We start from the raw sequence: 68,040 nt of genomic DNA, 5'->3' as shown, positions 1-68,040 counted from the left end.
ACTCTGAGTACCTGCCCTTTTCCCAACCCCTTGACAACGAGCAGCAAAGTCGAGCGTCTCCCTGACAGTCATCTCAGAGATGTGAAGATCATCCTGACTAATGTAAGCTGATGCCTTCTGCGGCACAAACTCGTTTAGCCCGTACCCATTGTACAATATTTCCCTGGACACCTGAAATTTTCTATACATTTAAAATCTCAAAGGTACACCTTATTCACTTAATTATTTTCGGATTTGTATTAATTACCCAGAGAGATTGGTCAGATTTCCCTGCTAGTGCCTTCAAGAATGTGGTCTTCCCGCATCCTGGAGGTCCAAGCAACAGTGTCATCCTGCATCCATTTTAAATGACAAATAATTATTTCTAACGGAAATTTTTAGACCTTTTTTTTTCTTTTTCTTTTGTTAACGGTAATACTGAAATTTACATGGCTACCTTGAAGGCTTGAGGATCCCACTTATGCCCTTAAGAATGCGTATCTTGTCTGCTGGATTTTTGCAGCCAAGGCTTCTCCGAATCTGTTCATTGAACACAGAACAGTTGACGCCTTTGGCAAGGTAATAGTTTCCCGAATCCCGTGTTTATAATTTCATATGTGAAAAATAAAGTATGTTCTTCCAATTTTTTTCAGGAATATAGGCGTGTCACGGTTTAATCATAAAAGTTCAATTGAAATCTTTCTTACAGAGAAGATGCTTTTGAGAGTGTTCCATAGAGTTGGGAGAGGCCTGCCATGGACCACTTCATACTCCGCCTCTATGGTCAAGTCCTTGTACCTTACTTCCACTGCCCCTAAGTTCACACCTACCCTGCACACATTGATCGATCTTATCCGGTCATTGGTCGAAGTGAACCAACAAGGTTAAAAAGATAAATCGAATTGCATCAACACTGAGGAGAATTGTATCTTTCCCCAGGGAGGTTCGGATGTAACTTACCCTAAGGAGGCTCGAACGTGGTGGTTCTATTGAGCTGATGTGTCATATTACGACTGCCCTTTCCGATATAATAATTGATATTCACATGATATCCTTTTCCGGGTCAATTCAGTTTGGTCCAAATAATGAGGAACAGTTGAATTTGGGTGGGCATGTAAAGCTAGCTTGTAAACTCAAACGCATTATTCATTTATTGTTATAGGAATCATCATCCTCCAATGATAAAGAAGATACGATGTAATCAAAGACGGTGTAACGCAGTAGCGTACGCCCCCTGAAAATGAATTATCAAATTGTTTCATTGAAAAAAAAATTACGTTCATATGCAGCCTGTAGAGGATTCAGAAAATTATTCTCCATTGGCGATGGACTCTGCATATGATGTTTAGAAGTAGGAAACAAAGGTAGAAGTCGGTTCTCTTGCCTGTCGATTCTCGTAAAAGGATATAGTCACGAAGCACATGTTCATGCAAGTTTAAGTTTTTGTTTGGCAAGCTATAATGTTGAAGGTCATCAGTTTCTCTTGCCTGTCGATTCTCTCCTTGAGCTTCTGGAGGAGCCTGAAGTTGTCATCCTCGACCCTCTTCAACAGGTTCTCAATGAACATATGCCGCTCAAGGCCTCCGAGCTTCATGATATCCACAACCCTCTTCCCTGCCACATCCGGATTGTTCTGGCTGCCTGACACTTTCCCATCATCGAACAGGGATGTCCGGAGCCGGCGGAAAGTGGGCAGCCGGTCGATCGCAGCCCACTGTAACTTGACTTCATCGTCCACTCTCCCTTCAGCTGGCAGAGACCTCTCTGTATCCGAACGATTGCTTCTGAAACTTGATGCGTGTTGCAGTTCTAATTCCATTTTGAGGAGGAAGGACTGAGATTTTGGTTTTTGCTTTCTTTTTGGTTTCTTCTGCTCAGTCTTCTTCCTTCCTCTCTATTATATGGGAAGTTATAATATTCACAATTTATAAGCTTCCTTTCCCGTGGGAAATCTTATTTATTGTTTTATGCCGAAATAATCTCTCACCTAACAAATTAATTCGGCAGTTTACATTAAAAAGTTAATTTTTAAAATTTTTTTATTTGTTTTCATTTTTTCTCCTACCAGCTTGGCCTATAATTAAATAGTTAAATTAGGCCATCTACAATTGAAAGAGTTTTACGTTTTAATGGATCTATCCGGCTCGAATCTAGATTAATTGCAGCCCATTAAACTTTCTAATATCATGTGGTACACACGCAAAAGAATATAAAAAAGAAAAAGAAAAAGAAAGGTCAAGTTGTCTATGTAAGTTTAAGATTGTTCTATACAGAAAATATCTCGAATTCCCTTGAGTTCGACCAACGGATCATCACATACATTATCTTTCTATATTCTTATGGCATTATAATTCATGACATATTCTCTGTGGCATAATATAAAATTTGTCATGAATTTACATACATATATACACACCTATATAAGAACATGTTGGATTTATGTATATATTGACTCGAATTATTAATTATTGTATGTTATATCACGCCGAATGTTTTGAATGAAACTGTAGCGTCGAATATGTTGGCAAGCAGACTAGACAATATTTGGCATGTCCGAATACATATGTCCCGTCAATTGGGCAAGTACGTATAACTTGGATTTTTCGGCCAAGAAAATCAATAATTTTGGACTGGTTGCCTTTCTGGACATTAAACCTCCTAATTTGGAAACGACTATAGAGATCGTGTTTGACTTAATAATTAAAGAAATGCAGACAGAGGATTTCTTTGATCAGTTTTTTCTTTATAATAGAAGATTTTCTTTTTCGATTACTATAATAGAAGATATTACTCGAAAGCAAAGCAGGGGAACAATACTATTATGTAAGAAGTGGCCATAGAAACATTAGGACGAAGTTACCAATTCTACGGGCAAAATGGACTTATATATCGCAGACGTCATCATAGATATGGCAATATTACGTCGTTTGAACTTTATGCACGTAGACAGACAAACAGATAGATATAGATAGTTAGATATCGATAAAAATGAACTCATGCGCTAAGTTTTAATTGAAAATTTGGTCCCATATCACTTTTTTTGTCAAAGTCAAATATCAGTAAGCATTAATGGATATGTTATTCTTTTTTCGTGAGCATTACTGGATATCAGTAAGCATTAAGTTTTAATTGAAAATTGGGTCCCATATCACTTTTGTTGTCAAAGTCAAATATCAGTAAACATTATAATTCATGACATATTCTCTGTGGCATAATATAAAATTTGTCATGAATTTGCATATACTAAATAAACAATGAGGGGTCAGCCTTGGAATTTGAAAAGCCAAGTCACTGAAGATATGTATTAAGATGCTAGAACCAAGTCCAGGAGGCTTGCTTGAGCCCGTAGAGAGATCGACGGAGTCGGCAGACATAATCCAAGTGACATGTATCAATGAAACCAGGCGGTTGAGCCATATAAACCTCCTCAGTGAAATGTCCATGAAGAAATGCATTTTTCACATCTAGTTGCCGAATTGGCCACTGAGAGAAAACAACAAGAGAGTGAACCATCCGAATAGTTACTGGCTTGATGACTGGACTGAATGTCTCCAAATAATCGACCCCTTCCCTCTGATTAAAATCCTTTGCACCAATCGAGCCTTATAGCGATCGATGGTGCCATCAACCTTCTATTTGATGCGGTAGACCCATTTGCAGCCAACAACATTTTGCGCAGGTAATGGCGGGACAAGATTCCAGGTATGATTATGAAGTAATTCCATATACTCCTCCTCCATCGCTGCTCGCCAAGTGGAGTGTTTACGAGTCTGAGCAAAGGTCTGAGGTTCTTGCATAGCAGCAGAAACGAAGAAAGCCGAAGGGTGTCGAGATATAATGAACCGAGAAGGAGGTAGAGTACCATCCTTAGATCGCGTCGTCATCCTGTGAGTGTTCTGAGTAGCAGGTGCAACATCAGTACCCATAACATCCTCAGCCGGAACCATAAAATCTATAGACTGGTCATGAACCTCAGGAGCAGGAACATGCAACTCAGTAGGTAAGGTGGCAGGACTACCAGACTTATAAAAATGGCATAGAAACAGACTAGAGAGTAGGAATATAAGTGGAAAGTGATACTTGCTGAAGAGGGAATAGACATACCAGTAGCATACGCGGGGCCAGAAGAGGATTGACCAGCATCCATCAAAATAGACGCACCTGTGCTGAAAGGAAAAGAGCGCTCATCAAAAACAATCTCAGTAGATAGAAAGATACAACCAGTAGTAGGATTCAGATATCGATATCCCTGATAGTGGTAAGGGTATCTAAGGAAAACACAGGGTTGGGACCGAGGTTCTAACTTATGGCGTGTGTAAGGACGTAAATATGGATAGTAGAGACATCCAAACACCCATAAGTTAGAGTAATCGGGTTGACTACCATGAAGTACCTCATAAGGAGATTTAAAACCAAGGGATTTTGTAGGTAACCTGTTAATAAGGTACACCGTTGTTTTGAAGGCAAAATCCCAAAATTTCGGTGGAATGGAAAAGTAAGAAAGCAATGTGAGACCCATGTCAATGATATGACAGTGTTTGCATTCAGCAGAGCGATTCTGTTGAGGAACATGAAGACAAGAGATACAATGGAAGATACCACTGTTCTACGGTTCAAATTGGAAATCTGCAGAGAGAAACTCCTTTGTACCATCTGATTGAAAAAGCTTGATTCGATGTCCATAGAGATTCTCAATTTGAAGACCAGATGCTCGAAAAACACTAAGTACATTAGATCAAGATTTGAGAACATAAAACTTGGAGCATTTACTAGAGTTGTGCATCGATACCGGGTATACCTGGAACTAGTCGGAACCTATCCGTTATGGTAGGGTCCGAGTATTAAAATTAGAATCCGGTGAAAACAAGTTCCGATTCCTGCATATAAGGTACCCAGAACCGGAACCGGAACCGGAACCGGTACTTGAACCTAATAATAATTTCCCTTAGTTATATTCAAATATATTTATCCCTTTTACTTTACCCTCTTCCCCTTTCTCTCTCTCTCTCTCTCTCTCTCTCTCTCTCTCTCTCTCTCGGTGGAAGCTTCGCATTCCTTATCGTCGGCAGCTTTGGTTCGACGATGATAGGTGTGTTCTCGGTGAGGTCTGATCGTATTACAAATGTTTAGTTTTATGGATGGATTGATGAAACATATTACTCTTTTGTTGTAGATGTATTGTGGATTAATTTAAATCTATGTCGACATTCTGTTTTGCGTAATTACTAATTATGGATGAGATATTTTCGGTTTCATTTAGCGAGACAAAAAAATTTACCGGTTCCAATAGACTACCCTAAACCCGCGGTATAATATAGGTTCTGGGTAAGTTCCGCTTCTAGGACTCAGCATAGTAGAGTTCGGTTCCAAAATCTTGAAACCTGTTCTTTACAAGGTAGGGTCCGGATATCGTGAAAAAAACTTGGTACCCGGACCCAAACACCCCTAGTATTTATTATAATCATCAAGAAAGTGAATATAGTAATGACGACCAGTATGAGAAGTGATTAGTGCAAGACCCCAAATATCGGTATGAACAAGCTCAAATAAAGAGGTGATTTTGTGAAGAGTAGGTGGAAAAGAGTTATTTATTATCTTCCTTTCTTGACAAGCAGAATAGATATGACCAACATGATCATTATTAAAAGAATAGGAAGTACTTAATGCACGACGAACAATAGGAAAATACAAGTGACCAAGGCGTTGATGCCATAAGACACCAGACTCGGACATAGAGAGATGAGCCTAAAGACGGTCGATGCGCCTGCCTCTCGGGTGGAAGCAGTAGAGTCCATCTTTAATTGGGCCAAGCATAAGCTCCTAGCGCGTATGACGATCCTTCACAATGAAACAATCTGGGTGAAGCTCAAAGAAACAAGTATTGTCTTTGGCGAATTTAGATATCGAGATAAGATTTTCGGAAATATGCGGAGCATAAAGGATGTGACTTAAGCGTAAAGGACACTAAGAGAGTTTAAAGGTGGAGGAACCAGAAGCGAGAATCAGAAATGATTTACCATCACCCACGAAAACTTCGTACGAGGTTAAGGTGTCATCACAAAGATTGAGGTTGGACAGGTCATATGTGACATGATATGTTGTCCCTGAGTCCATGTATCAGTCAGGATCAGAGAGTCCTGGAGAAGTACCATGGGTTAGATGAGCCTGTGCCATAGAATACAGACAAAATGGAGCGGTGTGCCTGGACGGTAGCAAGTCTGACAGACAACCACGGAACTAGGCCTGAAGGCAAAATTGCCAAAGAAAGGTGGGCTACGAGCATCATAATTTTCTGGACTGGGCCATCCAGCTGCCAAAGGCCCAAAGCTACTTGGAGGCCCAAAGATTCCTAGGCTCAATCGTGGGTCACAAGTCTGACCCAAGTGGTACTGACCCAACTGACTTGGTTGTTGCTGCCTGAGTCTTCCTTGCCCATATCCTCCTCCCCCAAAATTGAAATTAGGGTTTCATGTATTCCTTTCTCCTTGGCCTTGATCAGTAGAGTTCCCATAATTTCCAGAGCCTTCTTTGCCACTAGAGTTCTTCCCTTTGCCGCCATTGCTCTTCACCGAGTTCCCTTTGCTGCCACTTCCCTTTGCTGGTCGAGAGGGGTGGTTGCAGGAGCAGAGGGGTTCGACTGGGGTCCTTGAGTATAAAGGCGCATGACCGACAAGCAGAGATTGAAGCTCATCGGTACTCATGGTAAGCATTCGTTCTGATTGTGCTAGGACAATCGGTTTCTAATCGGGACCGAGACCTGTGTAGATACGACGATTGATGTCTGCTAGCATTTTTGGCTATCCAATTTGGGCATATCAAAGAGCATTTTCTTTCACCATTTCGAGGAATTTAACCATTAGCTGATTACCTTTCTTCAGGTCACGCCACCGCTAATCGAGGAGGTCCTCTTGTGCGGCGGTCTAAGTGAGGAACGAGGTTGCGAGCAATGTCCATGCCTCTTGGGATGTCTTGGCAGCAAGAATGATCACTCCAATCTCCTCTGTGACGCCAGCATCACACGGGGTGAGTGAAAAGTTGTTTATGGATTCCCATATCAGGTAATCGAGATTATGTACTATGATGCCATCAGCTCTAGTGGTGGTCTTGCTTGGTGCGATGGCTTGACCTTCAACATGGTCCAGCAAGTCATAAGTAGCGAGCAGATGCATCATAATACCTTTCTAACACAGGTAATTTTTGCCATTAAGTTTGACAGGAATGGTCAGGATAGTTGAGGGAGTTTGAATAACAAGAGATGAGGATGAGAAAGAAACGAGTGAGGAAGTAGTGTCAACCATGAACACTGAGCAGAAAAGAAACAAATAGAAAGAGAGAAGGGTGAGCGGAAGCAAGCAAGCCAATCAAAGTTATCCATATAAGGCTCTGATACCATGAAGATTGGGACAGTAGAATGGTTGAATCCTCACATGATTTGTGAGGTAGAATGTATTGCATTATATAGAAGTTATACATGAATACAAAGGAAATACATCAATGTGTATATATACATTTCTAAAATACAAGATAAGCTAAGATTTCGTATAATCTTCTCTATTACAAATAAACTAAATCTTATTAATATTTTTTACGTAGTACATAATATGCGAGTCTGCACCTAGGGTTCTTTTAATTTTAAAGCAAATCTCTCGTAACCGCCCACTGATTTCATCAAGTTATCTAACTAGTCATCCCCTCAGGGATCTTGCCCATCTTATTTGAAACTCCAATTCCATCCACAGTTGGACTTTCTCGGTTGGTTGCCATGCATCATATTTCAAATCTATATCTAACTTCTACTTGTTCCTTTATAGAGGTTTGGATAAAATTTCATACTTAAAAATTATTCGGTTATCCTACTTTTTCAAACTGCATGAGAAAAATACTTTTTTTCCCCTTTTGCTAAGTATATGAGAAAAGTACGTCTTAAATTGCAATACAAATAAATGGTACACTAATTATGCAAGCAATAACTGGTATTACGATAATATTATTGATTATTTATCACTGTATTTCCATGAGATAGAATTATCTAATATTATCTCCTATCAATAAATATGTTTCTGTTGGCTTAATTTGAATTTTTTATTTGAATTTGAATATATAAATGGCTGTTTTGGGTAGATCTTTTTTGTGTTCTCTAGCCGACTTAGTGACTTTGACGTTTGATTGTATGGTCCAGCAGAAAATACGGCGAAAAAGAAAATATATGTGGAATAATTATTAGTTATATAATATATACGTCGGTCATTTTCTACGTAGGTAACTAGCTGTACAAAAATTATTAACATGCAAAAAAGTTCATAAATAGCACTGATACATTCCTAGAGGAACCTCAACTTATCCATCATATATACGAGGAATGCATCGTTATAAAATATAATTGTCGAGGGACAAGATATAGTTGTGCCACGTAAGTCAAAACGTAAACCCTATATTTCACGTTGATTAACCTTTTAATTCGAGATAAAGAACTCTTATTATATTTTATTTGCGGCATACTTAATATCTTTTGAATATTTATCCGTATTATATATATATATATTTATATATTTTGAAAGATTAAAAGTTTTTTCAATGATCGAAATCAACTCTTCAAACTATGTAATATTCTTATAAATGTAATGTGCCAAATATGCAATAAATAAAATAGAAATTTAAAAAATATATTTTATACCTTATCATTCTACTGAGGATAATTTGTTTCTACACCCTAATCCCTTTATCTATATGGCATCTCTTACTCTTTATACGTAGCTCTCTATATATATATTATAATATTACATGATTCTTCTCTTTTAATATATATATATATATATATATTATTCCATAAGATTAGGTAAGTATTTATTTTTTTCAGTAGAATTAGGTAAGTATTTATTTATCATCATAATTTTTCTTTCTTAGATTCTCATTCACAATTTATAAAGTCCATATATATGTATTTAATAGAATATATAGTTTTGATTTTTTTAGACCATATTAATTCGTATATTATATGTGTTGATTAATTATTCTCAATCATACAAAAATTGACAAAATGTTCTCGTATATATCACGGATATCAACTGCTCTTGGATAAATATATTAAACGAAATGCATTATTCATTGTCCTTGGGATGGTGTATGCAAACTTTAAGCCTTTTGTGGTTTTATTGCCTCCCTAATAAAAAAATTGGGTTAAATTTATATAAATTGCCACTTAAACAAGCAAAAGTCAATGGCCAAATTAGGAAAATTAATGAAAGAGATGCCATTCCTTTCTTATGAGTGCTCCTATTACATTGGGATATAGGAATTTCCAATTTTGGATAATTCCCAAAATTTGACTTCTATCGACAAAAAGCAAAGGAAGTGAAGGAAGATATATGTATATGTATAGATTATAGATATATGTTGACAAAATTTTTTACTATATTAACCAGTTGGCTCAATTTGAATTTTTACATGACAAAGGGGGGAATAGGCATTACGTGTTACAAAAATTGATAGCCCTTCAAACTTTTATCCTGTTAATTTTTAACCCTAAAACTTCCAAAAAGTTGAAATGGCCTCCCTGTGAGCCTCTTCCATAAACTTCCGGTGTGTATCACAAACTTCCATAATAACATAATAAACTGGAAACTATACAATGCATGTAAAGGACAAATGCTTCCTCATCTCTTCTGAAAGTGGAGCTTTGCTATGCAAAAGGCAAACATAATTGAGAAAAGCAGCGGAATCGCCAAGAGAATAGCGGATATGAGCCCCAACTCATCGTACTTGTAGCCATAATAATACCTGCCGATTGTTGTGAGCTCTCCATCTACTATTATCTCCTCACTGATGTCTCCGTATTGCGAAGTGAGGAGGCCTCTGAGGGACCAAGCAGCGGGGCAGATCCAGTAACATCAAACCCACCGTTTCGGGATGTTCTGAAATGAAAGCACATACACAAATTCAGGTATTTGAAATGTTCCGATAAATTAATTTGCAGGAGTCGAAAATGTTCTGCTGTCTGGCCCAATTTCTAATGCTCTTAAAGCTGCAGCAAATGTATCAATATTTGACGCTTAGAGTTGAGATCTAGGTTTGTTTGGGCAAAGGCACAAGAAAATAGGAGCACAGGTTCGTGGGAGCAAGGAGGTGTTAAGGTTGAGACTTACAGGTCCTGGTATGATGTATCCCGAGAAGAGATTCAACATGGTGTACCAGAAACTCGCGAAAATCGAAGCCACTTGGTAGGTCGGAGTCAGTGAGACGATCATCATGCCGAAGTAGTTGAAGTACAACAAAGTACAGAACATAGTATAGAAGTACAGGAACACCTTTTGGAATGACCAATAGAATCCAACCGCAGGATATGTGATAGCCACGAACGACACTGCTTCGATAAGTATGTATGGGATTTCGATGGCCACCTACAATGCATTGCAGTAGTTAAAAGTATAGGTTAAATTCCTGAACATTGATTAATTTCTTGATGGAATGGTTTTGGGGGTTGGGGGGGTGGTGAGATATTTTTATAGACCTGAGCGAGGGAATAAGCCCACGAGGAATACATCCCTGCGAACCTTTCTCGGTACATGATTGTTCATTCCATGGCTACAAATGGCAGAACAGAGGAGCAGTTGACTATTCCCGTGGATTGCACGAAGATGTACATCGCGCCCAGTACATTGAACAGATCTTGCTCCCCATTTCTTCAAGTGAAAAATTCATGATAAACCATCAAGTATGAGGAATAGGCAAGATGTTCGGTTTTATTGAGTTTGGAATGATTGATCTAGAAGTACTTACATGTTCTGCCCCTTTTTACCAAAGAAGCAATCCAAATAACAAGGAAGAAACGGCGATAAACGCGAGCCGAACCAAGTTGTACTTGGGACTTCTCCAATACGACAGGTGCTGCTTCCATAGACATGCTTTGAATTGCTCATACTGGTTTTGCGGAAACTTAGATGAGAACAGTAGTTCTCTCGAACCGGTCACCGGTTTGCTCAGCTGCTTAACCATTTTTATGTTTTTCCTACATAGATATTGCAAAATGCGTGCATCAGTTCTTTTGATTGTTCTCACTTCCAGCAGAAGATGTAAATTTTTGCTGGAAGGCTCATTCTAACTCGTATAGATGAGATTCTTTGTAAAGGATGCTGTAATCTATGCTGAGCTTAGCTTCAACTGAGGGAGTCGAGACGTCGAGCATCCATGTAGCGGGATTGTGGTTCTCCTTAATTTGTGGCACTCCAGGAATACTCTGTAGATGAGAATTTATTGCTCTCTTTCTTGGAATTTGCATGCATATTACAAGCGAAAGAAAGCTGCCGGCATACCTCGAAGTACTCTATAAGCTTGGTTGAATGTTGGCCTAGCTCTCCTACATATATCATCTGATCTCCTCTTTTCATCAGAATCAACTGCACAATTGTTGCGGAAAATATACGATAGTAGAAGAAAATATGAATGAAAAGTAAAAAGAACACACGGAATTGATTACCCAGTTTGCCAGAGAAGAAATTCTGACTACGTCTGGGGGCGCCGCCAAGCCAGGTATTCTACTTTTTTTTTAATTAGGGTTACAAGAGATATAAGCTGCTACTTATAAAGGGAACAAACCCTAATTACATCACCAATGGGCCGAACTGAAAAAAGAACAAAACATGAGAGACTGAACACGAATGTAATTATCTCTTCATCTTCACAATCGACAAATAACCCATAAATGACGGCGGCACCAATTCTTGAACTCCTCAAGCTCCAAGGCCAGTTGAAGCCATGCATAGCTTCAACTTCTCTAAGGTCACAGCCTTAGTTAACATGTTAGAAGGATTCTCACTTCCACGAATCTTCATTAGTTGCAAAGTCTTCTTTTCCAAGAGATGTCGAATGTAATAATACTTCAACTCAATGTGCTTCGTTCTCGAATGAAAAGCTGGATTCTTAGCTAAGAAAATAGCGCTCTGACTATCGCTGTAAAGAATACTGTTCTTCTGCTCTTTCCTCAGTTCACACAAGAAATTTTGCAGCCATATCATTTCTTTACTAGCCTCTGTCACTGCTATATACTCCGCTTCTGTAGTAGATAAAGCCGCTGTCTTCTGCAACTTAGAAGCCCAAGAAATCGATGTATCACTAAAAGTAAACACGTACTCGGTTGTACTCTTCCTTTTATCAAGATCACCTGCCAAATCAACATCAACATAACCATTCAAAACCATGTTCTTGCCTTCGAAACATAGAGCCCTCTCTGTGGTACCTCGCAAGTATCTAAAGATCCACTTTACTGCTTCCCAATGCTGCTTACCCGGATTACTCATATATTTGCTCACAACTCCCACTGCATACGCAATATCTGGTCTAGTACACACCATAGCATACATAATACTTCCAACTGCTGAAGCATAGGGAGTTTTCTCCATATGAGCACGCTCTGAATCACTTTTAGGTGAATCCCTTTTTGATAGCTTAAAATGGCTGCCCATAGGAGTACTCACTGGCTTTGCTTTATCCATACGGAATCTCTTTAAAACTTTTTCAATGTATTCAGCCTGTGAAAGGAACAGCTTTCCTACCACTTCATATCGATTAATTCTCATACCTAGGATTTGTTTAGCCTCTCCAAGATTCTTCATTTCAAACTGTTTGGACAATTGCTTCTTCAACTTATACACCTCTTGAGCACAAGAGCCTGCTATCAACATGTCATCAACATATAATAGCAAAATAATAAAGCTATTGTCAAACCTCTTGAAGTAGCAAAATGATCAGAATTGCATCGGACAAACTCGATCTCATGCATGAACCCATCAAACTTCATATACCACTGTCTCGAGGCTTATTTCAAACCATACAAACTTTTTGTAGCTTACACACAAGCTCACTGCTACCTTCAGACAAGTATCTTTTTGGTTACTTCATATATATGTCTTCGTTAAGACCACCATGAAGAAAGGTTGTTTTTACATCCATCTGCTCTAAGAATAAATTCTCTGCAGCAACTATGCTAAAAACTAATCTAATAGTAGTTAGCTTCACAACAGGAGAGAATATATATGTATAATCAATACCTTGTTTCTGCTGAAAACCCTTCACAACCAACCTTGCCTTGTAACGATTGCTTCCATCTGCCTCTTCTTTAATTCTGTAAACCCACTTGTTATGCAATGCCTTCTTACCCTTTGGAAGCTCAACTAGTTCCCAAGTGCTATTGGACATTACAAAATTCATTTCATCTTCCATTGTAAGCTCCCACTTGCTCGAGTGCTCACTCTGCATGGCCTCAGCAAAACATTCTGGCTCACCACTATCAGTCAACAAAAGATAATGTAAAGAGGGCGAGTACCTTTCTAGTGCATGATGTTGTCTTTATGATCTCCTCAACGGAACTATTGGCGTACTTGGTCCTGCCACAACAACCTCCTGGTCATTCTGAATTTTGCTGACACGTGAGTTTGAAATATCAAATTCAACAAACTGAGGGCTTTTAACTTGAGTACATGCACTATCAATGTCTGGTGCACCCGACCTGTCTTTGTACAAAACATGCTCATTAAATATGATATCTCGACTTCGAATTATTTTTCGATTCTGATCATCCTAAAATCTATAACCAAATTCATCACCGCCATATCCAATAAAAGTACATTTCATAGATTTTGCATCCAGTTTACTCCTAGCAGTAGCATCAACATGAACATACAAAACACAACCAAATACTTTAAGAAATGACAGGTTTACCTCTTTACCACTCCAAGCCTCCTCCGGTATGCCGTTATCCAAAGGAACTGATGGTCCTCTATTAATTAAGAAAGCAGCAGTGTTAATTGCATCTGCCCAAAATGTCTTCGGTAAACCACACTTCAATCGCATGCACCTAGCACGTTCATTCAAGGTTCTGTTCATTCGTTCTGCAACCCCATTCTGCTGAGGGGTTCCTCTAATAGTTTTCTCCATGCGAATGCATTCATAGCACAGTACTCTTTGAACTCATCGAGCTCATATTGTCCACCATTATCAGATCTCAAACATTTCACCTTCAGGCTTGTTTCATTTTCTACCAAAGCTTTCCACTTTCTGAAAGCATCAAAAGTGTCAGATTTACGTTTAAGAAAATAAACCCATACCTTCCTTGTGGAGTCGTCAATGAAGGTCATGTAATATGATGCGCCACCAAGAGATGTGACCGGTGCTGGTCCCCATAAGTCACTATGTACCAGCTCCAACTTCTGCTCCTTCAAAGTTCTACCAGCCTTCGAAAAACTAACTCTTTTATGCTTCCCGAATACACAATCCTCGCATAATCCAAGCTCAACTGTTTTTAGACCTGGTAGTTTGCCCTTTGAACATAACTGTTTCATCCCCTTCTCACTCATGTGGGCCTGCAAAGCCACAAATATGCATCGCTGTTTGCACTGGCGAGTGCAATGTTATCATGGCTGTTCACGGTCATGTACAGTGTACCCTCCTTCTTACCTCGAGCCACCACCATGACCCCTTTGATTATTTTCCAAGAACTAGAGCCAAAGGGCAAGTCATAACCCTCGTCATCCAACTTCCCTACAGAAATCAGATTCCTCTTCAAACCAGGAATGTGCCTCACACCACGCAACTGCCATATGAGTCCATTCGGTGTTTTAATCCGAACATCTCCCTTCCCTGCGATCTCCAAAGGCTCATCATCAGCAAGATAAACCTTACCAAAATTACTAGAAGTATAATTCTCCATTATATCAGCATTAGGGCAGGAATGAAACGATGCTCCAGAATCCAAAACTCACGATTCCAACGGACTGCTGACACTCAAGATCAACGCGTCACTAATATCCTATGTTGCCTCATTTGCTGAGTTGTCATTTTTCTTTTCCTTTCTCGGTGCCTTACATTGATTCGAGTAATGACCACGTTTCTTACAATTCCAGCACTCAATTGAACTTTTATCTTTTCCTGACTTATATTTATTTCTCGATTTCGATCTACCTCGATGCGAATTCCCTGATTCTGATTTGCCTCTATTTTCTGTACTCAAAGCTGATCCCAAAGTTTTTCCTGATTATTTTCTGTGAATTTCTTCACTAACTATCAGATCTCGAACTTCGTCAAACTTTAATTTCTCCTTCCCCGTTGAAGCACTAATAGCTGTGACCGTTCCGCTCCGAATTTTTGGTAGAGACGACAATAAAATTAGGGCTCTTACTTCATCATCAAAATCGATATCGACTGAGGTCAATTGAGCCGTTATCAAATTGAACTCATTTAGATGTTCGGTAACAACAGTACTCTCCGACATCTTTAGGTTAAACAGCCGCCGCATCAGATGAACCTTGTTCGCCGTTGATGGCTTTTCGTACATATCGGCTAAAACCTGCAGTATACCTTTGGTGGTTTTCTCCTTCGCTGTATGAAATGCCACGTTCCGCGACAACGACAAACGAATCACACTCATCGCCTTCCTATCCAACATGTTCCATTCCGCAGCTGTCATCCCGATCGGCTTATCCTCTAGAGGTTGCCACAAATCTTTACCATAAAGATAATCTTCAATCTGCATCCTCCAAAACCCGTAATCCGATCCATCGAACTTTTCGATCACCGATTTTCCTCCGTCTATCGTAGATTGCTCCAGATTCAAACCCGAGCTCTAATACCAATTGTTGCGAAAAATATACGATAGTAGAAGAAAATATGAACGAAAAGCAAAAAGGACAAACGAAATTGATTAGTCAGTTCGCCAGAGAAGAAGTTCTGACTACGTCTAGGGGAGCCGCCAAGCCAAGTATTCTACTATTTTTTTTTAGTTAGGGTTACAAGAGATATAAGTTGCTACTTATAAAGGGAACAAACCCTAATTACATCACCAATGGGCCGAACTGAAAAACAGAACAAAACATGGATTGCTGCTCTCGATCTGGAATCACAGTACTTCAGGCTCCATAACTCAACAACAACATGTAGTAACACAATAAGCCGAAATGCAAAAATTTACTCGAAAGAAAGACAATATAATTGAAATAGCATTGCGAGTTACCTCATCGAATGCCTCAAATATGTTGATACTGGACTGATTAATAGTGCAAACAACTGTCGTTCTCGTGTGAACAATATTCACAATAACAGATAAGATTTCTTGCCACGAAAATAGATGATAATTTGTTATGATTTTTGTCAAAATAAGCTCGTCCTAATAAGTATATCGTGATAAAATAACGTTTGGTCACAATATCTTATAACTTATGGTGATAAACGTATTTTCGCGATGAAAATATTATATAATGTGTCACAATATATGAAAATATGTATATACATATATGTTAATTATTATGGGAATACTTGGTTTATGGCGCTCACACAATATTGAAGATATGTGTATACATATAAATATATATGTATCTATATACATATTAAGTATGTGCATTATGAGACTTTATTTAGTGTAATTTAACATTCTTATCACAATACACAGATAAGTATGTATATACATGCACATTAAGTATGTATATACATATATGTTAGTTATTATAGAAATACTTGGTTTTCGGCGCTCATATAATATTGAAGATATGTGTAATTATGTATCTACATATATATTAAGTATATGCATTATAAAAATTTATTTAGTGTAATTTAACACTCTTATTACAAATATACTTTTCTTGTTATAAAATTTCCTTCATAGTAATAGAATTTGTCACTACATACAAAATTTCTTGTAGTGATTCTACACAACCCGCGTCACTATCGTTGCGGCCCGAGCATCTAGTCCTGAAGCGGGCTCGTCCATGAATATTATCGATGGGTTAGAGACAAGCTTCACTGCTATTGTGAGCCGTTTACGTTGTTCGATTGATATACCGCCTACCGTCGGGATGCCTAATAGTGCTTCCTTCATGTCGTCGAGCTCCATTATTTGAAGGACTTCAGCCACAAATTCCTGAATAAGTATAAGAGTTAGCATTATGCTAATAAGATATAAACAAACAATATCCCTACAGAATTTTATACGATATTGAGTCCGTTTGAGTCTTTGTGCCCGCTCATTTGAAATCCATTTGATCAATTTCATTTGTTGGTCCTTAAGGAGCACAGTATTTTTAGATCACATAACAGTAAACAAATAAAATCGAGTGACTAGGTCCAACTCCAGGAGATCTTACGTCTCTTGTGTGCTGGTCGATTTGAGGTGGCAATCGTAACCAAGCAGAGTATACCACTCATTCTCCTACTGTAATTTGTGGGGAATGAGTGTCGGTCTGCTCACAATAATGCAAAATTCTGGCATAAGCTGCTTGCACTTTAGGGTACCCCCTACCCTTATAGCCCCTTCAATAATGCCACCAGTTTTCCTCCCCGAGAGGACGTCCATCATAGTCGTCTTCCTGCTCCACTTACGCCCATTAAAGCCGTGAGGACACCAGGCCTAAAGGCTCCTGTAATATCTCGAAGAAGCTGTTCTCAGGAAATCCTTGGTCCCTCAGTTTCTGCAAGTTGCGGAGGAAGAGAAAAATAATAACAATAACAACAACAATAATATTATCATTATCATTATCATCATCATCATAATAATAATATTATTATTATTATTATTATTATTATTTGGTGAAAGTTTCGAAAGCATTGACATAAGAAGAGTTTGGTGAATGAAAAATTTATTTTAAAATTTTTGAATAAATAGTACGTAATGACAGACAAGTTCATCTAGTATGGCTCACCCCTTGGACTAGGAGCGAGTGAAGTGAACAGTGCAATCAAATCAATTGCTAGCTGCAATATCTGTCATGTGCATGCGATGATGATAATGATAAAGGTTCGTACTCTATCATTTTAATTTATTTTCTACCAGACGATGATCCGTGGTACAAACAGAACTCATTGAACAAATTTTCTCTCATTCATCTGTATCTGACTTCCCATTCCTAATATTATTCTTACTAGATATGTTTGAATTTATATTATGATCATTAGATGCTACTCATTTTTTACTATCATATTTCTCGTTTTCTCTTCGCACTCTCACCACTATCTCTCTTTCAATGAACGTGTGTTGTTTGCTAAATATTTTTTCATACAATTAATTATTTTATATTTATATTATTATTATTTTTTATGTTATTCGAATTAAGAAATTTCACTTATTAGAAATATTGAACACTTTTTTCTTATATTGATGATAGTTTAGTTTAGGTACAAAATAAATCAATCGTAAATGAACTTATTAATCATCCATTAACTCCGTAAATTAATAAAGTATTATTTCTAAAATAACTCTACACGTAGTGTAGGTAATTGTCTAGTTAATTTAATATGATAGTTCGTCATCTTCTATGAACTTTGACATAAATGTGACACAGCGTTATGTGTGATATTATTAAATAAATAATTTCTTAAGGTAGGAATACTGTATATGTTGTTGAGGTAAAATTATTCTTGACAAGAGGAAGGGATGTAGTGGCACAAGTCTCAACTCGAAAAATTACGAGGTCTTGAATTTTATATTCTCATCAATGAGACTTTTGTACCAATTTATTTAACTTTCGCTATTCTTTTACTAGGTCATGAGGTCTCCCTTATAACATGTAAAAATTAGGTCATGATATATAGCTTTCAGTTGATACATTATTAATTAAGCCTAAAACAACAATTAAAAAGTAAACTTATGATAGATAAATATGATATTATTTAGAAAATATATTGTTTGAATTATCGTTTCAAATTAAAGATGGATGCCGATGCACAAAGATGGATGCAGGATGCTGCTGCAGCTTCCCCTTCTTCCAGAAAGTAACCATGCACAAAGATGGATGCTCCCTCCGTGGAACAATTAAGAACAGAGAAAGTCTCCGAACCGACCAGTCTTCGACAAATTGAAGATCCAAGGGAACACGTATGACTCAATCTTACTAGGCAACAAAGTGCACAATAGAAGAGGGAAAAAAAAAAAAAGAAGAGAGAAGCTAATTGAATGTTGAGATCCAGTCTCAACATTCACTCGTTCTTCATTAATTGTTCGCATATTTGGAAGAAAGAGCTGATGTTGGGTTTCGGGTTTGATTTGTGTCACAAATCCGTTTGACCCTAGCTGAAGGAATGGAGACCTGAATCATATGTAGGCCACATGTACAGCTCGTGAGTCCGCCGTTACCCTCCACGTCGGCAATTTGACGGAAAATGTCACGAAACTGTTACGGTGTGTCATATTTGACAACACAATCAAAACGTTTGGATTTTCTATGTCAAAATTAAAAACTCGCGTCAAAACTGAGATAAAAGTTAAAATTTGTTTCTCTTTTTTATTTATAACTTACCCTATTTTTATTTAGGAATAAATTAAAATCTTTTAAAAATTAAAAATTCTCTCAATAACTTAAAAGGTTTTTCTTTAAATATAAATATTTTTTTGAAATTTAATATATTACATGTCCTAATAAAAAAGCACGAGAAAATTATTTTCTATACTATCTTCTTTTTACTCTTATTTTATTTCTCGCTACACCTTATCCCGACATGTCTCTCACCATCAATATGCACTTACATATTTTTAATTTTAAATGATAACTATTTTTGTTATAATTTTTTTATTCATATTGTGTGCACAATATAAATTTTTCTATAATATGAGTTTTTTTATAAATATTTCATTGATAATAGTAATAACATACGAATCAAATTAATTTTTCTTATCATTGCAATTTTATTTGCTAATAACTTTTTTTCATAACAAAATAATATTATATATATATTTTGGAATACCATTTTTTGTATAATTCAATTGTTACTATTAAATCTTTCTCCTATATTACTTCTTACTGTTATTATTGTCTATTTTAAACACATACGGAAATTATATATATATATATAAATAAATAAATAAAGCCATCAAGCTTTCATCTTATGTTGAGGTTTGGCTAGGAGCGAGGGTTGTGTTGTTTTTGGGCTGATCTTCCGTGGGCTGAGGCCCATTCGAACCGGCCCAAAGGTGGATCAAAGGTTTATACTCGTGTTTATCACAGCTTTGAGATAATAAAAGACGGGGTTCGCTTCGGCAATACTCGATTCAGTTGCTCGATTCAGTTGCTGCTCACAAAATTCTCGTTCATCATATCATTGCATTGACAGTACATTGGTACCATGATTAACGCTAATACGGTGGGCGTAGAAAAAAAAATAAAAAACCAAAAAATGGCAATCCGTGTATATGAAATTAAGCAAATATTAGGGGATTGATCTCAAGCCAGGATAGTGCTGATAGCTGTTCCAGCAGCAGCAAAGAAATCGGACATGTGACCCTGATCACCGGCACCAATCTCCTCAGGTCGCTTGGTGAGGTGACCGTGCACGCCCTGGGCAATGTCAGGGCTCTGCTGGTCAATGTTCACGAGGACCTTGCAGTTGTCAGTGTCGAGCCCAACATCATCGGAGACGAACCCAACCGAGCGGCAGGTGTCACGCACGATCTTCTCATAGTCAACATTGGCCTTAGTGGTGATCTCACCGAAGCCCATGACCATGTTGGTCTTGGCGCAGGTCTCACAGGCGACCTTGCTGTTAGGGTCCTGCTCAAGGCAGGCATCAATAACAGCATCGGAGATCTGGTCGCAGAGATTGTCGGGGTGGCCCTTGTTCACGGACTCCAAGGTGAATAGTATTAAATTTACATTGGGCTTATACAGGTTTAGGTTCATTTCCACTTAAAAGTTCAAGCTGATAAGTGGTGGTACCCAAACCATATATTAACTCATGGATTTTCCTTTTCTTTTCCGATGTGGGATTTATCCCATTTTACTCCTCAACACCCACCCTTACGTGCAACGTGTGGTCTATTTCTGCCTACACGTTGTCACGTGCCCTAAAACATCCGCCCTTAACAATTGACCTCGAGCCGGGCTCATCTTCCGTACTCGAGCGAAGGGGGACACTAACATGAGGCGCACTCTTGGCTGCACTCGACATACTGGGTCTGGCGTGGTGTGGGCGCGCACACGCTCGTAGGCACGCATACGCGTAACCTAGGCTCTGATACCATATTAAATTTACATTGGGCTTATACGGGTTTAGGCCCATTTCCACTTAAAAGTTCAAGCTGATAAGTGATGGTACCCAAGCCATATATTAACCCGTGGATTTTCATTTTCTTTTCTGATGTGGGATTTATCCCATTTTACTTCTCAACAAATAGAAAGGTTTCCATTGCCATTCCTACATAAACAATAGAAGCACAACAAGCACATTAGCCTTCACGCTGTAGAGTTCATCTCGTAGGCTTCTATGCTATGCTATAAGTTGCGAAACATTTATACTCCGATCAAGCCCGGAGGCCTAATAAATTGCTCAGCAAGCAGTTGCATACATATCGGATATCAGGCAGTCCGGTCGATCCACTAACACCAAAGTTAAAGATAGATCCATGTAGAGAAAACTGTTCTAAGATAACGGCACATATCACTGATACGAATCTAACCGTTTGAAATGATGTTCATACTAGTGACCATAGAATCAAACCTTGTCAAGATTGTCAGACACACACATGACAGTCACTGACCAGACCAACAACAAGGATACAGACATTCCACGACAGCGACTGATGCGTTAGAAGAGGTGTCAAATTGGTATTTTGAGAAAAATAGGTTCTGATGACCCAGTCTCAAGGGAAACGGCCTCCAGAGCAAAACTCACAGCCTTTGGCTGTGAAAAGACGAGATTTTTGTCGAATTTCATCGTTTAGGGCCTCAAACGGGCATTTTATTATTATTTGGGTGTTTTTGCAATTTTATGAAAAATTTATGTCTTTCGTGTAATTTAGATGTTTTAAATTCTATTTAAGCTTTGTAAACCCTAGGTTCAAGAGAGTTGTCTTTTGATTATCAATAAAAATTGAAGTTTTCGTGCTCTTTGCCCAATTCTTGGATTCAATTCGAGTTGGATGCCAATTACCTAGGTATTCGAATAATCAATAGGGAGTCGAAGGTCAAAGTTCCGGTATTCGTGCGCGAATCAACGAGTCTGTGATAGGTTACTCGCGTACGCTATATCAGCGACACTGAAGAGTGAGACACGGCACCTCAGATCTGACTGTTTCCAATCCAAAATCAACAGATCCTACTCAGATCCGAGTACGAAATCAACATAACCCAGCATCAAGTTCGTATCTTGGCAGTAAGAAGATAGACCCTTTTCATCGAATCAACCATTAAACGACCAGATCTTTGATTCGACCGTCAACCCCATAAAACACATGGCATCGTTGGGTTGTACCCATTCAGCACGTCAACCCCATAACAAAGCTCAATACCGGAATGGCATGTTTTTCGACTATTGTGTGTCTATCCATAATTATGTTTTTTATTAATAAAAAAATTTGGTATTAAATTGAATCTGAAAATCCCATGTTAGTTGTAGCATCATTTTTTTTTCTGACAGCCGGTCTAATATAATGATAATATTTTTAATTAATTTTTTTATCCGGTCTTATATCCGAAAGCCCAATGAAAACTTGAGTAATGCAGTTCGAGCTAACCCATTAAGAGATAAAACTCTTTTAGTCATGAATTTTCTCTATTCATGAAACTCGAACTCGAAATATATATATTTCTTGGGAGGGGATTGTTTGGAAATGATACTGCTTAAAAATTCCTCACCATCTTTGGTTTGCACTTATAATTAATTATATTTGTCCTTCAATCGTGGAACAGCATTGTCATGCATGACCAATTTTAATTTGCTTTTCTTCTAGAAGACTCGACTGTGAAGTTTCTAAGGGATCTCATATCGGAAAATTTTGAAGAAACAATCATTGAGTTTATAAAAGGATAAGCTGCTACTGCTATTAATTAGCTTACATTTTTTTGGTTGGATATGGTTTGCAATCAATCTCTTCCAGTTGAAATGAAAATTTAATATGATATCAGAATGCAACATGTGATGGTAGGTGTTAAACATCCTAAAAATCCCACATACTCATAGTAAAAGTTTTAATAACATTTTCTTAGACAAGTTTTTTTTTTCTCGTGAACCTTGAGGATTCATTCATAATATGTAAAAATTACATGACAAGAGTTTAAGGTGAAAATCCTTGAGAAACGAAAATTACAAGATTATAATTAATCAAACCCTCCTAGACACACTACACAAAAGAAATTGAGATGAAAGCAAGGGTAGTAGCAATTCGAGATTTCGATCAAAACCCTCTGTTGTCACACATGAACCCCGATTAAATTAGGGATGGGTCTTCAAGCCATATATCCATATAGAACTCAACCATCTGTTACCGAGGTACTGTAGAGATCTCAATATCAGAGCAAAGCAAGGGGAGTCTTGATGAAAATTGCTAACTATTGTTGCAGATACATATAAGTCTAAATAAGAATTTTACCTATTATAATGGTATATCAGAAATCTCGTGTTATCAGAAAAAACCATTGCCGGTGTCAACAGGCATGCCCTAGGTCGAAGTCGACACGAGATAGGGCCAGCTGCTGAAAAAGTGTGCAAGCCCGCCCGCTAAGGCCTCAGTTGCCAGCCCATCTTGGTCGCCTCCGACTGCACCTAGCTCCTCTGCTCGGTGCCTGAATGCTTCCACCATGGCCTTGGGCTCGTGACGCATGACCCGAAGGAGGTCCCCGCAGTTCGGGCCAAGTAGTGCACGAGTCATTATGAAACCACCAGGGTTGTCAGCTTCAGACTCAACTCGAACCACATTGGGTGCTCCGAACAAGTTGTGGATCTGGCCCTGGGCTTCCTCGTAGGCCCCGCCTAGGAAAAGACCCAAGTAGTAATGTCCGTTCTTGTTCCCATCCAGTTCATGCAAAGGCAAGCTTGATTCTCCTCCTATGTAGGTGGCGAGCTTCCCATCACTGTCGCAGGTTAAATCCGACAGCATCCCTCTCATGGTCGGCCTCTGGTCGAGCCGGTGAATGGGCATTATGGGGAACAGGTGCCCCGTGCCCCAATAGTTAGGAATCGAGGTGAATATGGAAAGATTCATGCGGTACGTATGCACAGGAAGGCTCGAGGGTTCACTGGCGGCCTTAGAGACCTTGAGGTGCAACCCGTCGACTTCTGCCAGCTGCTCGATAGACAAGGCCCCCTGCTTGAACCGGCGAATGCAGTGCTGCTTCAACTGGTTGGCGTGGAGCAGGCATGTGTTGTTATCACCCCTCATGGCTGCGGAGAACAGGTTCATGTACTCGGCGCGTGCATCTGCTTGAAGGCCATCAAGGAAACGCTGCTGCTCAAGAAGAGACGACTCAGCTGCGTTTGAATCGCGTGAGCTTGAATTGAACACCTCAAAGATCAGAACTGTGTGATGGGACACGGTGGCTCGGCCGCTCTCGCTGGAAATCACCGGATGCGTAATGGATCTTTTGTCGCAGATGGAGCGGAGGGTTTTGACAACGGTTTCAGTGTATTCTTCTAGCGTGTAGCTAACGGAAACATCGGAGTTAGAAGCTTTGCTTCCATCATAGTCAATGCCGAGTCCTCCCCCGATGTCGACAACTCGCATGTTTGCTCCGAGCCTAACAAGTTCGCAATAAATTTGAGCTGCCTCGGAGACCCCATCGGCAACAACTGCAGTTGTAGGGATCTGGGAACCAATGTGGAAATGCAGCAGTTGCAGGCAGTCTAGCATCCCTTCTTGCTCGAGTTTTTTCACGATGCGTAGTATCTGTGTCGTGGTAAGCCCAAACTGGCCCCTCTCACCTGAGGTCGATCCATAATGGCCTGAGTGCCTGGTCCTCAGCTTCGCCCGCACACCAACAACGGGCCTAATGTCGAGCTTCTTGCTCAGTTCAATCACTAGGTCAAGCTCTTCCTCTTGCTCGAACACGACCACCGTGTTGAAAGCAAGCTTCCTTGCGATAAGTGCAAGAGAAATGTACTCCGAGTCCTTGAACCCATTGCAAACCAGCAATGCCTCGGAGGAACCTTTGCATAAGCAATGCATTGCGAGGAGTAGCTCCGGTTTTGAACCGGCTTCCAGTCCAAACCTGAACGGCGACCCGAACTTCACAATATCCTCAATAATGAATCTGTCTTGGTTGCATTTCACGGGGAATACTCCTTGGTAGGTCGCCCCATAGACCTGAGATGCAATAGCTGAGTCAAAAGCCGACTGCAGGGACTCGAGCCGATGCTTGAGCATCTCAGGGAACCGCACAATGAAAGGCGGGCATAACCCTAGGCCACCCGAGGACACGGGCTCAGTTACTTTCTTCGTGATCTCCAAGAGGTCAATCTCCTGGGAAGGCATTGTCTCCTTTCCATGGGGGAGGATCGAGATGTTGCCGGAGGAGCTGACGGAGAAGTAGGGTGGGCCCCACCCATCAACCCTGTACAGGGTCGAGGACAGGGATGGCGACCAGTCAGATTTCTCAAAGTTAGCGACAGCAGCATCGTCCGGGAAAACCTTCGCCTTGGCACCAAAGCAGAACGGCAGAACAGGAAGGGAAGGGGCAGAAGCGACCAATGTGGCATCGTCAATGAACTGTTCGAGGACCGACATCTTTCTCCTTTCTCACACGACAGATGACACAATCAATATGTCCTTCGATAACCCGAAACGAACAATGTTGACAAGATAATATTATGTGTGTGTATTATCTCGTCAACTTTGACAAAAACAGGGCGCTCTAAGGGAAAAAAGAGAGAATGAGGAGAGCAAAAGCTAATGAATGGACACACTCGCAGTGCAAAGACTCTCAAAGATATCAATGTACGTACTGAATGCGATGGACAGTCTATGGTTTTGGAGGCCTTTATATAGGCAAGTGTTGCATGGGGAGCATAAATGACATAGAGAAGAACATGTATACATGCATGCATGCATGGGGTCCTTGAGAATACACAAAACAACACAATCGCCACTATACTCATACAATAATCAAACAATATATCTTAAACCGGTTGGTCGGTTACACAATACCACGTGTGCAATTGAAGTATAAAATACATTTCTTATATGTAGGGCAACTAATATTTTGAACCAATCACGTTATAAGATTTCGCATTTGATGCCAAACAACATCCTATAGCATAGTTCTCGTTTAAGTTTACAAACTATTTTTATAAACTATGGCAGCTTGTAATTCACAAATTCATGGTGAACACAGAACGCCTAATATTAAGTTCGACAATAGGTCGAACTAGGATAGAGGAACAACTGGTAAAGAACACAATCTGTGTATTATTCCTCACACTTTCTGTTCAAGTCCATACGCATATATATACATTCTTCCTTTTCATGTACGAGGAAGAAAGACTCAATAAGGAAAGATAGTACAAAAGATGGAAAAGAATGATCTAGAATAAAGAGTACTTGGAAGGATGAAATTGTCATGATCTCATTAAAAATCTTTCCTAAACTATCTGAATCCTCATTACTCCCCCTCAAGTTGGAGCATGAATACTAGTAATGCCCAACTTGCCAAGTAGAAATTGAAAATGATCTCGACCAAGAGCTTTTGTGAAGATATCAGCAACTTGAAACTTGGAAGGAACATGGCGTGTAATGATGGACTTGGTTTGTACATGTTCCCTGATGAAATGGCAATTGATTTCTATGTGTTTTGTCCACTCGTGAAAGACTGGATTTGCGGCTATGTGTAGAGCAGCCATATTATCACAGTACATCGTCATAGCTGATGAAAGAGTCACTCCCATAGAAGAGAGTAAAGACCGTAACCATAATAACTCTGCGGTAGTTGATGCCATGGAACGATATTCTGCCTCTGCCGAAGATCGAGCCACAGTACTCTGCTTCTTAGTTTTCCATGATATCGGACACCCACCAAGCATGATAAAGTACCCTGCAAGAGAGCGTCTTGTCATTGGGCAAGCTGCCCAATCGGAGTCACAATGGGCAGTGATAGATAATGAAGACGGTCGTCGCAGCAAGATACCATTTCCTGGGCTTTGTTTTAGATAGCTAAGAACTCGAAGAGCTGCATCCCAATGTGTTTGTTTCGGCCTTTGCATAAATTGGGAAAGGATATGAACTGGGTAGCTCAACTCAGGTCGGGTGATTGTGAGATAAATTAGTCGTCTGACTAGCCTGCGGTAACGCGATGGATCTAACAAATCTTCACCCGATTCTAAGATAAGTTTCAGATGTTGTTCCATTGGAAAGGCAGCCGGCCTTGCTCCAAGCATCCCAGTTTCCTGTAGAATATCGAGGGTATACTTCCTTTGGCAGAGAAATAAACAGTCAGGTTGTCGAGCCACTTCAATCCCCAAGAACTATTTGAGCTTGCCCAAATCCTTGATTCTAAAGCAATCATCCAAATACTGCTTGAACTTGGCACAATGAGTAATATCATTACCGGTCAAAATCAAGTCGTCAACGTAAACCAGTACGACAAGTATAATCCCGTCTTTGTTGAAAGTAAATAATGAGTAGTCAGCCGAGGATTGAATGAAACCATACGACTTTAGAGCAATTGAAAACTTTGCAAACCAATTGCGAGACGCTTGCCGTAACCCATACAACGACTTCTGAAGGCAACATACCTTATTACTTCCTGCAGGTACTAATCCTGATGGCAACGTCATATAGACTTCTTCTTCCAGATCACCATGCAAAAACGCATTATTCACATCTAGTTGAAATAATTCCCAGTTTTTATAAAGGGCAATAGTGAGCAATACCCGAACACTCACCAGCTTCGCTACTGGAGCAAAAGTCTCATCAAAATCCAGCCCTTCAATTTGTGTATAACCTTTTGCAACTAATCGAGCTTTATAGCGTTCGATCGATCCATCAGCCTTCCGTTTTACTTTGTATACCCACTTGCAACCAATTGCTTTCTTTCCTGGCGGCAAATCAGTAATTATCCAGGTCCCATTGCGTTCAAGTGCGGATAATTCTGCATTCATGGCTTCTCTCCAGTGATGATAACGCACGGCTTCTGAATAGTGTCTGGGCTCACAATCTCGATCAAGGACCGACAAGTAGCATCGATAATCATTCGATAATCGAGAGTAATTGTTCAATAGCATAGTACGAACCAGCGGGGATTTTGGAGTCGGTGTGAGCTGTAGGTGGAGGGGGTTTGATTGCTGCAAGGCGGCAGTCATAGCCCTTCTGCCACGCCGGAGGTCGACGATTGCGTATCGGTTTCGGTGAGGATCGAACTGCTTCTTCTGGTTCGAAGTTGCCCGAGCACTCCGTGTTTATCAACGGAGATTGTTGGCTTTCATCTGAGTCTGCTGAGCGTGGACTCTGTTCTACCCCTGAAGCGGACGGTGGGCTCAGATCCATGTCAAATGCAGATGGACCCTGATCACTTCCTTGATGGGCCACGGCATCTCTTTCGTCTGACATGTTGGGGACCTGCCCGAGCTGGTATTCTCCATTCAACCTGATTTTTCCCATGGGTTCCCCCCAGCTAATTAATTGTCCAGGACTCAATCCTGATTCAATTGAAAATTTTCGATCCTTGCTAAATGGGAATATTTCTTCATGGAAAACCACATCCCGTGAAACAAAGATTTCTTCTGTCTCTAGATCATATAACTTCCATCCCTTTTGGCCATACGGGTATCCCATAAAAACACAATGACGTGCTCGACTCTCAAATTTGTCGGTAGGCTTAGGTCTCTTGGAAGCATAACATAGGCAGCCGAATACCCTAAGGTGATCTAGTCTTAATGACTTTTGAAAAATGACTTCAACTGGAGCTTTTCCCGATAACACAGCCGTAGGCGTATAATTAATCAAATATGCTGCCACAAGTACACATTCTCCCCATAATTTAATTGGTAGATGTGCATCAAAACGCAAAGAACGTGTCATCTCTAGCAAATGCCGATGTTTTCTTTCCACACGCCCATTTTATTGTGGCGTATCTACACAAGACGTTTGATGAACTATTCCATTTGCATGATAAAAATCACGCATAGCTTTAGAAGTGAACTCCCGACCATTGTCTGATCGAAATGTCTTAATAGATTTCCCAAACTGATTCTTTATCATATTATAGAAGCCAACCAACCACTTATGAGTTTCGGTCTTATCACTCATCAAATAAACCCATACACACCGACTATGATCATCAACCAAAGTGAGAAAGTATCGAGCACCCGATATAGAGGCTACACGGTAAGGGCCCCAAACATCTCCATGAATTAAATCAAAACATGCTTTAGCATTGTTCAATCTTTCAGGAAATGGATTACGTGAAAGCTTTGCACGGGCACAAGCATCACAAACAAACTTTTCATCCGTTTTTATTGAAACACCGGGAATAGAGTGCAAGACTTTACTAGATGGGTGACCCAAGCGCTTATGCCACAAGAGATGACCTGTCTTCTTTACGGCCATGTGAGCTAATGTAGGTTGCTTCTGCTTGGGCCAATATACCCCCCTCCATAGCTCACCCGATCCAATCACTCTCCTCGTGGCTCGGTCCTGTAATTTGCAATATCGAGAACAAAATGTTAATACACAATCTTGGTCCGTTGCCAATTTCCCAACCGATATCAAATTGCAGTTAAGGCCAGGAACGAATAACACGTCCTTCAGCATGAAATCATTGAGATAGACATTGCCATTTTTAGTGGCAAAAACGGATTTGCCATCCGGAATACCGATCGAGATTGTATGCGTGAGGTCCTTTTCATGTACGAGGAAGAAAGACTCAATAAGGAAAGATAGTACAAAAGATGGAAAAGAATGATCTAGAATAAAGAGTACTTGGAAAGATGAAATTGTCATGATCTCATTAAAAATCTTTCCTAAACTATATGAATCCTCATTACCTAAATTGCAAGTTACACTAAAATCTGTTCGATAAAATTATGTCAGCTATAGATGAAGCCTCAACTACTGATGAACGAGCCAGAGTTTGGGGTTTCTCAAATATTTTGAGAGTGCAGTATGTACATTTATTTTCTATGGTAGTTCCCAGTTGGTAGGGTATACTGAAATGGAGTCCCAAAGGACGGGAAATTAAAGAAGGAGGAGGGGAGGGGTGGTCTACAGTATGTCAATTTTTCACGTTTACCATGCTCCCATTGGCGATGAGCTAGCCATATACATGTTTAGTTGCAAATTAAATATATGCGTACGTGATAAGGGGGGTACGTCCTTACGCAGGCATTTATCAAGGGCTGACCTACCACCACTCTGGGATTTGCAAATTTGTTCAAAGGAAGAAAAGAAGGAACAATATCTCAGACAATATCTCCAAAGTAAATAAGATAGTGATAGCGTCATGCAACTCCCAGCACCGTAGCATCTCGGAGGTTGCCCATGACTTTGGCAGTCTCAAGGGGGCGATAAGCGCCCGCGAGGGGACCCTCACCTCTGGGAGTTTCTCCTTGATCTCCATTTCTCGGGGGGATTAATATCGTGCAGATCAATCTCGGTTAGTAGTGTAGTTTTAATATTGGTCGGATATAATATAGTAGACAGATCAATTTTGTCATTTTTCTAGAAGAGAGAACGAACTGGTCGTCACAAACCACATGATATGTAATCATGCATTATAGCAGCTATCAATTGGTGATGGGAGTCCTGGCCCCGTCGGCAATACTAGCCAACCACCTGATCCACGCTGGCCAATGAAACATCCGAAATTCTCCATGCAACCATAAATTTTTTGGTCATCAGATCTCATCATATGATCTGTGAAAACATTACCAGCATCGTAACAGGTAGGTGAATGAGAATATCGGCATGCAGGTAGTGGACTATATAGCTTTATGTAAATGAGAAGATTTTTTTTTCCTGATAATTAACGGGGCGAAGGCTCGTTACAAAAACAAAAATAAACTAAAAAAAATGCAAAGGCTGGGCATGAAAGTCCCAACTATATTGTCAGAAAATAGCCATCTGACCCTCGTTGGGGGATGCTGGTACAAATGAACTCCCAAAGGTAATTGACAAGTACTTCTCACTAACTAGTCAGCACAAGAGTTCCTTCCCGATAGGTAAATGAGAGTATATATTATACTGCTCTTTCTAATCTTATCACCAAAAATCATTTCAGATTGAGATAAATGTAATTTGGCCCCCAAACTATTGGGTGCTTTTATGTTTGCTATCCAACTTTCAAATTTTAGACGGTGCCCTAGACTTCAGTGAAAAATAAGCCCAATGCCCCTCTGACCGATATCAGTGATTTTTCTTCTTCTTATTCAAATTATCAAATTTGAGAACATCTTTCTCTGGTAGTAGACCTCTGATTTGGGTGTTCTTGGTATCGTTGGAAACCTTGTGCGAACTAGCTACTATAGGTTGGAATTAATTGGAAGCTCTAAACAATAATGAATAACATCAAAAAATGAGGTCAAAATTTGGATTTTGTCACAAAATTAACTACTCAATAACCCTTTAGCTGCTCAACGAAGTTAATTGTCGCATAACTTCCTTACAATCTTAAGAGTCTAATTCTCAATTTCGAACTTTCTCCCCCTAGGTATCGGTGATTCCTTGATATATTATTTTCGCCCTTAAATTTTTATATGGCTATATTTTAGAGATCACAAGGAAGTTATAAGTATGCATAGCAATTAATTTCGTTGAGTGGTTGAAGAGTTATTGCATAGTTAATCTTTCAGTTTTGTGTCAAAATCCGAATGTCTACCTTATGTTTTTATGTCATTCTAAATTGTAGTATTCGGCACACGGTTTCTAAAGACTCCAAGAGCACTCCAATCGGACGTCTAACTTAATAGAAAAATGTTCTGGAAATTGGTCCTTTGAATAGGAAGAAAAAAAAAATCCTCTGATTTTGGTGAGAGGGGCACAATGCTTATTTTTCACCAAGGGGTTCGGGACATCATGCAAAATCTTAGAGGTTGGAAGGTAAACTTAGCAAGACTCCATAGTTCGGGGCAAATTGCATTTGTCTCTTTCCGGTTTTTTTAACCATATTACAGTAAGTGATCATCCATAGATTCTCCTTTTTTATTTTTTTTAAATTAAAATAGCATGATAATATAGATTTGTGCAAAGTGGGTTGGTGCACTTCAATTTTTTTTTTCCAATTATGAGGGACGATGATGACCCCTATATATAGAGAAAAGAGAAATAAATATAAATGAACACGTGAAATCTCACAAATGAAAATCAAATTGATGAATGCATGCAGTGATGCAAGCAGTAAGGGCCGGGGGATAGGGTTGATAAAAAAACTCAACTGCCCCGAAAACTCGATCTGAACCACCTTTACCCGTAGTAAATTTTTGGTTCGGTTAGATCACAGTTCGATTTTCTCTGTCTTTTTCGGTTATGGGGATGGGGATGGGGATGAGTTTCAAAGTCACAACCCCGAATACCCCGACCCTCCTCGAGTTTGCATTATAATTAAATTTCTCAGCCCAGCCCAGTAAGCCTACTAAGTTTGCCTACAACCCACTGCTTAGTGAGACCTCATCAAAACCCTTCAAAACCTAGACTGTTCCCACTCCTCCACTTCTCTATTGCAATTGCAAACCCTCATCTCCCTTCTCTTCTCAATGAGTGTCGTCTCTGCTCTGTGCTCATGCTTCAACCCTCACTCCTTTGGCTCACGACGGTTCGCTTCCTTTCTTCTTTTAAATTTTCTTTCGCTTTAGCTAATCAACAAAGGTCACTTGTTCTTACTTTAAGTTTTTGTTAATTTTTTTCGATTTTTCCAACAATGTAGATGTCTTCGGACGATTTTCTCGGGTAACCCGAGAACCGAACCGTAACAACCCATAATCGTGAGGGTCGATTTTCTTTACTTATTTCGGTTACGGTTCTCGGGAACGGGTTATGAAATTCTTGAACAAACAAAAGCGATAAACTGTAATTGTACCCCGAAACTAGCCCGAAACTGAACCGTGATCTACGGGCAGGGGGAATCATCCCCTCTAACACTGGCAGCATTATCTTTTCCATAAGGAGTTCATTTTGTATACCGACCATGAGGTCCTAAAACACCTCCATAGCCAGGATAAGGTGTCAGCCCATCATGCATCGTGGGTGGCTTACCTGGAGCGATTCACTTTCGTGGTGAAGCATAAGAGTGGAGTTACTAATCGCGTTGTTGATGCTCTTAGTCAGAGGTGTAGCGTTCTAAACAGGATGACAATTGAGGTACCTGGCTTTAGTTCTTTTGCTGAGTTGCTTGAAGTCGACCCCAATTTTTCTGTGACACTTGCTAGAGTTCGGGCTGGAGAGAGAACGGATTATGTGTTGCATGATGGTTTTCTTTTCAATGGTAATCAGCTCTGTATCCCTGAATGTAGTTTGAGGGCCCACATTATTCAGCAGCTACACGGCGAGGGTCATGTGGGGAGAGACAGGACCTTGACTCCCGTATCATAACTTTCGGTATCCACCACAACATCGACAGGTAAAAGGATGACAAAAGGACATGAATAAGGATTAATGTCGCTGTACTGAATAGAGAATTTTTGCGTACGAAAGAAAGTGACTTTTTTTTTGGGATAAAAATGACTTATATAAGAAAAAAGTGATTACATATGAAAGAAAGAAATATATATATATATATGTATATAATATGAGTTAATTTTTTATTATCTCATAATATGGATAAAAATGACTTACATATTAATGTCACTGTACTAAATAGAGATTTTTTGCGCACGGAGGAAAGTGACTCTTTTTTTTTTTGGGATAAAAATGACTTACATAAGAAAGAAGTAATTACATATGAAAGAAAGAGACATATATATGTATATAATATGAGTATATTCTCTCATAAATTGAGAAAATTTACGTTGAAAGAGTTTTACTCCTCAGTGAGCTAATCCGACTGACTGGATTAGTCGAGTTCAATTAAACTTCTAAATATAAGAGTTCACACCAAAATTCTTTTTTATTCTCAATGCTTATGTCACGAGTTTCCTCAGGTTCTTTCTCTCTCTCAAAACTCATTGGACGCATACAAGAAGTTAGGAATTATCGGTTCCGGATACACCGTTTTTTTCACGATACTCGGACTCTACCTTGTAAGAGATCAGTTCCAAGATTTTGGAATCGGTCCCTACCCTGTTGAATCCTGGAACCGGAACCTATATTATACCACAAGTTCCGGGTACCCTGTTTGAACCTGTAGATTTTTTTGTCTCGCTAAATAAAACCGAAAATATCCCACCCATAATCAGTAATCACGGCAAATATAATATCGACATAGATTTAGATTAATCCACAACAATAAAAAATAATATGTCTCATCAATCCATCAACAAAACTAAACATCCATAATACGATCTCACACAACAAAATGTAATATGTCCTCACAATACGTCCATCATGGACTAATACGGTCCATGAACTAAAAAGTTTATCTATCCAAAAGTAGACAAATAGCACTTTAATCTTAAGAAAAAATACAGGACTAAAAAAAGATAACTCAGAGGATCTGATTTGATAGGCGGGGGAAGGGAATTGTGAAGTCCTTGACCAACTTTGTCTACTGGATTGCCGGATTCATCAATATCCCTTGTTGCTGCACCAATGGAGAAAATTGCCACATTCAGAATATCTATCACAATGGAGATATGAATCTGCTCAACAAAAGTTTTGTTTCCTCACAACAGAACCTTAGACTGATCTAGAACACGAGAATGGAGACTATTTCTTCGGAGTAGGAGCCCAAAAAACAGAGCAAATACTTAAAGGCGAACAAAGTGCCTAGATTTATCCATGTTGGGAATTGGTGTATGCCCTAAAGGCAATCTGTCATCAATTTTGTAATATGACATATATTTCATTATAATACGAGGCATTTATGTTATTGTGTGGGTTGCATTGAATATTAATTTTACACAATAACGTCCTTGGAATAGTAGGCTCAACAAGCATCAAGTGTGATTTGATTGTGAGATCCTATAATGATTAAACACTATTCCTAAATGTCCCTAGTCAAAGTATTATCGTTAATTAAGACAACGATAATGCGGTTAGACTAGTGTGGGTGTAGATTAATGACCAAGTCTCACGGGTTATGGATGTGGAAACATCGAGTCACACCGCAGGTATACATTAGGAGTAATGTGTATTGGACTGACCCGTCATGAGACTGCAACATGGGTTGTTACGTGACTGTCATTAGCAGATCTCATAGTGACTATGGTGCAGTGGTCCTTTGAGTTGAGGTCATCATAGTTTCCTACATCTAATGTCGTATACTTTGATACTGTCAAACGCCACCGTAACAGGCTGGTTACAAAGACAGTTATTGGGTATACCACAGAGCATGGAGAGGAATGTGAGTAACCAAGATAAGAATTGTCCCTCCTACGTAATGGGAGTGATATCTCACGGCCGCTTGATGGGCAGAGTCTATAAGTGTATGCATACCAAAATGAGTCGATATAAGGATATCGAGCTCATTTGTTCTGATGGACTTACCCGATAGACCAAGAAAGAGAGATTGAGCCATATAAGGATGACAGCAACCATGCCTTAGGCTTAATAGAGATATAGAGGACAAAGGGATTATACTGCACAATAACATAGGTCACAAGGATTGTCGAGAAATTGACTTTCCGATTACTTGAGTAGCAGTGATGCATTGCTAGATGCCACTCACTGTTTGTAATATTGAAATAGAGATTTCGATATTACTGTCAACGTAATCGGGAACCTACAAGGTCACACACTACAACCAAATCGACGGGATGGTTTTGGAACACTAAAACTGTCTAATAGAGATTAGACGAGTTACGGTGCGATTAGTTAATCGGATATTTAATGAGATTAAATTTACCGATTAATTAGACCCGATTAATTAGATTTAATTGGATCTGATTTATACACAAAACAAAGACACATGGGGCCAAACTTTGAGGGCCACGTCACACACACATGCAAAGCCACATGTGGAGCTTTACATGGAGGCCAAGAGTATTCCATGTGGCCATTTTGCATGAAAGTCATGCAAATTCAATGCATTCACCGAATGCATATAAAATAGCTGTCAGAATGTGGATTCTGGATGATGGCTTTGATTGTATAAATGTGTGCGTGTGTTCAAGTGAATATATATGCATGCATAGATATACATATATGATATGTATATGCGTGTAAGTGTATAAAGAATTGGATTATGAATCCAATTTAGTTTGGTCCATTAGTCTAATATTTTCGAGGGTTGTACCGTGTTTCCTTCGAGCGTTGGCCGCTATCACCGTTGATCTCGAAGTCCCGTCGAGGAAGTCGGTGTGGATACCGGTAGAGGCGTCACGCGTGGGACGCTTGGTCGACGGTTTAAAAGATTCCAGGTACACTTTATCTATTTTTATTCTACTAGTAGATCTTGGGATTTAGTTTCACGGGTAGGAAATTTTGAATTTGTATTCCTTTTACGCTTCCGTAGGCCCCGTGAAACTAGCAATCCAGTCAAGAAGTAAACCATGAAATAAAGTTAAAATTACCTTGTAGCTACTCCACACATTAATCCACCATAATCTCCATCGTGGCGCCGCTGAGTTCTATAAAAAGAAAACCACATGAAAATAAAAACTAAAAAGAGTAAGTGAAAATTATATGAAAAGAATAACCCTAAAATAAAGTTAAAATTACCTTCCTCATACTTTTCCACATCCTCCAAATATTGCTCAATGGTGATCGGAGTTGGAGAATAGCGCAACCAATCTCGAGCGCATATCAAAGCTTCCACAAATTTTGGAGTGAGTGAGCTACGAAATTGATCAAGAACTCGACCAGATGTGCTGAAAGCCGACTCTGAGGCTACCGCAGACACCAGAATGGCTAAGATATATTTTGCCATAAAACTTAATACCTTATAAGTTGATTTCTTATCATTCCACCATCTCAATATATCAAAAGAATCACTTTTCTGCTCGGTAGGACTACCAAGGTATTGCTCTAATTCAGACTTAGACCCAATTTCTTGAACATTTTCATCATCTTCACGCCAACCTTTCACTAGTTTTTTTCGGATTCACAATCTTGGCACAACTACTAGACTCAAGAAATGAAGGAGTGATAGACTCAACAGTTGAAGTACAATGTTCACTCACTGAAGAAGAATGAATATTCTCATAGAATGAAAAAAGACCCTCCAAGACATCCGTTATATGCTGAATCATCTCTTCTACTCTACTAGAATCATCACAAATTCTCCGACAACAATACTTCAGAAACCTCAATTTATACTGAGGATCCAACATCACAGCTATCAATACCATCATATTTGTTCAATCCACACTTCCATAGTATTTGTAATTTCTCCCTCATTTTTATAGCCATAGATCGAAGACAAGGATTGGAATCTCTCGCACACTCAGTCAAAGTAGAAAGTATGCTAACAATTTCAAGAAAGTAACTATTAGATGTCACATAGAGACTCCCAAACATTCTCTTGGTAGTTTCATAGAAGTTTCCCAAGAACAAACACATCATAGATGCATTATCCCAATCTTCACTAATTGGAACTCCACCATCAAGTTCACAGATAAAAGCAATATCATCATCTTCAAGTCTAATAAAGGCTTGTCTAAACTTAAGTGCAGTTTCCAACATCAGATAAGTAGAATTCCACCAAGTTGAGTTATCAAGACAAACAGAGCCCTTATAAGTTATTCCCTCCTCAACAATACAATGCTGAAACAATTGAGCTCTAGCTAGAGAGTTTCTCACATATTTTACTGTAGCTCGAATTCGATTAATAGAATCACGAATCTCAGTCAACCCATCTTTCACAATCAAATTCAATATGTGAGCTGCACACCTCATATGAAGAAACTTTTCATCTAAGACAAACACATTCTTCCACTTATCCTTCAAATAATTCACAGCAACATCATTATCCACTGTAATAGATGAAATACAATCTCTAATACCCCACTCATTGATGCATTTCTCAACCATCTTACCAATCTTCTTACCCTTATGGCTAGGCATAACAACAAAGTTAATAACTCTCTTGTGCAACTTCCAATCACTATCAATAAAATGAGTAGTGAGACACAAGTAACTCAAATTCTGAATAGAAGTCCAAATATCCGTAGTGAGAGCAATCCTTGATTTTAGAGATTTTAGCTTATCTTTGAGGCTCATTTTCTCACAAACATAGAGCGTCATGCAATCTCTAGCAATTGTAAACCTCGAAACATGGTTAAACAAAGGCTGGAATGCGGTTACAACACCCCTAAAACCTTCTTTCTCGACAACAAAAAATGGTTGCTCATCAACAATAACCATTCAAGCTAACCTGTGCCTACAATATTCTTCATCATATTTCCAAGTAGTCATTGATATGACACTTACTCCATCTACTCCAGATTGAGAAAATGATGATATCAACTTTTGCTTTTTGTCAAGATTTTGGGGATATTTTGAGCAAGTTTTCAAATGCTTCCACATTGATCAAGTACCCCAATCTACACAATAAGCAAGAAGTGAATTGCAGTAATTACAAATGGAAACATCCTTTCCATTTTTCTCATCTTTGCCCTTATGAAAATGATCCCAAACCTCGGACCTTGACTTCTTAGAGCCCACTTTGGTCGATGATACCTTGCATGTAGACTCATTATTAGCAGTTGTCTTGTTAGTCGAATTTTCCATCTGCAATAAATATTTAAGCAAATAATCATATCAATCATCAATTAATTAGCAATTCCAGTGCAAGAAAAAACAAGAAAACCTAAGATCAATAATTCATGTAATAATACACATACAAACAGGGGGGAAGCCCAAGCCAAGCAAAAGCACTATCTCTTCTCAGAGATTTTCTGAACAAGAAGCAATGCTCGAAAGTGGAATCTCTCAGACACACCCTTACCTAATGTCATGTCCCCTCCAGGGACCAATTCCTTTCATTTTCCTATCGGACAGTTCCAGGGACTTGACCAGGACACTCTATCAAGCTTCAGCTTAGAAATGATTGCTCTACTACTCAAAAACGAAAGTTCAGAAGGGAACAGAAAGCTCTCGAAGGAACAAAACTTGGTTGAAAATAAGTGAAATTCTGATGAAGAATCTATGAATCCTTTTCCAACAGCAGTCTTCAAGGAAAACAGAAACGAAGCTGGCTAATTGTTGCCCTAAACAAATCAGGGCTATGGTTTCTCGAGATTAAGCACTTCACGAGATAATATCGATAAAAGAGCAGCACTTTCTGAGACAGGAACATTGATCATATTAATGCCATTCATCTGCGTAACACCACGACACTACCACATTCACTATGTTCCACACCCGCCAACAGTATACAGGGGAACAAGAAATTCACTTCTATATAAGCATACTCATTACCCAAACATTCCATATTGTTTCAATTTATCATTACATAACATATCTCACCGGGAAATGGGATCACGAGCACACTCGCAGAGAAGAGGCGAGGCTGGCTAGCGATGGAGAGGAGCTGGAGTGGAGAGTCGAACACGAGAGGCCATCGATGGAGACGAGCTGGAGTGGAGAGTCGAAGATGAGGGACAACCGTCGATGACGAAAGCCGATTTAGGTTACAGAGTCGAAGACGAAAGCTGAGCAGGGTTCCTACATGTCTTCCCGACTCTTGAGGGCTGAGACTAACTTTACCCTCTTTTTTTTTTGTAATTACCATCTTGTTTCGAGTACTGATTCCAGTTCCGGTTCCGATTCCAGTTCCTGTTCTAGGTACCCTATAGGTTGGAACCGGAACCGGAACTGAATGTCATCGGTTCCTTATTTTGATATCCGGACCCTATCCTATTTTCAATACGAGTTACTCGGACCCTACCCTATCGGGTAGATTCCGACCGGTTCCGAGTATACTCGGTATCCGTGTACACTCCTACAAGAAGTAGAACACTCTCTTCCCTTCCCCCAAAGAAACATTGAACTTGGGAGCGGAAAACATTTTCCAAACTCTTCCTCTCCCCGGACCCACGTTAATTAGAAACTTAAACCCTTTTCCCTTTTTCTCCATTTCTTCTTTTTAAACCTCGCCACCACTTTCCTTCTGGTTTCTTTTTGATTCCATTCCCTCCCTAAAAAAGAAGAAACCAAAAGGAACCCTCTTCCCTCCCCACCTTATATTCCTCCCTTCTCCCTTCATCCCTTCCCCAATAATTCCCACTCTCTCCCTTCCCTCCTCCTACACGCTGCAACTTATTTTCATTTGTTTCCATTATTTGTGTTCATCATCCATGGGGTTTCAAGACAAGACGAAGTCTGCTTATCATCACCACCATCACCAGGTGCCAACCAGAGGCGGCAGAGAGATGGATGGCGGGGAGAGGTGGGTTGTCGCCGGGATCCCACTCCAGGCCTTGTTGAAGCCCATTTTCTCGAATCCGTTGGATGGCGAGAGCGACACCGAGGATTGCTCCACTACTACTACTCCCACGGGTGAAGGGTCGAGGATCCAAACTAAGGTCACGTGCCCGCCCCCGCCTCCTAGGAAGTGCAAGCCTTCCCTCAAGTACCAATACGGCAGCGTCGGGAGTTCTTCACGCCCCCTAATGACTTGGAAAGTGACGCAGTGGAATTAATTGCAATCTGTTGATTCGCACACGAATACCAGAAAACAATCTTTTATAACCTGTTGATTCTACGAATACCAGGGAATAGGCATCCAACTCGAATCAAATCCGAGAATTAGGCGAAAGAGCATAGTAGCTCTACAACTGTATTAAAAAAACATCAATTGTCTTAACCCTAGGGTTTTACAAAACTTAAATAGGAATTAAAACGCCTAAATTACACAAACGACATAAACTTTTCCTAAAATTGCAAAAACGTCATAATAACATAAAAATGCTCATTTGAAGCCCTAAACGGTGGAATTCGCCTTAAAAATCGTCTTTTCACCGCCGAATGCCATGAGTTGTGCTCCTGAGGCCGTTTCCCATGAAACAGGGTCGTTAGAACCTGTTTTTCTCAAGATACTCATTCGCCACATATTCTGCCGCATCATTCGCATCAGAAAGCGTATTCATTCGCCAAGCTGAGAAGACTAATTAGCTGGAAACATACATGGAAGGGTAATAACAGTTATTTCATCACCAAGTTAACCTTGTAATATCCCTAGCTAGAATTAAGTTACCATATCCTAGCTATATTCCTATCCTATGATGATGTTCTTGCTCTCCTAGGTTTTTCTTCTTTTTTTCTTTTCTTCTTTTGGAATATTTGGCTGTGCTCTAATTCGTAGTGACAGGAGTTTGTGTGTACAGAAGCAGCCTTCAATAAATGAAGAGGCAAATCAAAATTCAACTAGCTAGTTAGCCTTCCATAATCTTTTTTTCCCCCTAAATTATTATTATTATTATTATTATTATTATTATTATTATTATTATTGTTATTGTTATTATTATTATTATTATATATGATCATGACTATCATGTTTTGAGTTGTGGGTGTTGCTAGTGAGAAGTAAATGCTTTGGTGCTGTTTCCTGTGGGAGCTTCTGCGCTGCAGACACTCAGAGTAATCTATGCTGCTGGGGTTGCAGGGCACATCAATATATGGTGGAGTTGGTCTCTCTTATTTTGAATCTTACAACTTTCTTCTGCCACCATTTTGAATTCAAAATCTTGCTTGCTCAGCAATCACTAGCACATCGCATGTATCAAACAATTAATAATTCATCGATGACATAACCGGTGCTTTTAGCTGCTAAAAACTGTTACATGCATAATGTGGTCTGTAACAGATCCGTTTATCACATTGTAATTATAGTTCGGCGCTTGAACTCTGAAAAGTCTACCGACTTTAGGTCTGAAGTAGCAAAAATTCCCAGAGGGTTCTTTTCTTCCAAGAGAAAGGTGCAAAGGAAAAGAGAAGTAAAGGCAAAAAAAAAAAAAATCCTATAGCTTTGCCTTGAGGGAAAAACTAGCCAGCTAGGTGGCCTCTGCATGCTTGCACGGATATTATAAGCTTTGCATTCACTAAGACTGAGAGTGAGATGATGACTATGACACATCCCAGATAATATTCAGACCCACCCCACTAATAAAGCCCCACCACACCGCCCCTCCTCTTAATTTCTATATAAATAAATATTAATTATAATAATTGTAACGATTATTTAGAATTTTTTTTAAAAAAAAGTTTACCTAGCGGGGCAAATTTTTCCACTGTTAGATTTGCCTAAGAATGATAATTAAGTCGTATGCTTCTTCTTTCTCTCTCTCTCTCTCTCTTTTTTAACTCAAGATAATACGTTATCTGTAGAGTTCACATGAAGTCTGCTCCTAACTAATCGATAAGAAGTGTAAAAGTCCCTTCCTTCTTCTTGGGCTTCAAAGGGAAAGAAAGAGAAGCTGTTCTTGGTATGTGTCCCACAAACTGCATGACTGAATGACTAATTTGATAGATCTTCGTATACATGTATGTGTATATGTATATGTTATGAGGCTTGTCATAGTGGGAAAGTTCACTTTGATGCTTTTCTATGAGGATGAGATGATCTGACAGGTGAGAAAAAGAGGACGCGAATACATGTGGAGATGAAGAGAAGACTTTTTATTAGGGATTAGAATCCTATGCATGCCATATGCCCACATGAATGGGGGACGACCTCACCTCTCTCTGTCTCATTCATGCACCTTTTATTATTATTATTATTATTATTATTATTATTATTATTATTATTGTTATTGTTATTTTTTTATTACATATTATAGTATTATATATGTATATATAAAATAATTATGTCAAATCCTTTGAACATTTGAAGCCAATAATTGACCTAAGATATCAGAACGTATTATCATATTACATATTAAAGTGAGTTGAGGGGTTTGGATTCAGGCAAATTGGTAGGCGGAGGAAGGGATGTCCTTTACTCATTCATGTATATCTGCACGTGTATTTACCTCGTATAATTATTCGTTAATTTCTTACTAATACAATGAACTGCACCTCACATACTCAATTAAAATTTTCCGACTCTTCTTCTATTTATTATGATATCAGAGCCATAAATTGAATACCCTGCCCGTTTCTTATGGCCCAAACATCCCAACTTGGCATTGGTAGAACATACATCACGATATGTTTGTCACCGTCACACATCAAAAATGCATTTTGCGGGATGATGCATGTCTTTCACATCAGATTCAACAAAGCCAACAGATTCAGATAATAAAAAGCTTATTCATTTATTTCCTTTGGTATCTCACAAGGATACAAAGAACTTGACAGCATGAGTCGCTCATGAAAGCTATTTTAACCACACAGAAAATGTTTATCATATATAGCATGATCCCCGTAATAAGTAAATCACAGAACTTCAGTGAAAAAATGTAAGGATGTCCTTTTTGCTATATATGATCACACCGAGCATCCTCAGAGCTTCGCAATTAACCCGTTAGAAATGGCCTTTGTCGACATTCCATCCTCCTTGTGGTCCAATACGCTTGCATTAGGAGGAACATCTACTGCCGGCGAGCAGTTGAAGAACCCATATGGCTGCAACAAAGTTAATTGAATACCGAATCCTCAGAATCAAACTACAGAGTACAGTCAAAATTTAGCTACAATCCTGCTAGTGTTTGATTCAGATTCGTGTAACTGGAAAAACAGTGCGTGGAAAATAATGTCTGGATCGGTATTACCATGAGCATGAATCCAATGTGCTCCACAGGCATGACAGGATAATCTTCAAGCCGAGGAATGTGTGTAACCCCAAATACATACCTGCATGATCAAAGAAACATCCATCCGGGCAGCCTTAGGATAAGCAAAGCTAACCGAGCCAAATTCCCAGTTAAAAGTACTTGCTGATCCCGTATGCCAACATTATGATTTGTATTATATTCCTTTATCATTCTGCCATAGGGCCACCAGTTAGCAGTTGTCTTGGATTGAATGGAATACAAACCAGAGGACTACGTCGGCTTCTTCGAGCGACCGGTTTTGCTGGACCCAAGTGGCCAATCCCTCCCTGACACGTGGGTTCTGATTGGGAAACTCTCCTCCCGGGTACATCTCATCAGGTGCATAGCGTGTGACCCAAAGGTTGTGCTTAACGAAAGCGCCCCGTCTCAAGAAAAAGGCCTCATCACCTGCTAGCGGTAAGCAATTTGACCCTGGCACCAACTTGTAGCCTGTCAGCTGCCCTGTCCGATTGACAGTTCTTGTATTCCTTACCTGAATAACAGAACAGGCTTAGTTACATCTCTGAGTGTTTGTGTAAGACAAGAGAGGCGAAGGATGAAACGAGCCTTACAATCCAATGGCGGGCGGCATGGGGATTGCAATCTCGCATTGCCTCCATCTCGGATCGGATAAGTTCTTCCTCAGCATAGAATGCATTATTGTGGATGTTTTCCTTCCCTGGTCCTTCAACCTTAACGTTCACTTCGACAACCTGAATATTAAGTGACAGACATGCCCCAAAAGGTATAACAATTTAGAGAAACTAAGTTCTCAACTATAGCACAAATAAATTGTCATGATCTACTTGGTGCAATATGCTCTCGAATACTAAACATTAGTTCATATAGTCAATCTCATACAGCCTAGATTATGAGGAAGAACAGAAACGAAGATCGACAGATCACTACCTGATTATGAGCTTCACCAGGTTTACAATCAACAGCCATGTTCATTCGAGCAACAAAGAAGTGCTGATGGACCGGAGCATAAAGGCCAGGAGCAATCATTATACCGTATTTTCGAGTCTCGCCAGGTTGCAGAGCGCCGAGACTCAAAATGCCAGTAAGCTTAACCTCAGCTTCAATTTTCCCATCCTATAACAAGAGGTGCAATTTTTTGGTCAATACTATGTACAAGTGAAATTATACGAGCTTTTCTCCTGACGATGAATATAGTCATATGGACTTGCCTGATAAAAATGCCAAAAAAATCCGTACTCATAGTTTGCTATAGTACATATAAACGACACCGTCAACCTTCTAGACCGCCTAACTTCAGCTAATCCCGTTCTCCAGTCCTGATGCTTCCACAGAATCCCGTGATCCTCTTCGTGCAAGCAAACAGCATTCTCAATTGTTTCAACACCTCCAGTGAAGTTGTTATAATGCGCATCGAAGTACTTGATGTAGCCTAAACAATCACAACCCTGCAGCAGAAAAAGATTAAACAAATTTAACAGAAGAGTGAAATGCAATTCAAAGAACTTGCTTTAGGCTGCCATGGATAGATGTAGCCCAAATCCAATCCTCACCCTTTTAAGAGAGTGCGCATTTTTGCCCAGACCATCTTCTCCGGCATCAAAAGCGTTCTTGCGATAATGTGGCTCACTGGGATCTCCATAAGGCACGACCATCTCCACAAAACTTAACCTGTGCGCCACAGGTCTCCGACCGCGACTACCATCAAGATACGATACAGAATAGATAACTAGTCCCTCTCTGGGCGTGAATCCAACCCGGAAACTCCACTGCCGAACGAGGAATAATATATAAATAACCCGTCTTTTCTAATATAGGTATTAATTGACTGATTGTCTTAATTGTAGAAAGGTATGCCTGAGCTGGGCCTGACATATGCAGGCAAAACTAAAGAGTAACACATGGTTCAAGATTAATTATACCAATTTACGTGAATTAGACTGACCTTTTGCCATTCGACAAAGTGCCCATCGACTCGAAAGCTCGGACCCTCAGGTTGAATGATAAGCAGGGGCTTCACGTCACTCCGATCGACACCACCCCTAGTCACACCTCGAGTGTAGTTTCTTAATGGATCAACAGGTGGTAGGGGAACAAGTTTGCGGTCCTCAAACTCTAGAACAACCATATTCTGCATATCAACGAGGATGTGGAGCCCTTCTACTGGACGAGCATAACCGTTTTCCATTGGGCAATCACTCTCCGACCGGCAGAAAACTAATGGTTTAGAAAGCCTGCGGCTGGGAGCATCGGCTTCACTGTAATAACCAGCATTCCTGCCATGACACAAAGTTTGATGATGATCTTGAAATCATGAAAGAGGCAAAGATCTGAGCAAGAAACATTGATTAAACATGTCATATTCAGTTAAGAAGATCCAATTTATGACGTACCAAGGGTCAACCATGACAAGATCCATGTCCTCTATGCCCCTCCTCTTCATCGCCTCCCGGAATGGAGGGAAGTTCTTCACAGTAGCTTCACATTCCGCGTACTCCACTGCATCCTGCAGGATTATTAGATTTCAATGCCGGACAAACGTTAATACTATGATCATAATGCTCAGCATGGTGTAAATATCTTTTCCAGTCTTTTACCATGGGAGGCTGAACATCGGGAACAACTTTGGATGAGATAACTTTCCCACGGTGATGCCCGCCCCGGGTGGAGGCATGAACCTCTGATAGCTCAACGATCCACACGCTTGTCTCGTTCGACTTCCTGTTGTAGACAATGAGCCTTGCTTGTCTTGGAGGGAGCTTGCCCAGGATGATGGGCCTGCCCTTGGTCCGCTGGAGTAGTGAGGGCTGGAAAGGAGGGAAGAAGTACGCGTCCGCCAGCGCCACGATGTGCTTGTCCGGTTCCACCAGGACTACTTCAATGAACCTCATGCCGTCTCGCACCTGAAAACCAAACAGAAAACAAGAAAACGAGTAATGTAACATTCCCAGTTAATTTCCCAGCGTAAAGAAAATGCAGAATGCTATGATAAACGACCTCCGGGGTGGCACCAGCGGCTCGGACAGTAGCGACTGCGACGGAGATCTCGGCTGCAGAGAGCGGATCCAGAGGGTGGCTCGTATGAGGCTTCACCATGATTGGGATTCCTACGAAAGCCAAGCAAGAAATTACACGGAATGATGAGCATAGAAATGGGTGTAATATCTTTATATCTAGTAGAAACTGCAACAGTATGGCACGCTGTGAGGGACCGCCTAGGAAGACGAAAGAGATGAATTATGATTTACAGACCAAGAACCAGTGGCGATGGAACAGAAGAATCTAAGTGACCAACAAAAGAAAAAGATCATGTATGGACAGAAGTCCATGTTTTTCTCCTCATAGGACAAATATCCAATCATAAGATGGATGATGACAAACATCAAAAGTAATTAACTAGTAAGAGCACCTTTAGGGGCGGGAGTGGTGGGAGGGGAGCCTGGGAGGACCTTGACGGGGTGGAGGGGCAGGGCATTATGGGCAGGATCCTCGGGGTGTTGGGTCCAGTCAGAAACAGCGAGCTCGGGGGACTCAGAGGAGCAGCAGGGCACCGCCTTCTCAGTGACCGATGATGCCATTGGCACGAGTTTCTCACCCCCTCAGTCCAACGCAGACTTCAGCTCACATGCAGTGCAATGCAATGCAAGAGCAGAGCGTGCAATGGCAGGGCTTGTTCAAGAAACAGGGGAAGGACCCTGTCCCTATATATCCACCTCGAGGGTGAACGTCCGAGGGGGGCCACAGTGAGTTAAGGGGATTGTGGGAAGTTGGTGGACGGAGGGAGGAGAACGAAAGGTAGTGACGATGGCAGAGACTGGATTGGTTAAGCTTTAATTATTAAATTTTCATTAGGCTTATACGGACCTGGGTCCATATCCACTCAAAAGTTCAAGCTGATAAGTGGTGGTGGTACCCAAGTTTCATATAAACCAATCGTTGTTGTTTCATCTTTTTCCTTTGTCACCATTATTAATTACAACCTATTTTCAGAGGAATCTTTTCTTATGATTTAAAAAAAAAAAACAGAAAAAACTTTTTCAAGTTGCCTAAGAAAAATACTTTGTCATGTGGACTCCATTTCCATGCTATCTATTTTTATGTAAGAACCAAATGGCAAAATCAAATTTTAGATTTCCTTTCAGAATGAAATACGGTATTCAAATTAAAGAATGATATCTTTGTTCATAATTATCTATTTGACAACTCGTTATTTTTTCATTTTTTCGTTATATATGTGAAAAGAATTGCAAGAAAAAAAATGTCGTTCTTTTTAATCCAGTTGACGACTCTAGTTATTTGAGTTGTTTTTTTTTTGGTCGTTTGAATTGGTAATTTGGTTATGTCGAGATATGTGAGATTTAGAGAAAAATAAATAAATATATAAATAGAATTTAGGAATTATTGATTTCATATCAAGGTGAGATTACTACTGTTCAGAACACAATTCTGAGAAAATAATTTATCTCTTTTTCTATGTTAGTAAGATTATATTTCTTTACACTTAAAATTTCGACACTTAATTTATCAAGAGGGTATATTGAAGTGGCGTATACTCTCGTCTCGCAACCAAGATACCCAGGTTTGATACTCAACGAACATCCATTATCATTGAAAAAAATTTCAGCACGTAATTTTAAGTAATGAAATTTGAAGCACTTAATAAGTGCCTAATGGATTAAGTAAATACTATTTGATAGAGCAAATGTTTAACATTGGAAGTTTTTGGAGTTGAATCTACTTCACAGCCCCCAATTTTCCGTTTTCTTTTTCACATTTACCCCAGCATTTAATATTATATTATTTATATTAATTCTATAAATTAAAAAAATGAAAATTAAAAAAAGGGAAATTATAGATCGGAGATGGAGGGGGGCAGTGGCTGCTTTTACTTCGGGCACCACTGTTTGTCTTGATGGTGGCCGAGATTGGTGCCTCCATCGCCCTTGATATCCCCACTTTCTCTTCTAAGTGGGGAGATCGAGGACGGGTAGAGGTCTTGACCTTGGTCAAACGGGCATTTTTATGTTATTTGAGTGTTTTTATAATTTTAGAAAAAGTTTATATCTTTCGTGTAATTTAGGCATTTTAAATCTTATTTAAGCACTATAAAACCCTAGGGTTAAAACCATTGTTTTGATCATCTAATAAATTTTAGAGCTACCGTGCTCTTTCGCCCATTCTCGGATTCGATTCGAGTTGAATGCCGATTTCTTAGGAATTCTCGAAGAACCTTACCGGGGCTTGACATGCCGTGAATCCTCTTGAAAGAGAGGTGTGCCTTCAGGAATGCAGACACAGGTGGTGCATGGCTGTCGTCAGCTCGTGCCATAAGGTGAAGAATCAATAGGGAATTGAAGGTCGTAATTTCGGTATTTTGCGGAATCAACGGATCTGTGATAGGTTGTTCGCGTGTACGCTACGTCACTCCTCCTTCATCGCTGCTCGCCAAGTGGAGTGTTTACGAGCCTAAGCAAAGGTCTAAGGGTCTTGCATAGCAGCAGAAACGGAGAGAACCGAAGGGTGTCGAGATATAATGAATCGAGAAGGAGGTAGAGTACCATTCTTAGACCGCGTCGTCATCCTGTGAGTGTTCTGAGTAGCAGGTGCAACATCAGTACCCACAACATCCTCAGCTGAACCTCAGGAGTAGGAACATGCAACTCAGTAAGTAAGGTGGCAGGACCACCGGACTCATGAAATGTCATAGAAACATACTAGAGAGTAGGAATATAAGTGGACAGTGATACTTGCTAAAGAGGGAATAGACATACCAGTAGCATATGCAAGGCTAGAAGAGGACCGACTAGCATCCATCGAAATAGATGCACCTGTACTTAAAGGAAAAGAACGCTCATCAAAAACAACCTAAGTGGATAGAAAGATACAACTAGTAGTAGGATTCATATACCAATATCCCTAATAGTGGTAAAGGTATCTAAGGAAAACACAGGGTTGGGACCAAGGTTCTAACTTATGGTGTGTGTAAGGATGTAACTATGGATAGTAGAGACATCCAAACACCCATAAGTTAGAGTAATCGGGTTGACTACTGACGCAGTGAAACTAAAGAACAATTGTAATCTATTGATTCGCGCACAAATGCCAGAAAACAATCTTCTATAACCTGTTGATTTTACGAATACTAGAGAATAAGCATCAAATTTGTTGATTCAATCAATGCCGAATTTGGGAAAATAGAGAAAATATTCTCTCAAAATTTTATTCATCCAAAAATTCAACTGTCCTTAGCTCTAGGGCTTACATCACTTAAATAAGAAAAACGAAATTATAACGAAGGAAATAAAAATATTCTCTAAAATAAATTATTTCCTAAAAATTGTAAAAATACCTAAATTACATAAAATTGTCACATCTTATACCGCATCATTCTCCCCTGAATTGAGAGAATTCGCCTTCGAATTATCATCATCCGAACTATCACATTGATCTTCACGAATAGAGAGATTAATATGCTTCTGCTGCTTTATCACTTGCCACTTGAATACTTTCTTCTCTTTGTGAACTCTTTCTCTTAATTCTTCGTACATAAAATTCCGTACACTTCTTAGCCAATAAACGCTTTCACTGAATCTTTGCTTTCTTGATCGAGTCACGTGCACTTCGACCAACTTTGGCAACTAAATAACCTCCGAAAACCGCACCGTAAGCATCCATGCATCTTTCTTTGCATTGAAAATTTCTTCATCTAGAATATCCTCAATCTGAGTACAATAATGAAAAAGTTTATCACCCCCAATATCCTTTAATACGGATTTGTTGACAACGAACGTTAATTTTCCTTGATCATCAAATACAAATTCTATAAGTTCTTCTTGATCTTCATCTAGATATATATCGAAAACTGGATTGGCTTCATCATATGATATGTCTTCGATCCTCCGACCCAATTCGTCCTCGTCCACAACACGACGTTGATTAACCGCTCTTCGGGGCGGCATCGCTGATCCAAGAGCGAACTTGTCTCTGATACCAACTGACACAGTGGAACTAATTGCAATATGTTGATTTGAGGCACAGTACTTCTCAATTTCCTGCTTCAGCCTCGCCTCCCTCCTATCTTTTCTTTGCGAGTCCATCATCTCGTCGATAGCCTCCCAGACCGCATCAGCCTCCTTGTCGTCTTCATCATAATCATCCTCGTCGAACTCGGGCTCTCCATTGCCTCCAGCTAAAAAAAATGCGTCATCAGAAGGACCCTCTTCGATAAATATATTCGCAAAATATCTCTCTCCCTTCGACTCCTCGCCATATTCCTCTTGATCGGGATTAGGGTTAGGGTTCGGATTAGGGTTTTCCCGATTCTGGTTCCCTATAAGTGCAGCCATCCTCTGTGTTAGCTACTCCATCATATGATCCATCCTCTGATTCACGATTTGCTCCATCCTCTGTTCTAGATGTCGTAGGTTTTCACGGTCAAGAACATCGTCCACATGATCCCTTCTCTTGGGTGGCATGATTGTTCAAGATCAAACCGTAGGCTCTGATACCAACTGATGTAGCGGAACTAAAGAACAATTGTAATCTGTTGATTCGTGCACGAATGCTAGAAAACAATCTTCTATAACCTGTTGATTCTACAAATACCAGAGAATATGCATCAAATTCGTTGATTCAATCAATGCCGAATTTGGGAAAATAGAGAAAATATTCTCTCGAAATTTTATTTATCCAAAAACTCAACTATCCTTAACTCTAGGGCTTACATCACTTAAATAAGAAAAATAAAATTATAACGAAGGAAATAAAAATATTCTCTAAAATAAATTATTTCCTAAACATTGTAAAAATACCCAAATTACATAAAATTGTCACGTCTTCTGCCGCATCAACTACCATGAAGTACCTCATAAGGAGATTTAAAACCAAGGGATTTTGTAGGTAACCAGTTAATAAGGTACACCGTTGTTTCGAAAGCAAAATCCCAAAATTTCGGTGGAATGGAAAAGTAAGAAAGCAATGTGAGACCCGTGTCAACGATATGATAGTGTTTGCATTCAGCAAAGCGATTCTATTGAGGAGCATGAAGACAAGAGATATGATGGAAAGATACCATTTTTCTGCGGTTCATATTGGAATTTTGCAGAGAGAAACTTCTTTGCACCATCTGATTGAAAAAACTTGATTCGATGTCCATAGAGATTCTCAATTTGAAGACCAAATGCTCGAAAAACACTAAGTACATCATATAGAGATTTGAGAACATAAAACTTGGAGCATTTACTAGGGGTATGCACCGATAGCGGGTATACTCGGAACCGGTCGGAACCTACCCATTGTGGTAGGGTCTAGGTAGCTCGTATTGAAAATAAGGTAGGGTCTGGGTATTAAAATTAGGAACCCGTGAAAATAGGTTCTGATTCCTATATATAAGGTACCCAGAACCGGAACTGGAACCGTTACTTCGACCTGATAATAACCCTAGTTATATTCAAATATATTTATCCCTTTTACTTTATCTTCTTCCCCTCTCTGTCTCTCTCAGTGGAAGCTTCGCATTCCTTATCATTGGCAGCTTTGATTCGACGACGATAGGTGTGTCCTCGGTTAGGCCTGATCGCATTACGAATATTTAGTTTTATGGATTGATTGATAAGACATATTACTCTTTGTTATAGATGTATTGTAGATTAATCTAAATCCATGTCGACTTTCTATTTTGCGTAATTACTGATTATGGATGAGACATTTTCGGTTTCATTTAGTGAGACAAAAAAATTTACTGGTTCCAATAGGCTACCCTGAACCTATGGTATAATATAGGTTCCGAGTAAGCTCCACTTCCAGGACTCAATAGGGTAGGGTCCGGTTCCAAAATATTAGAACTTGCTCTTTACGAGATAGGATTCGAGTATCGTGAAAAAAACCGGGTACTCGGACCCGAACACCCCTAGTATTTACTATAATCATCAAGAAAGTGAATATAGTAATGACAACCAGTATGAGAAGTGGTTAGTGCAGGACCCCAAATATCAGTATGAACAAGCTCAAATAAAGATGTGCTTTTATGAAGAGTAGGAAAATACGAGTGACCAAGGCGTTGATGCCATAAGACACTGGACTCGGACATAGAGAGATGAGCCTAAAGACGGTCGATGCGCCTGCCTCTCGAGTGGAAGCAGCAGTGTCGATCTTTAATTGGGTCACGCATAAGCTCTTGGAGCGTATGACGATCCTTCACAATGAAACAATTTGGGTGAAGCACAAAGAAATAAGTATTGCCTTTGGCGAATTTAGATATCAAGATAAGATTTTCGAAATATGTGGAACATAAAGGATGTGATTTAAGCCTAAAGGATGCTGAGAGAGTTTAAAAGGTGGAAGAACTAGAAGCGAGAACCAGAAGTGATTTGCTATCACCCACAAAAATGTCGTACGAGGTTAAGGTGTCATCACGAAGATTGAGATTGGACAGGTCAGATGTGACATGATATGTTGCCCTTGAGTCCATGTATCAGTCAGGATCATAGAGTCCTAGAGAAGTACCATGTGTTAGATGAGCCTATGCCCCAGAATACAGACAAAATGGAGCGGTGTGGCCTGGACGTTTGTAAGTCTGACAAACAACCACGGAACCAGGCCGGTTGCAAGCATCATAATTTGCTGGGCTAGGCTGTCCAACTGCCAAAGGCCCAAAGCTGCCTGGAGGCCTAAAGATTCCTAGGCTCAATCGTGGGTCACGGGTCTAACCCGAGTGGTACTGACTCGACTAACTTGGTTGTTGTTGCCCGTATCCTCCTCCCACAAAATTGAAATTAGGGTTTCACGTATTCCTTTCTCCTTGGCCTCGATCAGTAGAGTTCCTACAATATTCAGAGCCTCTTTTGCCATCGGAGTTCTTCCCTTTGCCACCATTGCTCTTCCCTGAGTTCCTTTTGCCGCCACTTCCCTTTGCTAGTCGAGAAGGGTGGTTGCAGGAGCAGAAGGGTTCGACTGGGGTCCTTGAGCATAAAGGCGACGTTCTTCATGACCGATAGCAAAGATTGAAGCTCATCGGTACTCATGGTAAGCATTCGTTCCAATTGTGCTAGGACAATCGGCTCCTAATTAGGACCGAGACCCGTGTAGATATGACGATTGATGTCTGCTAGCATTTTTGGCTTTCCAATTTGGGCGTATCAGAGAGCATGTTCTTTCACCATTCCGATGAATTTAACCATTAGTTGATTACCTTTCTTCAGGTCACGCCACTGCTAATTGAGGAGGTCCTCTTGTGCGGCGATCTGAGTGAGGAACGAGGTTGCGAGCGATGTCCATGCCTCTTGGGATGTCTTGGTAGCAAGAATCATCACTCCAATCTCCTTTGTGATTGCCAGTACCACAGGGGTGAGTGAAAAGTTATCTATGGATTCCCATCTTAGGTAGCCGGGATTACTACAATGCCAATAGCTCTAATGGTGGTCTTGCTTGGTGCGGTGGCTCGACCTTCAACATGGTCCAGCAAGTCCTAGGTAGCGAGCATATGCGTCATAATACCTTTCCAATACAGGTAATTTCTACCATTAAGTTTGACATGAATGATCAGGATAGCTGAGTGAGTTTGAATAACAAGAGATGAGGATGAGGAGGAAATGAGTGAGGAAATAGTGTCAACCATGAACACTGTGCAAAAAAGAAACATATAGAAAGAGAGAAGGGTGAGAGGAAGCAAGCAAGCCAATCAAAGTTATCCATATAAGGCTCTGTTACCATGAAGATTGGGACAGTAGAAAGATTGAATCCTCACATGATTTGTGAGGTAGAATGTATTGCATTATATAGAAGTTATATATGAATACAAAGCAAATACATCAATGAGTATATATACATTCCTAAAATATAAGATAAGCTAAAATTTCGTATAATCTTCTCTATTACAAATAAACTAAATCTTGTTAATTTTTTTTTACATATGTACGTAACACGCAAGTCTGCACCTAGTGTTCTTTTAATTTTAAAGCAAATCTCTCGTAACCACCCACTGATTTCATCAAGTTATCTAACTAGTCATCCCCTCTGGGATCTTGCCCATCTTATTTGAAACTCCAATTCCATCCACGGTTGGACTTTCTCGGTTGGTTGCCATGCATCATATTTCAAATCTATATCTAACTTCTACTTGTTCCTTTATAGAGGTTTGGATAAAATTTCATACTTAAAAATTATTCAGTCATCCTACTTTTTCAAACTGCATGAGAACAATACTTTTTTTTCCCCTTTTGCTAAGTATATGAGAAAAGTACGTCTTAAATTGCAATACAAATAAATGGTACGCTAATTATGTAAGCAATAGCTGGTATTACGATAATATTATTGATTATTTATCACTGCATTTCCATGAGATAGAATTATCTAATATTATCTCCTATCAATAAAGATGTTTCTGTTGGCTTAATTTCAATTTTTTATTTGAATTTGAATATATAAATGGCTGTTTTGTGTAGATCTTTTTTGTTTTCTCTAGCCGACTTAGTCACTTTGACGTTTGATTGTATGGTCCAGCAGAAAATACGGCGAAAAAGAAAATATATGTGCAATAATTATTAGTTATATAATATATACGTTGGTCATTTTCTACGTATGATAAATAGCTATAAAAAAACTATTAACATGCAAAAAAGTTCATAAATAGCACTGATACATTCCTAGAGGCACCTCAACTTATCCATCATGTAGACGAGGAATGCATCATTATAAAATATAAATGTCGAGGGATAAGATATGGTAGTGTCACGTAAGTCAAAATGTAAACCCCATATTTCATGTTGATTAACCTTTTAATTCGAGGTAAAGAACTCTTACTATATTTTATTTGCATCATATTTAATATCTTTTGAATATTTGTCCGTATATATATATATATATATATTTATATATTTTGAAAGACTAAAAGTTTTCTGAATAATCGAAATCAACTCTTCAAACTATGTAATATTCTTATAAATCTAATGTGCCAAATATGCTATAAATAATATAGAAATTAAAAAATATATTTTATACCTTATCATTCTACTGACGATAACTTGTTTCTACACCCTAATCCCTTTATCTATATGGCATCTCTTACTCTTTATACGTAGCTCTCTAAATATATTATAATATTACATGATTCTTCGCTTTTAATATATATATATATATATATATATTATTCCATAAGATTAGGTAAGTATTTATTTTTTTCAGTAGAATTAGGAAAGTATTTATTTATCATCATAATTTTTCATTCTTAGATTCTCATTCACAATTTATAAGGTCTATATATATGTATTTAATAGAATCTATAGCTTTGATTTTTTTAGACCATATTAATTCGTATATTATATGTGTTGATTAATTATTCTCAATCATGCAAAAATTGACAAAATGTTCTCGTATATATCACGGATATCAACCGCTCTTGGATAAATATATTAAACGAAATGGAATATTCATTGTCATTGGGATGGTGTATGCAAACTTTAAGCCTTTTGGGCTTTATTGCCCCCCTAATAAAAAAATTGGGTTAAATTTATATAAATTGCCAATTAAACAAGCAAAAGTCAATGGCCAAATTAGGAAAATTAATGAAAGAGATGTCATTCCTTTCTTATGAGTGCTCCTATTACATTGGGATATAGGAATTTCCAATTTTGGATAATTCCCAAAATTTGACTTCTATCGACAAAAGGCAAAGGAAGTGAAGGAAGATGGGGAAATGACTTTGCAATGGACGCTATAATTGCTGCCTTTTCTCACATGACACAAGATGAAAGAGGCAAAAAGGACGACCAAAGTGGCTGCTTTTTAACCAATCTTAGTCGTTGCTTAATTCACGAATGAATGACCTGCGGCTTTGAATTAATGGACAGTCAATGTCATGCTGGCTTTGGTTTCCGGCAGTTTTGGTTTTACATAAGCAACTCGACAACAAAGCGCTAGTATTTGGCAGAAGTTAGTTGACATGAACTTTGTTGAGTTGAGTATAACCTTTTACATTGTTATCTGATTACATGAAGAAACCAAAAGATGAACATTGGACGATAATATTACTTTCTATGCACTTATGGATACTTACAAAGATAGTGTTTCCGGTTACATGAAAAAACCAAGAGATAGGTATCGGACGAAAAGGGAGGTTGCTTTCTATGCACTTGTAGATACTGGCAAAGATGTGAGATTTAAGAGGAATGGGCTTTAGTGGCAATGGCGTTTTACTCCGTCACAGTACCATGGGATTTTGAGTTTGATTCTCGATATTGGGTTTCAATAGAGTAATCCCACATCCGCGGGCCTAAGGGCTAGCAAGAAATGCTATCCCTCAAGCTTTCATCTTAAATTGAGGTCTAGCTAGGAGTACGGGCTGCAACTTTTGGGCCGATCTTCCGTGGGCTGAGGCCCACTCGAACCAGCCCAAAGGTTGGTACTCGTGTTTATCACAGCTTTGAGATATAGATTACAAAGTTCGGCAATACTAAAGTACAAGACAAGCTGAAAGACAGGGAGTATATTTGGTTTAAAGGATATTTGGTCCGCCCATGAAGAACCTGACCCGAGTTCAGAACCCGACTCTCTCGTGGATTGAATGCGGAATTTGACCAGCATTCAAATTGACCGTTGCAAGAGATTTAATCTCGTGTAACTTGTGTCATTATTCCATGGCCATTAATCGGGGATTAATGGAAATATTTTTCAGCACTCGTGCAAGCAATAAGTGTTGCACATATTTTGTATGTATGCATGTCTATTCGGGCGTGTATGTACAGAGCTGCAGAGGAATTGGAATGAATATACAAGCGAGAGAGAGAGCTCTGTGTGGCAGCATGCATGCATGTGGCGTGCAGACAGGCGGAGCAACCGAGAGAGAATTATTAGTGTGTGATTGTGTTCCCGTTAGAGATCGTGAGTCGGTTCTTGTCCTGTAGATCGTGCTTGGTTCCTGCTCAATTACGTAGTGGGGATCCATAAGCCGTAACTTTCTTTGTTCGATCTTGCAGCTGGATCGGTACGTGATCAACTTCACGAGATGAGTTCCTGGGAACCCGAAAAAAGCACGTAGAAGTAACTCGAATTTTATCTCGGTTAATTATTTCGATTATTAGCATTCGGACCATGTTTCCTTTGATTCAGTTGCTGCTCAATTCTCGTTCATCATATCATCGCATTGTCATTACTTGGGTAACAAGATTAACACTAATATGACAGGCGAAGAAAACTAATAAGAAACCGAAGTTTGGGTTGCCGTTTAGGTTGGGGCTTGACGCAGCGTACATGTGAACAACCTGTGACAGACCCGTTGATTCCGCAGAATACCGGAACTACGACTTTCAATCCCTGTTGGTTCTTCAAATTCCTAGGAAATTGGCATCCAATTCGAATCGAATCCGAGAATGGGCAAAAAGCACGGTAGCTCCAAATTTTATTGAATGATCAAAAAGACAATTGTTTAACCCTAGGGTTTTACATTGCATAAATAGGATATAAAACGGCTAAATTACATGAAAGACATAAACTTTTTCTAAAATTGCAAAAACACCCAAATAACATAAAAATACCCGTTTGAGACCCTAAATGATGGAATTTGGTCTAAATCTCATCTTTTCACAGCCAAAAGTAGTGAGTTGTGCTTTGGAAGTCGTATCCCTCGAGATAGGGTCGTCAGAACCTGTTTTTCTCGAGGTACCGATTTGCCACGTTTTCTGCAGCATCAGGACTCGAAGCTGGCTCAAAAGCGGAGCTACTCCTCACAATGCACTGCCTCTGCAAAGGATCTCCCGAGGCATTACTAGTGTGCAGTTGGTTCGAAGACACATAATACATTTCCCTTGCACTTATCGCGAGGAAGATTGCTTTTAAAACCTTGGTCATGTTCGAGCAACAGGAAGAGCTCGACCTAGTGATCGAATTGAGCAAGAAGCTCAACATCAGGCCCATCATTCACGTGCGGGCCAAGCTGAGGACCAGGCACGCGGGCCATTGCTGGTCAACTTCGGGGATAAGGGTAAGTTCAGGCTTACTACAACGCAGATATTACGCATTGTGAAAAAGCTTGAACAAGCAGGGATGTTAGACTGCCCCCAGCTGCTGCATTTCCACATTGGCTCGCAGATCCCAACAACTTTGTTGGTTGCCATTGTGTTACTCATAAGGCTTAGAGCAAACATGCGAGTAATAGATGTCGATGGAGGAATTGTCATTGACTATGATGGAACCAAAGCCTCTGACTCCGATGTTTCAAAAAGAATCGACTCAACAGTGTGTGGATCATGCGAGCTGGAAGAGAACACCTCGAAGATCATAACAGAGTGGTGAGAGACAGTCGCTCGACCACTGTCACTGCAAATCGCTTGGTGCTTAGCAAACTTTTGGTCACAAATGAAGCGGAGGGTCTCAACAATGGTTACGACATATTCATCTAGGGTGTAGCTGACTGAAACATCGGAGTCAGAGGCTTTGGTTCCATCACAATCAATGCCAATTTCTCAACCGACATCGATTACTCGCATGTTTGCTCCAAGACTTGCGAGTTCACAATAAATTTGAGCAGCTTCAAAGACCCCATCGGCAACCAAAGTAGTTGTTGGGATCTGCTAGCCAATGTGGAAATGCAACAGCTAGAGGTAGTCTGACATCCCTGCTTGTTCAAGCATTTTTACGATGCGTAATATTTGCGTTATAGTAAGCCCAAACTTACCCTTCTCCCCCGAAGTTGACCCGCAATGGCCAACGTGCCTAGTCCTCAGCTTGGCCCGCACACCAACAACGGGCCTGATTGACGTAACGTACACACGAGTAACTTGTCACAGACCTATTGATTCCGCAAAATACCGAAACTACGACCTTCAACCACCTATTGATTCTTTGAATACCTAGGTAATTGGCATCCAACTCAAATTGAATCCTATAATTGGGTAAAGAGCACGAAAGTTCCAATTTTTATTGATAATAAAAAACAACCCTCTTTAACCCTAGGGTTTTATAAAGCTTAAATAGGAATTAAAACGCCTAAATTGCACGAAAGACATAAACTATTTCTAAAAACACTCAAATAACAGTAAAATGCCATTTTGAGGCCTTAAACGATGGAATTCACCTTAAATCTTGTCATTTCATGGCCAAAGGCCGTGAGTTGTGCTCTTGAAGCCGTTTCCTTCAAAATAGGGTCGTCAGAACCTGTTTTTCTCCATGTACAAATTTGCCACGTCTTCTGCGGCATCATTCTCCCCTAGGTGGAGAGAATTCGCCCTCAAATCGTAATCATCTGAGCTATCACCTGTGTAAAGAATCAGGTGTTTCACATTAAACACATCGGCAGTACGAATACGGCTGGGAAGTTTAAGCCGATAGGCGTTCGGATTGATCTTCTCAACGACCTCCACAGGACCAATCTTTTTCGCATCGAGCTTGTGGTAGTCACCAACAAAAAATCGATCCTTGGTAAGGACCATCCAAACAAAATTGTCAACTTCAAACTCCACATGCCTTCTCCTTTGGTCAGCAACAGTCTTGTATCTCATGGTAGCCTTCTCCAAATTATTCTGCACATCCTCATGAATCTCTTGCAGCCCGTGAACGAAGTTAGTTGCCTTTCCATGGATCTTGGTCTTATCCGGCACGGGTAACAAATCAAGGGGACCTCTAGGAGTAACGAAGTACACCACCTGGAAGGGACTGAAACCGATGCTGCGATTAACAGCGTGATTATGCGCAAACTCTGCCTGACTCAACTTCTGGTCCCAGCTCTTCACGTGCTCCCCTACTAGACCCCTCAACATATTGCCCAAGGACCTTTTAACCACCTCTGTCTGCCCATTTGTCTGCGGGTGATAAGCCGTACTGAAGTTCAGCTGGGTGTTCACCATCTTCCAAAGGCTTCGCCGGAAATGGCTTAGGAAACGGGTGTCCCTGTCAGACACAATAGAGACGAGTAGACCATCAAATGGTATACCTCCCGAAAATACAACTGAGCAACCAGCACAGCATCAGTGGTCTTCTTGCACGGAATGAAGTATGTCATCTTGGAAAACCTGTCAACTACCACATATATAGAATCATTGCCTCGCTAGGTGCGGGGCAAGCCGAGGACAAAATCCATACTAATATCTACCCATGGCTGTGAGGGAATCGGCAGGGGCATGTACAACTCCACATTAGTTGTAGTACCCTTGGACACTTGACAAACCTTATGGCACTGCACGTACTTTTTCACTTCTTTACGAATCGTAGGTCAGAAATACGATGCCTGGACCAACTGCAAGGTCATGTTTCTCCCCACATGACTCTTGCCATGTAGCTACTGAATAATGTGGACCCTCAAACTACAGTCAGGGATACAAAGCTGATTACCCCCGAAAAGAAAATCATCCTGCAACACATACTTCGTTCTCTCTCCAGCCCGAACTCTAGCAAGTGCCACAGAAAAATAGGGGTCGACCTCAAGCAACTCAGCAAACGAACTAAAACCAGGTACCTCAACTGTCATCCTACTCATAACTCTACGCCTCCGACTAAGAGCATCAGCAACGCAATTAGTGACTCCGCTCTTGTGCTTTACCACGAAAGTAAATCGCTCCAGGTAAGCCACCCATGATACATGACGGGCTGACACCTTATCCTGGCTATGGAGGTGCGTCAAGGCCTCATGGTCGGTATAAAAATGAACTCCTTGTGGTAAAGATAATGTCGCCAATACTTTACCGCCTGCACTGCAGCATAAAACTCCACGTTGTAAGTGTTGTATGTCACTTTCGCCCCCGTTAGCTTCTCGCTGAAGAAAGCAATTGGCCTGCTATTCTGGCTCAAGACTGCTCCAATCCCCACCTTCGATGCATCAGAATGCAGCTCAAAGGGCTGCTGAAAATCAGGCAAGACAAGAATCGGGGCGGTCGTCAAACGCTCCTTAATCCTCTGGAATACCACTTCTGCACCATCAGTCCACTCGAATCTGCCGCCCTTCATGCAGTCAGTTAAGGGAGCCATAATGCTGTTGAAATGGGGAATAAACCGCCTGTAGAAGGTGGCTAACCCATGGAAGCTCCTGACTTCGGTAATATTTGCAGGTCTAGGCCACTGTTTGACTGCCTCGACCTTGGACGAATCAACTCTCAACCCGTCAACAGAAACAACATAACCAAGAAAAAGAACTTCCGACCTCATAAAAACACACTTCTTCAATGCAGCATAGAGTTTCTCACGTCGAAGGACAGAGAGTAATTCACGCAAGTGGGTCAGATGTTGCTCGGGGTTGGCGCTGTAGATCAAGATGTCATCAAAGTACACGATCACGCACCTGCCAATGAAAGGCTGCAGAACCTGATTCATCACTCTCATGAACGTACTCAGTGCATTTGACAATCCAAATGGCAATACCAGCCATTCATATAACCCTTCCTTAGTCTTGAATGCGGTCTTCCACTCATCTCCAACACGAATCCGAATCTGGTGATAGCCGCTCTTCAAGTCCAGCTTAGTAAAAATCTCGGCACCACTCAGTTGGTCAAGCAGATCATCCAAGCAAGGAATAGGAAAACGATACCTGACTGTTATCTTATTGATAGCTCGACTGTCTACACACATATGCCAGGATCCATCCTTCTTGGGCACTAGAAGCACCGGGACAGCACACGGGCTCATACTCTCCCGAATGAACCCCTTCGATACCAGTTCTTCTACTTGTCTCCTCAACTCCTCATGCTCAGCCGGGCTCATCCCGTAGTGTGGTCTGTTCGGAAGGGACGCACCAGGCTGAAGGTCGATATGGTGTTGGATGTCCCGCAAAGGTGGTAGACCATTTGGCAGCTCCTCAGGAAAGACATCCTGGAATTCTTTTAAAATCATTAAGGACTCACAAGACGTAAGGCCCTCCTCCACAACCTCCCTGCCCACGAGAGCAAACATAAACTCTACTTCATGTAACTCCTCCTGAAATCGGGCAAGGGACAACAAGTTGGTTGCGGTAACCTGATTCGCAGGTCGGGGCTCCATGGCGTCCCTATCCCTGTTTGGTACCAATACAATCTTTAACCCCTTATGCGTGAAGCTGTATTTATTGGTTCGTCCATCATGGCTCACGCTCCTATCAAACTGCCAGGGCCTTCCCAACAACAAGTGACACGTTTCCATAATAACAACATCATACCACACAGAGTCCCTATACCGAGAGCCAATAGAGAAAGTAATCAGCGCGCGCTTCGACACACTCATTTCACCTCCTTTCTTCAGCCATGCCAGCTTATACGGTTTAGGATGTGGCTCAGTTTGCAGGCCCAACTTCTACACGGCTTCAGCAGACACAATATTCTCGCAACTGCCCGAGTCTATCATGAAACGACAAACATTTTTCTCGATGGTGCAAGTGGACTGGAAGATGTTATTACGCAGCCAGTCTTCGTCTGCAGCTCTCGAAGTCATACATGACCTCCTCACCACCAGGTTGGGCACCCCATCCCCTATCACAATCTCCTCTTCCTCATCGAGGTTAGGCTCTCCACCACCGCCCTCTATAAAAACTACGTCATCAGACGAATCCTCTTCAATAAACATTGCCCTTCTTTCCCCTTTTCTACACTCAAATTACAGATGTCCGGGCTCTCCACACTTGAAGCACTTAGCCCCGCTACTGCTCGGCCCAATATTGGTAGGCCTCGTTGAACATCCAGGAACAACACTACCACCGCCAGCTCGGTCGACCCCACCGGTTCCTGCAATGGTAACACCTCCACTGGTCACCCCGCTGCCCACTCACTTATGCTGTCTTTCGACAATCAGGGCCCTCTGATGGGCGGAAGACACGCTAACATGGTCGAACAAATTGACCGTGTCCTGTAGCTGCACTCTCAACCCGCCAATATAACTCGCCACCAGCTGATCCTCGGTTTCCTCAAGCTTGTTACGAGCGACCAACTGGTAGAACTCGTTGGTGTAATCGTCCACCGACCTACCGCCCTGCCTCAAATTCCGCAGGCGTTGATACATAATTCGTTGAAAGTTATAAGGTAGAAAGGCAGCCCTCTTATTTTTATTTATCTTCTCCCACGACGTGATCTTAGGTTTACCCATTCTACTACGGGTAAGCTTCACCTGTTGCCACCAAGTCGTCGCCCTACCACGCAATCGAGTCGCCACGAGCTGTACCCGCTTATCATCAGGTACCCCTTTGAACTCCAAAACCTCTTCTACCATCGCTAGCCAATCCAGAAACTCTTCCGGCTACAAACTCCCTTGGAATTCGGGAATATTGGTCCTAAGGCCCGTCTCCCATCGCCACTGATATGGTTCTGCAATCTGCAATCGACCTCTCCTACGATTTCCCCCAACAGACTCAGTCTCGTCATCATTAGAGAAGGAATCATACTCGCCATCGTCCAAGTCTGCAGTCGGATTAGGAACTTGGTCGCGCCTAGGATCGACCTCTTGTCGGGCCTCCATCAGCGCTCCCATCCTCTCGGCTAGGTTATCCACCATCACGTCCAACCTACACTCCAACGCCACCCCCAATCGGGTATGCATGATCTGCTCGATCCTCCGATCCAACTCGTCCTCCTCTGCAGCACGACATTGATTAACTGCTCTTCGGGGCGACATCGTTGATCCAAGAACAAACGCAGCTCTGATACCAACTGACGCAGCGTATACATGAGTAACCTGTCACAGACCCGTTGATTCCTTAGAATACCTGAACTATGACCTTCAACTCCCTATTGATTTTTCGAATACCTAAGTAATTGGCATCCAACTCGGATCGAATCCAAGAATTGGGTAAAGAGCACGAAAACTCCAACTTTTATTGATAATAAAAAACAACCCTCTTTAACCATAGGGTTTTACAAAGCTTAAATAGGAATTAAAACGCCTAAATTGCACGAAAGACATAAACTATTTCTAAAATTATAAAAACGTTCAAATAACAGTAAAATGCCTTTTTGAGGCCCTAAACTATAGAATTCGCCTTAAATCTCGTCATTTCACGGCCATAGGCCGTGAGTTGTGCTCCTGAGGCCGTTTCCTTTGAAATAGGGTCATCAGAACTTGTTTTTCTCCAGATACCGATTTGCCACGTCTTCTACTGTATCACTGATGTTAAGCTTCTTGCTTAGTTCAATCACTAGGTCGAGCTCTTCCTCTTGCTCGAACACGACACGGTCTTCCTTGCAATAAGTGCAAGGGAAATGTATTATGCGTCTTTGAACCCTTTGCACACCAGCAAACGCCTTGTGAGATCCTTTGCAGAGGCAGTGCATTGTGAGGAGTAGCTCCGCTTCAAGCCTAAACCCAAGCGGTGAGCCAAACTTCACAATGACCCCATCCTGGTTGCATCTTATACTCCCATGGTAGCGCCCTGAAGCCCTGAGATGCAACAGCTAAGTCGAAAGCCGATTGCAGGGACTCGAGCCGGTGCTTGAGCATCTCAGGGAACCAAATGATGAAAGGCAAGCATGAGCATAGGCCACCCGAGGACAAGACTTGCTATGAGAAGGATTCGCCCAAGAAGCACCTTACCCGCATCGTCCATAAGGATTAGAAGCTGCTTATTACAATTTTAAAAATCAACTGTGCACGAGTACTCGTGAAAAATATATTGATTTGTCTTTTTCTCAGATGATCATATGTATTATTGGGTTCGGTTGATGGAATTATAAGGAGGGGTCCCATGCATTACTCGTTAAAAGCCCAGGCTAGTTGCTTTCATCAATGAAGGCATGGGGCATTGGCTACATGAGGGGGTTGAGGATATATTTGTATGCTGCTTGTAATTACTTCAGACAAATTTTTCTGCAGAACATGTGGAATAAAGGCAGCTACGTACAATTAATTTTATATGACTTGTCGCTTTTCAAAACTCAGACTGATTTCCTCCAATCTAACACGTTCTTTTAAAAAAAAATGCCACAACTCGTTAAGATCCAAGTAAGTCCACGAGAATGGCACGACTTTGCGCTTAAAGTTAAAGAAGCACAGTCTCCTAGTCCTAATTACTGTTTTCAGTGCCAAATTACCGATAGAACCCAAAGGTTTCAATCAGCACCATACTAAAGATGCATTGCCAAATGAGGAGGGCAAATTTAGCTTTTTTTGGAGGATAAAACACACAAATTAAGGAGAGAAACCAAACTTGGCAAATTAAGGGCAAATTAATACATATTTAAGGGGAACCTAATTAAATATTCTCTTCCACCAGTGGCTGTGAGAATATGTTAAAAGTTTGGACACAGGAACGGTGGTCTGGTTTCCCTCTCAATTGAATTGCCAAACCCTCTTGTCACCCATCAAATTGCCCATTTTGTACAGAGAATGTGAAAAGCAAAGAGCCCTTCTGCTCAGCAAAGCTAACCTCAGAGAAGCAATGTGAGAATATTGAAGAGGACATCCTCACATGGTGCTTGTAATAAAGGAATGATTATTATAACTTTTACAAATGCAATTATATAATTAATCCTTGTAATTTTAGACGACGACGTGTGATATACTATATTTTTTATTTTTCTGATCTGCCTCATACAGCTATTGGTCCCTTTTGGTTTATAAGATCTCAGAAGCTATTATTCATGGAACCATAAATGAGGACACAATGACATTTCTTTTTCTCGGAGTATACCCTATTATTCGGAAGCTTAACGGGTCTCGATTAATCCAGTTCGAACTAAGTTGGCCTACTAAGGAGTAAAAGTCTCATAGTATAGATTTTCTCCATTCATAAGACTCGAACCTAAGATATTACTTAAAGAGAATAAGCGTTGAGTCATTTAAACCAACTCATATTGATGATGCAATGACATTTCTATTCATAAGAAACATGGCAGCAAGAGGAAAAAGAGAGGCCATACCATACATATCTTCCCTTTGCCCCTTCTTGCGGGCCATAGTATTAAACCCACATTCTAATATGTATGGACGGTATAATTAAGTGGTGTTTTAGGGCACGCCAAGGTTAATTCGGTTCTATGTACCGGAATTGGTGAAAAGTACTTAAGAAATGTGAATTTATTACTCTTAATGTACAATTTACGGATCTCTCGCAAGGAAAAGTAAATCTATAAATGTTTAATCCTTATGGAAAACGCCTCGACAATTCTTTACTTCTTAAGTCATTCGTTTTTAGAGATCATGTGCAATAAATTTCGATCACCTGGATCACAATCCCATGGCGACCACCACCAAACAACAACTGCCCTGGCCAGGGAACATGGACCAGTCGAACAGAACCAGAATGCAACTGATTGTAACATGGAAGGCGAGGTCGCATGAGGTGGTGGATACATAGCAATGTCATAACCCCTTGCCTATGGTCAAGGAGACCGCTGCTGCATAAGGACGTGGCTGCACCTGGCTGCATTATGCTATCGATCGAGATTCATACAAATAAATGTTATTCGGAAATCAAACACAGTAAAATAAATTATTTTCAAGAAATACTGCATCTTTGCGTATTCTCTAAATAATAAATCCCCAAAAAATACGAGTCTACAAACATATGAGAATATTGATTCATATTTTCATTTACTTCTTATCAATTTTGAGAGTACATACTGGAATTTTTGGTTTTTCAATTTTTTTCTCCTTTTTTTTGTGGATGCAGATAAGAGACTAATTAATATGTTACTCAGCTGAGAACATGCATGCAGGTGGAGAAATTAATTACCCGGGTAATTGGAGACACTGGTCCACTGCATTCACTCTCTTCCTACAATTCTGAGTGGATATTAGGCAAAAGTCAGCTCAAAGGAAAGTCAGCATATTTTTTTTTTGTTATCATTTATTTTATATTTCTACTTAATTAATTTTGTCCCCTCTTGTAATCTCAGCCATATAATAATGAAAAATATCTAAATTAATAATTTTTACGTGAATTCATTGCAAGCACTTCTATATCATCAGAATGTAAATATAATGCCGAGTTTGGCGGGGAAACAGACACCGAAGCAGGAATTAGTTCAGCCAATAGGCTAAGGATTTCACCTTATCACACCGGAAAAAAAAAGTGAGCTAAGATGTGTAGGGAATAGCTGATTTCTGGCCTTGTAATGGTCAGATAGATAAGTCTCCCAATCAACCGTCTATACTTGCCAGGATCCGATAGTAAGTCACTAGAACTCATGGAAAGTCGATGACGTTGTTCCATAGGAAAAGGCGATGGTCGCGATGCCAACATGCCACATTCAGTCAAGATATCCAGCACATATTTCCGTTGACTGAGGAAAATTCCAGAATTCATTCTAGTGACTTCAATACCAAGAAAATACTTCAGAGGCCCTAAGTCCTTAATACGGAAGCATTTATCCAGATATTTCTTAAAAGAATCACAGTGGCTAGAATTGTTCCCCACTATGATAAGATTATCGACATAAACAAGCACTCCAAGAAAATTGTTACCTTGATAGAGAGTGAAGAGGGAATGATCTGCGCCGGATTGACTGAACCCATATTACTGAAGGGCATTAGCGAATTTCGAGAACCAATTCCTCGATGCCTGACGAAGTCCATATAGAGATTTGCGAAGTCTACATACATCACCTTTCTTCGAAGAAGAGAAGCCCGGTGGTAATTCCATGTATACTTCCTCTTCTAAGTCTCCATGTAAGAAGGCATTATTTA

The 68,040-nt window shown here is 40.2% G+C and overlaps 4 protein-coding genes and 2 pseudogenes across 4 annotated transcripts; 1 reads left to right on the top strand and 5 right to left on the bottom strand.

Moving 5' to 3' along the window:
- Positions 1 to 1,338: 1,338 nt before the first annotated feature.
- LOC116193573 (ABC transporter G family member 37-like) lies at positions 1,339 to 1,798 on the bottom strand. Its single transcript, XM_031522318.1, has one exon. The coding sequence runs from the start codon at positions 1,796 to 1,798 to the stop codon at positions 1,415 to 1,417; it is 384 nt and encodes a 127-aa protein (XP_031378178.1). The 3' UTR covers positions 1,339 to 1,414.
- A 7,613-nt stretch (positions 1,799 to 9,411) lies between these two features.
- Positions 9,412 to 18,737, bottom strand: LOC116193572 (annotated as a pseudogene).
- A 1,240-nt stretch (positions 18,738 to 19,977) lies between these two features.
- Positions 19,978 to 20,630, bottom strand: LOC116193571 (S-adenosylmethionine synthase 2-like). Its single transcript, XM_031522317.1, has one exon. It carries the CDS (start codon positions 20,628 to 20,630, stop codon positions 20,175 to 20,177), a length of 456 nt encoding a protein of 151 aa, XP_031378177.1. The 3' UTR covers positions 19,978 to 20,174.
- A 2,756-nt stretch (positions 20,631 to 23,386) lies between these two features.
- LOC116193570 (arginine decarboxylase-like) lies at positions 23,387 to 25,447 on the bottom strand. The gene has a single exon (XM_031522316.1). It carries the CDS (start codon positions 25,445 to 25,447, stop codon positions 23,387 to 23,389), a length of 2,061 nt encoding a protein of 686 aa, XP_031378176.1.
- Positions 25,448 to 42,980: 17,533 nt separating this feature from the next.
- Positions 42,981 to 47,219, bottom strand: LOC116194877 (copper methylamine oxidase-like). Its single transcript, XM_031523784.1, has 12 exons — positions 46,886 to 47,219; positions 46,474 to 46,583; positions 46,074 to 46,379; positions 45,870 to 45,982; positions 45,422 to 45,752; positions 45,030 to 45,245; positions 44,688 to 44,924; positions 44,407 to 44,592; positions 44,070 to 44,210; positions 43,722 to 43,990; positions 43,456 to 43,537; positions 42,981 to 43,309 (listed from the first exon to the last, which is right to left on the bottom strand). Exons 1-12 carry the CDS (start codon positions 47,052 to 47,054, stop codon positions 43,187 to 43,189), a joined length of 2,283 nt encoding a protein of 760 aa, XP_031379644.1. The 5' UTR covers positions 47,055 to 47,219; the 3' UTR covers positions 42,981 to 43,186.
- Positions 47,220 to 52,862: 5,643 nt separating this feature from the next.
- On the top strand, positions 52,863 to 58,683 carry LOC116193569 (annotated as a pseudogene).
- Positions 58,684 to 68,040: the final 9,357 nt, after the last annotated feature.

This window comes from Punica granatum, chromosome 2, assembly GCF_007655135.1.
Source record: "Punica granatum isolate Tunisia-2019 chromosome 2, ASM765513v2, whole genome shotgun sequence".
In the NCBI taxonomy this organism is placed as follows: Eukaryota; Viridiplantae; Streptophyta; class Magnoliopsida; order Myrtales; family Lythraceae; genus Punica; species Punica granatum.
Note: the sequence above shows the minus strand (reverse complement) of the source record. Positions and strands in the feature narration are given on the sequence as shown.

Excerpts from the sequence above, each read along its gene's own strand:
- LOC116193573 (XM_031522318.1), bottom strand. The coding sequence starts at position 1,798 with ATGGAATTAGAACTGCAACACGCATCAAGTTTCAGAAGCAATCGTTCG.
- LOC116193571 (XM_031522317.1), bottom strand. The coding sequence starts at position 20,630 with ATGAACCTAAACCTGTATAAGCCCAATGTAAATTTAATACTATTCACC.
- LOC116193570 (XM_031522316.1), bottom strand. The coding sequence starts at position 25,447 with ATGTCGGTCCTCGAACAGTTCATTGACGATGCCACATTGGTCGCTTCT.
- LOC116194877 (XM_031523784.1), bottom strand. The coding sequence starts at position 47,054 with ATGGCATCATCGGTCACTGAGAAGGCGGTGCCCTGCTGCTCCTCTGAG. Across the intron at positions 45,753-45,869 it reads CTTGTCATGGTTGACCCTTG|GAATGCTGGTTATTACAGTG; the intron begins GTACGTCATAAA and ends GTGTCATGGCAG. Across the intron at positions 43,991-44,069 it reads ATGCCGCCCGCCATTGGATT|GTAAGGAATACAAGAACTGT; the intron begins GTAAGGCTCGTT and ends TCTGTTATTCAG.